The 51,429-nt window shown below is 37.9% G+C and overlaps 5 protein-coding genes across 11 annotated transcripts in view; 1 reads left to right on the forward strand and 4 right to left on the reverse strand.

The window, feature by feature from the left end:
- Positions 1–3,746: 3,746 nt before the first annotated feature.
- Positions 3,747–11,214, reverse strand: arcn1b (archain 1b). The gene is made up of 10 exons (XM_088428289.1): positions 11,026–11,214; positions 10,085–10,348; positions 8,075–8,254; positions 7,290–7,495; positions 7,003–7,164; positions 6,641–6,806; positions 6,223–6,370; positions 5,466–5,574; positions 5,137–5,341; positions 3,747–5,019 (listed from the first exon to the last, which is right to left on the reverse strand). The coding sequence occupies exons 1-10, from the start codon at positions 11,026–11,028 to the stop codon at positions 4,930–4,932; spliced, it is 1,533 nt and encodes a 510-aa protein (XP_088284415.1). The 5' UTR covers positions 11,029–11,214; the 3' UTR covers positions 3,747–4,929.
- A 1,270-nt stretch (positions 11,215–12,484) lies between these two features.
- LOC148415711 (porphobilinogen deaminase-like) lies at positions 12,485–22,306 on the forward strand. Its single transcript, XM_088427861.1, has 14 exons — positions 12,485–12,639; positions 13,678–13,731; positions 14,536–14,608; positions 14,971–15,020; positions 15,818–15,873; positions 16,122–16,199; positions 16,819–16,896; positions 16,961–17,036; positions 17,246–17,359; positions 17,846–17,884; positions 17,971–18,090; positions 19,055–19,108; positions 19,320–19,406; positions 20,713–22,306. Exons 1-14 carry the CDS (start codon positions 12,616–12,618, stop codon positions 20,884–20,886), a joined length of 1,077 nt encoding a protein of 358 aa, XP_088283987.1. The 5' UTR covers positions 12,485–12,615; the 3' UTR covers positions 20,887–22,306.
- A 506-nt stretch (positions 22,307–22,812) lies between these two features.
- Positions 22,813–39,743, reverse strand: LOC148415712 (ubiquitin-associated and SH3 domain-containing protein B-like). 3 transcript variants are annotated; one of them, XM_088427860.1, is made up of 14 exons: positions 39,379–39,740; positions 30,599–30,652; positions 30,008–30,194; positions 29,453–29,651; positions 28,482–28,651; positions 28,084–28,292; positions 27,446–27,587; positions 26,864–26,987; positions 26,642–26,761; positions 26,470–26,562; positions 26,248–26,398; positions 25,311–25,417; positions 24,913–25,022; positions 22,813–24,419 (listed from the first exon to the last, which is right to left on the reverse strand). In XM_088427860.1, exons 1-14 carry the CDS (start codon positions 39,504–39,506, stop codon positions 24,282–24,284), a joined length of 1,932 nt encoding a protein of 643 aa, XP_088283986.1. In that variant the 5' UTR covers positions 39,507–39,740; the 3' UTR covers positions 22,813–24,281. The 3 variants fall into 3 exon arrangements, 2 of the variants coding, with proteins under 2 accessions (XP_088283986.1, XP_088283985.1); XM_088427859.1 differs by having other exon boundaries at positions 26,864–26,990; positions 39,379–39,738; XR_015867236.1 differs by lacking the exon at positions 25,311–25,417 and having other exon boundaries at positions 24,273–24,419; positions 26,864–26,990; positions 39,379–39,743.
- A 994-nt stretch (positions 39,744–40,737) lies between these two features.
- Positions 40,738–48,716, reverse strand: gkup (glucuronokinase with putative uridyl pyrophosphorylase). The gene is made up of 23 exons (XM_088427464.1): positions 48,566–48,716; positions 47,967–48,073; positions 47,834–47,878; positions 47,575–47,728; positions 47,427–47,498; positions 47,268–47,356; positions 47,007–47,160; positions 46,648–46,725; positions 46,178–46,269; positions 45,735–45,840; positions 45,570–45,649; positions 45,415–45,483; positions 45,213–45,273; positions 45,106–45,122; positions 44,893–44,950; positions 44,499–44,591; positions 43,984–44,044; positions 43,743–43,856; positions 43,085–43,142; positions 42,859–42,927; positions 42,395–42,458; positions 42,201–42,272; positions 40,738–41,242 (listed from the first exon to the last, which is right to left on the reverse strand). The coding sequence occupies exons 1-23, from the start codon at positions 48,620–48,622 to the stop codon at positions 41,153–41,155; spliced, it is 1,860 nt and encodes a 619-aa protein (XP_088283590.1). The 5' UTR covers positions 48,623–48,716; the 3' UTR covers positions 40,738–41,152.
- Positions 48,717–50,337: 1,621 nt separating this feature from the next.
- Positions 50,338–51,429, reverse strand: part of usf1 (upstream transcription factor 1) — a 5,636-nt gene continuing 4,544 nt past the window's right edge. For all 5 annotated transcript variants that reach the window (XM_088428308.1, XM_088428309.1, XM_088428311.1 and 2 more), the window contains one exon: positions 50,338–51,429. This exon is cut by the window's right edge and continues 346 nt beyond it. The gene's annotated coding sequence lies outside the window, so the exon portion shown is untranslated.

Below are 51,429 nucleotides of genomic sequence, written 5' to 3' on the forward strand. Positions count from 1 at the left end.
CAATAAATTCTCATTTTCTTTGAAACATAAGTAAATATTGCAGAACACTTTAGCCACATTGGCTAGCACATGTGTGTGTACCCGGTATCTGAAATGTTTTGACAAACGCTATCATATCTTCCAAAGCGAACCAGGACTAACACAGTATGCTTACTTTGAGTCAATATTCGAAATGAAAAGTTAAACGTGATTTAAGAGCCTTGTGCAGGCATTATGTTTTTGTAGAAATAGCAACTCTTCACTTAGCAGCGATGCACTGGTGTAGCTCAGTGGTTACTTCACCAACAACCAAATCTACTTCAGATTTCGACTGTTCTCAATCCTACCTTGCGTGCGATCGAACCACGGGTGCTGTCCAGTGCTTTTTTTTTTTTTATTAATTAATTTAAGACCTTTATGCAAGTCTACTCTTGGGGTGAAGTGGCTACGCTTGTGCAAGCTTTTTACAGCCAGAACTCCATTATGTACCTGTGTTGTGTTTAAGCTTGATAAAGGTTTTTTTTTTTTTTTTTTTAATAAATTTCTAGCTTTTAGAAGCTAAATCTGTACTGGTGTAGCTCAGTGGTTACTTCTCCTAGAACCAAATCTACTTCAGATTCCGACTCTTCTCCATCCTACCTTGCGTGGGATCGAACCACGGGTGCTGTCCAGTGCTTTTTTTTAATATATTACAGTCCCAAGTAAGAATTTAAGACCTTTATGCAAGTCTACTCTTGGGGTGAAGTGGCCACACATGTCCTACCTTTTTAGAGCCAGAACTACATTATTTACCTGTGTCTTGTTCAAGCTTAATAAAGGTTTCTTTTTTTTTTTTTTTAAGAAACTTCTAGCTTTTAGAAGCTGAACCTGTACTGGTGTAGCTCAGTGGTTACTTCTCCTAGAACCAAATCTTCTTCAGATTTCGACTCTTCTCCATCCTACCTTGCGTGGGATCGAACCATGGGTGCTGTCCAGTGCTTTTTTTTTTTTTCTTTAACGGTCCCAGGTAAGAATTTAAGAGCTTTATGCAAGTCTCTTGGGGTGAAGTGGCCACACGTTTGAGAGCTTTTTAGAGGCAGAACTCCACTATGTACCTGTTACGCGTGTTGTGTTCAAGCTTGATAAAGAAACTATAGCCCTATTTTAGAAATGTTAAGCTTTTACAAGTTGAAACTGTACTGGTGTAGCTCAGTGGTTACTTCTCCTAGAACCAAATCTGCTTCTTCTCAATCCTTCCTTGCGTGGGATCGAACCATGGGTGCTGTCCAGTGCTTTTTTTTTTTTTTTTTTAACCAGTTTCAAGTAAGAATTTCAGAGCATTATGTAAGTCTACCCCTGGGGTGAAGTGGCCACACTTGTGCTAGCTTTTATCAGAGCTCCATTATGTACCTGTCATGTGTGTTGTGTCCAATCTCAATAAACTATTCTTTTTTCGGAAGAATCTTGCCTTCACAAATTGAAAGTGCACTGGAGTAACTCAGTGGTTAGTTGTCCGACAACCGAATCTACTTCATATATCTCTCTTCTCAATCCCACCTTCCGTGTCATCAAACTATGGGTGCTGTCCAGTGTTTTTTATTTTTCTTCCATATTTTTGTTGGTGTTTTCTTCCACCTTGGTTTGCACTAATACTTATGGTTTTATTTTTTTTATACGTCAGTGATCAATTGAAAGTTTAATGCAAGGCCACCCTTACACGTGCTTATCGTTGTGCTGGCTATTCGTGCCGTAACTCCGTATGTTACACGCTGTCGTGTTTTTCTAGACAACGTTTTTTTTCCTGTTTTCTTTCGTTGTCGATTTGGACTAACATGTATGCTTTGGGTCAACACTTTTGGTTCCTATAATATCTTACCGTCAGAATCTGTCAAGGAACGTTGTTTTTTTCTATAAATATTATACTTTGTTCAATGCTGTACCGCACTGGTGTAGCTCAGTGGTTACTTCACCAAGAACCAAACCTTCCAGGTTTCGACTCTTCTCAATCCTGCCTCGCGCAGGATCGAACCACGGGCGCTGTCCAGTGCATTTCTTTTTATACAACTACTTTCAATTGATATGTCCACCTTTCGTGGGACTAATACGTACTTCTTCAGTTAATATTCTTGACGAAAAAGTGTTCCTTTCGTAAGTGATCATTTGAGAACGTCGCATGTTTGTGGTGTTCCACCAGGTCTCATGGCGACCTCTAGTGTTTGCCATATGAGCCACAACTGTACTATAGATGATATTCGCCTGCAAATTCCTGTTCAGTAGTTGTCTCCTATGTCATTATTTTTAGTTTGGAAATGAACACCTCAGGTTACGTAAAGCATTTTAACTATTTGAACATGAAACTTCTGCTTTAACCGTTGCTCTTCCGTGTCATAGTTATGTGAATCCAAATTGTTTTGACACTTGTTTAGCTCAGCTGTTAACTTTGAACATTAATTATTTTGTCATTTTACACGCGACCCTTAAGTGTGAGGATGAACGGCTCTAAAACATCGATGATGATTGGAAAATTGTAGTCGAAACTACACCACTAGATGGCAACATATTAGATAACTACGACATGGAGATTCGTATGTGTTTAAATTCACATACTCTTGACCTTCTGTCTGTCAAATCCACTTGGTGGAGTGAATATAATTTAGTTTTAAACACGCTAAGCGTTATCACTTTTAAACATGAATTTTAGCTATAATAAAGATTTTTTCCCGTGTGTCGCCTGCACTGGTTTAGCTCAGTGGTTACTTCGATCGAAAGTTGGGCATGACTTACTACTCCATTCAACTACACAACCCGCAAGGGCACAAACCACGGGTGCCGTCCAGTGTCTTTTACCGCCCCTCTTTTTTTGTATTGTGATTCTAAAAAAAACGACACTTTTCATTTCAAAGTCGCTGAAAATCACATCGGCACATTTTTGTATTATATATATAACATTTAGATGGTCGTCACCTCTGCGCTGGTTTAGCTCAGCGGTTACTTCGCGCATCTGAAACGCCCCTCAACTTTTCAACAGAAGTTCGGACCGCGGGCGCTGTCCAGCGTTTTGCCACGTTGATTCTTTCATTTTACATAAAATATTTTACTTGGACGAAACAAGCTGCATTTGACCAACAAACTGTGGAGTTAGTGTAACACACGCACGCGACTTCCGTATTTTAAATTAATCGTCTTCCATTAAAAAGCAAAACTTTTAAACGAATGTAATGGTTGAAAAATTCAGTTGAAGACACGACTGTGTCTATGTATGGCCTTATGAACAGAAATAAAAAGCCTCGAGGAAAATTAATGAATTTGTTAAGTAACTCAACAGCGAAGTCTTCTGGCTGTATTCCTTTCGCACATGCGGAAAGGGCCGTCCACGAACAAGAATTCAAACTTTTGACGATGAGCTGGCAGTTTTTTAAATCACTCGTGGCTCTTGGCCAGTTTAAAAAAAAGTCTACAATATGTTCCACGCGGTCCCAAAAAGTCCACTTGTTTTGCAATCAATTTTTCAAGGCTCACCTATTTTATTTATTGGGGGGTGTGGTCACGTGACGTTCCCATACGGAGCTGTGATTGGTCAGTACCCGAGCAACTGTGATTTTATTTTCAACAGGCAGAAAGTGGCAAAACGTGGATCAAAACGGTCGGATTATGTTGTTGAATTCATATTCCAGAAATTCGATAATAAGCACGCCATGCTTAGACTCGAGAGGCCCCCCCAAGAACTTAGTGTGTAAACATTTGACTTGACTTCCCCTGTGTTTACATACAGTGACACGACGACGAAGTACTTTTCAAGAATACATTTTATTACATTAAAGATTCTGTTTTCCCCCTAATTGTACAATGGAATGTTACGATTCCCCTTCAAAAAGCCACTAAAAAATGCTTGATTTAGTCAACTCCAACACAATGCTACTAAATTGAAATTTGGGGATTTCAGGTGAAAAACAAACCAACCAAAAAGACATTCTCTCATTTGGAAAAATCTTAATTTTGTCCAAGTTGTCAAAACAAAACAAAAAATGGCTAACTAAATGTATGAAAATGGGTATTGACACCTGGCTCTTGTCTTTGGGAGGGCCCATTTTCATGATACTCTGATTTATTAGGATTCTGACCCAACTGCCTGAAACAGTGAACCATTGTGTTAAAAGGGGCTACAACAGTTTTATGAAAATATCAAAGTTTCAATAATCAAACATATTCATTGGTGAGGAGATTCTGCTCTTCCAAGTCAAACTTCAATGCCATGTGGTGGGAATCGAAAAATAAGTAAACAAAAAGGACATTGCAATAAGATGATGACTGCAGATAGAATATACAAATACATATTTAGCATTTGCTTTTGAGCCGAGGTCCAATCCGTAACTTTTCTACTTAACTGTCCTCAAAAGCAGAAACGAGATATCGGAACGAACGACAGTACTCTGATTGCTTATCATAACAGGTACAACTAGAAGTCTGCAATTATGGACAAACGCATCTGAGGGGGGAGGGAGGAAAAAAAAAAGCAAGTCACCCCAAATCAGCCATATCAAACTATTGCATGAAAAAGGATGCATGTTAAAGACGCGGGCCATTTGGAGTGAAGGTAGATTCGGCTGCCTCGTGTTCTTCGGTTCCCACGGAGTAGCACAGAGTAGACAGAGCATGATGTGACCAGTGGCCTGCCTCGCAATCATCATTCGGCCCCCGGCATCTCTGTACTCCTGAAATTTCAATTAACGCTATAGAAGATCCTGTCACTCTTACAAACATAAATACACCACTGCAGCTGTGTCTGCCCCAGCACACGGAGCGCTATTTGCCAGAGGGATGATGAATTCCTGTTGATGTACACAGTCTGTGTAAAAGTATACATACAGGGTGGGCAGACAAGGAATTGTCACTCGTTCTCCGGAGCACAGATTTGGACTATTTTTCATGGGCCTTTTATTATTTTTTTTTCTCTCTTTTCTTGGAATATTCTTACAGGATTTCATATTTGTCGACGACAAAGGAGGTCTCTGAAGAGAATCGAACGGGACCGTCTCCATCTACGTGAGTCACTTTGGCAACCTGATGGAGAAAAACAAAAAACAAGAATTGAATGTTGCTGGACACTATTTTTCACTGAGAAACCCTGACCGTAAACAACACCAAAACAACCTATCAGTCATTGCTTCAAGTTCCTACCTGTATGTCGCAGTAGTTGCGTTTGGACACAAAGGACACGTTAACGGGGAAGAAGTCACTGGGCTGTCCGCTAATGCTGAACTCCAAGCTGCCCGTCTTGTTGTTGGCATCGATGACAGGTAGGCACCACTCCAGGACATTTCGCCTGCCGTCGTGTTTGTACTCTCCGTCCAGATCTCCGATCACAGGAGCACCCACGCCGGACCTGATCAGGGACATAGCCACCATTATCTAACAAACGTAGTGATATGACGCGTGCAGAATTACACAAGCGATAACCAGATGTCACGTTCAATACAGTGTTCTTTTAACTATTGAAATCTACTTACGGCACTGGAATGGTGATAACTACGTCGTTGAGTTCCAAGCTCTCCTCCTGAAGCTCGTATTCAATGTTGACATCGCAGCCGTTGCCACTCTCTGAAGGCCAGCAGTTTACTGAGGAATAAATGACACATTGTCAAAAGGACAAATGACTCAAGAATATAGAGGGCTCTTTGAAAGGAAAATGATGAAAGATAGGTTGACTTTTTTTATTGCATGTATGGCGTTGCCTTTACAGGCGTCCAAGTCCATTTCAAAATCCACATCTTTTTTCCCCCTTATCTGTGATTGAACTTTTTTCATTTAAACCGTTAAAATATTCTTGCACTTTATGTCCTTTAAGCAATGTAGCTTTTATGTCTTTGTTTTAAAGATGGTGTCGTTTTAATCACGTAAAGCACAATGAGCAACTTCATGCATGAAATGTGCTATGTAAAAAAAGGTGCCTTGCCTTACCTGAAAGGCAATATAATTATTTCTCCTTGGGGTATTTGGCCAAATGCATGTCACATACATGTTATTTAGATGGAAACTGTTTTAAATTGTGTTAAAAAATATGCGTCTCCTTTAAATTTGTTTACATTGCAGTTCATTACATCGTCATGTACAGTAACAAGAATTGAACAGGGTATATTCAAAGTTGTATCACTTTTGGTTGATAGGCGAATTCGGCGGGGGGGTGATGTGCTTTTGTATTCCGGCCTGCTATTTTGAGATATGCTCATTACTCAGCGTACAGAAGAAACCAGACATTTGTCTTACTTGTTAAAGGTATGAGTGACTCGTCTGTGGTCTGTAGTCTCCATTTCAGCACGCCAACATCATTGTTGAGAGGGAAGGACTTCTCAGGGTTTTTCAGGCCAATCACCGAGTCTGATGTGAACAACTTCTTGTCCACATTGGGATGTGTCTAAGGGGAACATGATGGTATATGTCTTGATAACCAGTCAATACAAATTTGTACACAAGTTACATATGCAGCTTTGGTATGTGATGAATGAAAGGCATTATTGATTTATAATTTGGGAATTCTTAATGGCTAAAATGTGATTTAAAAATGGTCACTTGCCATTTTCACAACGGACTATTTAAAACAAAGTTTGATCTATTTAGTACGAATTACGTCCTCTGTGACAATCAATTGTTTCAAGGCTGTGCTTGTAATTTGCTAAACACCTACTTGCAGCTGTAAGCCTTTGCTGTCATTATTGAGGAGAATTAGGCGGATGCGTCCGTTCTTATCATCTGTGACCCGAAGCGTCACCATGCCCAGCACCTCCATGTTCTGCAACCCACCGTCACGACCGCAAGTGAGCGAGATCTTCTCCTCGACACGAAGATGTACACTGTGGAGAGTAAACAAAATTAGAAAAACCACTAACCAATTTGGACCAGAAAAAAATGCTTTTTTGGGGAAAATGAATGACTTAAATACACCCAAGCTCTGTCTAATATTTGAATATATTGAATGATTGCTGATTCGGCTCCAAAAATATTAACCGGAAAAAACTCCCGTCCTAATTGACCAAAATGAGTCCCAACCTCTCCACATTCACAGGTGGTGGTAGAGCTTTAGAAACATCTGAGCCTCTCTTCCCAGAGGATGGCATGATGGTTTCACCCTCCGACTTTAACTTGTCAACAAAGTTGTCCACCTCTTTCCCTTTAGCACCCAGCTTCAGCGCCTTACTTGGTCCACTTGGTCTGGAAAGGATAAAGGAAAAAAAAGTTTGTCAAACAAAAATCCCTTGACCATTTAAAAGCTTAATTTATGAAGTCCATTTAATGCCCCCTCCTACTATATATTTCTACTTGTGTGTTACGTGTACCTGACTGGAGCTGGTGTGATCTTGGGCTTTTCAGGCTCGACGATGGTTTCCGTGATGATAGATCCTGAGGATATGCTGCTCATGCCACCACTGCCAAAGCCACCAAAGGCTGGTCCTTTCTTCCCAGAACGTTCTGCATCCCTTCTAGCCTGCTGCAGCTCCTTGGCCTTTCTCCTCATCTCAGCCTTGGCTTCTCTTTCCTGGGTCTACGAGTTGACCAAATATAATATGAAATATTTGGCAATACACTAGAATGCAAGACCATCTTTCAATGTTTCTGAGAAAAAAGTTATCAATGTACAATAGCATTATCAACTACTTGTGCTGTCGGAAATCACAATGATAGCATGTGCACATTTTCAAGATCATATTAGGACTAAGTGGGAGCGTAGCTCTAAATAAGATGGGAAATTTGATCATTTGCCAGGGGTTTCACATCCACCTGCTTTGGATGACTACTTAGAGTACCTTCTTTGTGGTCTACATAGCACAAAATGCAATTTAGAGTGTAGAAAACAGAAGTAATGCAAAAAAAAAAAGGTAATCAAGTTAATTATAGAGTAGACACAATATAATAACGTGTTACTATTGAAAACAGCATTAAAGAAGTTAAGTTTGCCTTTAAGAAATTCAAGTGTTCATTCACATTGTTATTCAAGGTGTGGGTGCTGCATGATGCTCAGTATATATCTTTTTCTTGCTATTGACTATAGATAGCAGTTCACATGTTGGACACCTGGAAATGTGAAATTAAATCCAGCCTAGACCCAACTAGATGAACTCACCTCTCTTACAGCACGGAAAACCTTCTCCTCATGAGAGTCCATCTCTGTGAAAGTGCGGATTTGAGCCAGGTTGACATTCTCTCTGTAGCCGAGAGCCACAATCTCATCAAAGGCAAAGATCAGGTCAAAACAGTGCTCGGATATTTCGCTCTCCTCCAGCACACGGCAATATTCCGGGATCTAGACAGGCATGAATGAGATACTTGACATCAGCTTCTTGCATGAATGTATACGTTTAAATATTAAGGTAGTTTCGTCTGGTATTATTTGTGCAATAAGTAGGGACAACAAAACAAAACTGATTAGCTGCGTCTTGATTAGATGTACCATAAACAACAGCCAGGCTAGCTTCTTGTAATTTTCTATCAATACTATTTCCTTTCTTTTCTGAAGTCTCGATGCCCCACGGCACCATACTGCATCTCACAGGTAAGTGTTATTATTGAAGCATACATTTGGTTTGAGGAAACAGATTTGTGATTCTGGAATTATCTGTGTGGGCATAGTGTGCTGTTTTGGTTTTAGTTGAGTGGACCACACACACACTTTAAAAGAAGTAAGAACACGCTCGCCACTTCTTCCTTCCTTTCCATGATTAGACTGTTTGCTTTAAAAATCAGTCATGAAAAAAAATATATGCGTCTATCTCGCTCAACCTGTTTTCTTCCCACTCTAACAAGAGATACTTCATTTGTCACAGTGCCACTTTAATTTCTAATAACTTTAGCATTGGAATTTTGACACATACAGCACTGTCTCTTTCAATTAAACTCTTAACATTACATATGCCACGATACACGCTTAAAGGTGTGTGCGCAAATGCTGAAATACTTTACATTACTTCATTATAATACTATCTTATTATGCAACCTTTAATAATGTTTACAATTACCTTATAATTTTGTTATTTTACCAATAATTTAAATTTAGCTTTGCAAAACGGATAAAAAACAATGGAATTCGTATCACTAAATATACACTTAGTGTAAAGGGATTCAATTTGTATCATGATATAAATTTGAAGGTATAACAGCCAGCCCTGGTGTGTACTTAGGAATGTGTATTTAGTACTGTAATATAAAAGACAATTAGACACCTAGTGGCACTACCAGTTTTTTAATCCCTGAATTGTGGGGTTGATTTGTTTAAAGGGAGCATGTGTAATTTTTCACATGTGCCTGTGGGAGCTTTAGGGGCATTACGGTAAATGCAGCAGTACACACTCCTCCGGCTGTCCGTAGCTATAAAAGACATGGCGACTTTCAGAGGAATGCCATCCCCCATGTAATATAATTTAATGATAACTTGACCTACGATTATATTTAAAACATACTACTGGTCATTAAGAACACATTTATTTGCAAGTTTTTTTTTATAATAATTTAATGTATTCATTTTAATGAAAAATGGTCTAAAATGTACACAGTCACTTTAAGTCTCAAGATAAATAAAAGGTTGTGCTGTGCTAAACAAGACAAGGCGACGAAGGCAAGTGATATCTCTTATTCTACACATGAAATTGATTATTGACAGTTTACTCCTTACTTTGACTTGCAGTCTCAAAGTGTTCGACAACTTTACACAATTGTGGCGAAAAACAAATGTGGCGTGAATATGAAAGTAAGTCATACATAATACAATAATTCAAAAATAGAGATGTGTGGCCATATCATTTCAACAGTTCATATTTCACAAAACAACGAAATGTAAACATATAAGCAATGAACTTTACATCGACAATATAAAAAAAATTGGGGCCAAAATTTTGCATTGAGTATTTTAAAACGGAAGTTGCAGGTTTTGCTATATGAAAATAGCATTGTAAAAAAAAGCCAATGTGTCAGTCCTTGTTAAAAGTGGTCTATGGGCAACAGGAGGTTATACTGATGGCTGTAGGTAACATTGATCTGTTGAATAATATTATGAGTCATTTATTGTCCTGTATATTTAAAATTGGAAAGTGTGGAAAAAAAAGCTGCAGCATATTCACTGAAACAACAGAAGGCTTACCACTCGCGAGAAGAGTCTGAGCGTTTCGAGATCCTCAAGGATGTTACTGTTCTTGGTGGTGATGAGGACCATGTACAGCTTCTCCAGCGGTTGATACACATAACGGACGCTGTCCGTTTCCACAAAGGTATGCTGCTTCCCTGTGTTCATCAGTTTTGGAAATGCAGCGAGGAGACCTTCAATTCTTGTCCGAGTCATTTCGACAAACTGTCGCGAAATGATAGCCTTTCCAGACTTGGTGCACACCGCCGCTGCCAACAGCACCTGAAAAGGACACGGTGTGCAATAATGTTTGCAACACACAAGAACGCAAACACGGTCAGAATTGGCACAAAAGAACTCTTAAATAGTGATTTTAAATAAGGACATAAACAATTGAGTCAAAAACTAAAATATAGAACGAGGACCGTTTTACCTAATAAACAATAAACAAAGTAGACCTTGTTTCTAAAATGAGGAATTGCCTGTATGGGCAATCTAATTTCAACAACCATTTGACAGATTCGATTGAAAATATCTAATAAAGGCCACCAAGATGAATACAAGCCCATGTTACAATGAAAGTATAAGTTGGCCGATTCATGTTATGTTGTGGATGTTGACAGAAGTCGAACGCCTGTTATTTAGAAAAAGGTTTGAGCCAGATAAACTGACAGCGCGGAACGTTAGCAAGCCAAGAGCGAGCTAGTTCACGTCAGCAATTGCCTTCACATTATTGTCGCCCAGTCAGCTTCCACACGCAGTTTAGTGACTGAAAATTAATTCGCGTCATTCATTACAGCATTACGAGCGCTCATGATGGTATTCAAAAAGTTGCTAGCATAATGTCGCGTTCGAAAAGCAATTATCTCGCATTAGCCCCTAACTGCTTAGCTTATGTTTTGAAGCACTAGGCCCTGCGAAACGTATTTAATTTTCTGGCTCTGACGTTTCTTACTCACCATTTTTGTTTTTCTTCTATAGAACAGCGGCCTTCAATGTGTTGTCGTTTTTTGCTTGGGTTCTTTTAATCACTCCGAATAGGCAAAGTAAGTCGATATGGCTCACTTGAGGATGTATGGTTGTTAGCTTGCCTAGCGTCAATATGGCAGCAGTGCAGAGCCACGTCTCCACCGGAAGTACAGCGCCAGACCAACCCACACTGCAAACCTGTGACGTGTACAGTCAAGCTTGCACGTGATATTTTTTTAGCGTCTTCTTCTACTTTAAAAAAAATGTATTTTACATTTTGAACAAGTAATTAATTGATTAATGTATTATTTATTTATTTGCAATTACCTAATTAATTAATAATTTTATAGATGAATGAATGAAGACATTTAACAAATTAAACTTGTTAGTTTGCTCTTCTTTTTGGAAATTATTTTGGATCTGACTTGAATGTGTTTTTTTTTTTTTTTTACAAAAACAATGACAAACCTGGGACAAGCTCTTGAAAATGTTTGTTTGTGAACAAAAACATGGCACAGAGAATGGCAAAATGAAATTTCCCATTGTTTTGGTTGGGTTACTTTAACAAAATCACCACTGGTATGGGGTTTGTTGAGTAGTATCAGTGATGGGTACTTTTCAGCCCAAGAACGTAACCAAGAATATTTCTGTGGGATGACCAATGTGACAACATCTCAGTGAGAGGTGTTCATGCAATTTTTGCCTCAGTCAAGGTTTCATGAAGTAAAATCACACATATTCAGAACAATGACTGTTAAACTCACAAGCACAAGCAGAAATTAGTAAAAAGCATTGTTTTGTTGACCTCGATTTACTAGAAAATGACATTTTCCGTACCAGTGCTTTGCTTTTGTAAACAATCCCATGCACTGGTTTGGTAGCTAACAGCTAATCAGCATGATTAATTTTAATTGACAGCATGCTTCATTTTTGCATTTGGCGTATTCATTCAAATTATAACTAAAAAGCACAATTACAAAAAAATCTCCAAAATCTTCCTAATTCTAAATATCTAAATATCCCCCAAAATCCATTCCATTTGATTTGTATCTCCAGGCTTGACTACACTACTTCCCTCCAGTACATTTACATTAACCAGCCTTGAAAAATTGCCAAGATGTGGAAAAGTAAATCATAAATATGAAATAGACGGTCTTTCCAAAATTTTGACGGGGCTTGTAAATATGTAGCATCTCAAGAAATTAGAATATTGTGCATAACAAAACTCGTTTCACTAGTTCAATTGAGAAAGTGACAACAGTTAGATACTTTGAAGACATGGATAAATATTTAGTCACATTTTAAAACTAATGAAAACCCCCAACTCGTTTAAAATAAGACATCATGAAAAAGTTGTGTTGAATATCAAATGAGCTCTGACTGCAGAGAACCAATCAGTAGTGAAACGCGGAACACGGAAATGACCTCGTGACGCGTAATGACGTCACACGTTACTCGGTCAAGAGAAGCTATGTAAAATGAGCGCCGGACTTTTCAAGGATTTCCCGTCATAACTGACTGCGTTCAGCAAAACGCGCCGCAGGTTTACGAAAATCAACGCAAATAACCGAGCTAGGAACATGACGGAGGAGGCAAATTCTGCGGTGAGTTTTAAATGAATCGCCACACACGAACACCTTTTTTTCAGGTAGCGGGAAATAAAATTCAGTCACTTATGTGTTTCCACAATGTTTACTGTGCACATGCCTAAAACACAGATTGCTGAATTTTGTATCACATGTGAAGCACATTCATTGCTAGTCGAGGTCGGCTTTACACAATTTCCGCATACTTTTAGCAAACGATGTTCCAATTGGCCAATGTTGACGTCTGTCATTTTATAGAAGGTCTGTATTGGACCTTGAAATAGAGAGGCGTGGCTTAACAAACGTTGACAGCAAATAATGAAGTTTAAATGTATGTATATCGTTTACTTATTGGCTAGAATATGAAAAGTTTTAATCGATGAATACTGTATAGCATTTACTTAATGTCTTAAATAGCAACTAAAGTAATCAATAACGAACAAATATTGAGTATTTCCTTTTGTAATAAAATTGACAGCTGGGTTGAACTTAAGGCGTGAATCGTATAGTTAAGTACGGAGGAATCAAGATGCATACTACGTCAAAAACTAATCAACATTAATATACACATGTTTGTTTTTTGCAGTTAAAAGATGAACAGGGGATACACATGAAAAACACACTATTTTCCAGGCTTATCAGGTTTCAACCATCATTGCAGTAAAAAATACAGTAACTGATGCTGTGTGTATTAAAAAGCTTAGAACCACACCTTGTGCATTCAGCTGCCCCTCCCTGCTTCTTATAACGGACTCAATGGATCGGTTCTTATCTCTTGCTAACAGGGATGTATTGGGGTGGAGGTTCTGTGAATGAGGGTTTGTCTTCTTAAAAGACTACTGTTCAGTATCTTGAGGCTGTATGACTTCAGCACAGGTCCTAACTACGACACAGCAGGCAGGCACAATAGCTTCTCCAGTTCACAAGCCAAGTTATGGATGACGGACAGTTTAAATACATCACGGTAAAGCCAGATTGCGGTATACTGATGAGATGTATTGAGGTAACGTCAGAGGAAGCGTGCGGCTTCTTAAACTTTCTTTTTTATTGTTGTAGAATGGGGATGGAAAAGTCAGCCGACTCATCCGGATTGGAACCCGCAAGAGTCAGGTAGGTCTATGTACCAGTGCCCTCTTTGCGCTTACCCCTTAGTTTTATGACTAGGACACATTAGTAGGGTGTATTCGGTATGGATTTTTGAAAGCCGGTGCCGGTTTTTGCCAATTCCATCAAATAAATGCAAGGTAATCAAATAAATGCTCAAATGATTTTCCATATCTAACGGAATTTGTGCAGTGTTTTGTCCAATGCTTTGAGCTTTATATCATCGGCATTTCACGTCAAAAGGAAAACATTGAAAGGAGAAAACGCTAGTGATCTGAAATGGCACCTAGATGGTGACGACATGTCAAAGTTTAACATGGCACATCCACATTAGGAGTGTGCCATCCTTTGGCTAGAATGCTGCAAGAATGATGTGGAAGAAAATGTCCCCAAAATGATTAAAATACTGCATAAAGGTTAAACGAACTTCTGATTTCCACTCTTCATCAAATATGATACGTCGTATCTGTTGCTGTTAGTTCAGGCCCAATACTGTAACAAATTACTTAGTTAATCTCTGTTTAAATTGTTATTTGTAATATTTATGTTGTGAATATAGTGAGATTTAGTGTAGATTTTAGGTTTGCTCATAATGCAATAAGATGGGAGAGTCTATTTCACAGTAACCAGTTACATTTTCGGTAGTTATCAGATTTTCTGATATTAGAGATTATATATGTGATGCATTTCTAGTTAGTCACTCAAAGTAGCTGTCACACAAACACAAACACTTTGTGCACCTTCTCATTTGTAGTTGTCTAAAATTTCTGATGCATCTAAAACGAATCTCCAAATTTTGTGTTCCTATAGTTGGCTCGTATTCAGACCGACAGTGTTGCAGAAAAACTGAAAGAGCTCTACCCTGATATCTGTTTGGAAATCGGTAAGATGAATAACTTCTAATGTTTTATTCGCCCCATGAATCCGACCTGTGAATAATTTTAAATGTTACAAACCTTTCTGGTGTTAATAAAGATGGAAGAAGAATAATCCATTATCCTTTACATACATCATAATAATATTATTATTATTAGTTTAGCATTTATTGTTTACTTTTACAAATGATCTCATTGGCACTAAGACTCCGCAAACTGGAGCCAAAACATTTACGCAAAACTGTACAAAAACAAGCATATTAGTGAAGGTAACCTTACTCTGTGGAAAATGGTTGAATGTGTGTAAATGTCTTAGTGATATTCACCAAGCATTTTTTTTAACTCACTTGTATTGTCTTCCGTCTTTCAGTGGCCATGTCAACAATTGGAGACAAAATTCTTGACACAGCTTTATCCAAGGTAAGTCACAAGAATGCAGATTCATCGCCACCATTATTACTGCTTTCATTTAATCATTTAACTGTAGACAGATATTGACTTTTTAAGCCAATGTGGCAGAAAAAAATACCAATTGATTAGCTAATTAATTGAAAAGTTCTAATGAATGAAATAGGATTTGTTTCCCAGAATGCATTGCGAGGCGCAGTTAAGGAAGTTATAGGGATATCCATTTTTTTTATGTTTGTATTACTAGTAGTTGAATTGTTGGTATATTTAACACATTTATGCTTAATTTATGATGCCTGATATATTTTAGGATGTGTGTAAAGTAATAACATCCAGGTCAATTCTTTGCACAATTTTCTTGCATTGCTTATGGAATCATTGCTTTTAAAAGTTAGGATTTGCGTCGTTTTCAATGACAGGTTGTTAGAATAAGTTTATCAACAAATTTCATCATACATAATAAATGATGACACCAGTTTTATACAACTGCTGTGAATGGTTAAAGTATATCAAGGTGAAAAGTTCAAATAAGAGGCAATTTGGATGATTATTTTGTTTGAAGGGCTATAATCTGCCAATTAATTGGTCACGCCCTGATTGTTATATATTCATTGCCCACAAGCAACCATATTTTTACTGTATTATGACTGAGTTAGATAATCAGATGATAGTGATAAACTAAAGTACTTTTAACACATTCTTATGTCGCTTCAGAAACAGAAGTTACCGGTAATTCTAAACGCCTCTTTTATATGATGACTGAAAGTTAGGATGAATCACAAATGTGTTTTCTTTTTTGTTCAATACAGATTGGAGAGAAGAGTTTATTTACCAAAGAGTTGGAGATTGCGCTGGAAAAAAATATGTGAGTAGTACTGGCCAAGTCATGATGGCCTGCACAGAAACGTGCAGGTTTATTGCTGCTTGAAGATAATACATGAATGAATCTTCAAAGCAGCAAGCGCATGAAAGAGGAACACTGTAGCTTCAAACCCTTTCATTTCAACCACGTCTTGAGATAACGCAGAATGTCTTCTAAGCTTGTGAATGGTTGTATTATTCCACAAGGAAATGGAGCATATTTGCATGACTGCTTCCCTCTGTGTCCTGCAGGGTGGATCTGGTCGTCCATTCCCTGAAGGACCTTCCCACCACGCTACCTCCAGGATTCACAATCGCAGCTGTGCTCAAGTGAGTGATGCCTTCAGGGTCAACTTTAGCTAGGAGAATGTCGGAATCAGGGGCGGAGCTACATGGTTCACTTGTTCAACACCCTTTTGTCAACCTGTAATTGGTGTGACCACCAGTGATGGAAAAACGGACCCTCATGAGCCACTTTGGATTTTTTTTCCCGCTCCAATAAATTGCATACTCGGTTTAAAAATGCACTGGAAATTTAATACATTTCCATTGCACTAGCTTTTATATTTTTAAACAAGAGCACCACCTTGAGGTGTAAAAAAAAAACAAACCACTCAAATTGTTTTGTAAATTGACAACAGTAATTGAAGAATATCAATTGATTGTCTTTTGTTTAAGCATAAACTAAACATGTGGAACTGAATTTCAGTTTATTATATCTTAATGTTGTTAATCGTCAGACAGATCATTTATCGTTGTTGAGTGTTCAAAAAATTCAGAAGAACATCTTGGGGAAAAAGTAACATTTAAAATGCAATGATGGGCTGGTTGTAATCTGTTTATTTATTTATTGTTTTATTGTTCAGCCTTAAGCAATAGCAAACATTTGTTCTGTTTTGTTTAGAGATTTCGCTGTATTTAATTGGTGTTTGCCTTTGGTTTTATCCAGGAGAGAGAACCCCCATGATGCTGTAGTACTGCATCCAAAATTTGTCAGCAAAACATTGGACACTCTTCCAGAAAAAAGGTAGCCCCCATTTGCCAAAACATGTGATGTGGTTACGTGAAAGATTTTTTATTTTTATTTGCAGTGTGATTGGCACCAGTTCACTCCGTCGTACTGCTCAGTTGAAGAGGAGATTCCCCCACTTGGAGTTTAAAGATATTGTATCCTTATTAAAGATTGAGTTGAGCATAGTAATATATTTTTTTTTCAATTGTGTAAACTTACAGTTTACTATATCTTGAACCACCATAATGAACATGTTGATAGATTAGCTGACAGCATCAGTCAAAGTACAGAATTATGCTGTCATGTAGTGGATGGGAAAGAATTCCATTTTATGGAGCTGTTGGTCCTAAGCATTCCTGTCCAGCGCGGAAATCTGAACACAAGGCTGAGGAAACTGGACGAAAAGGAAGATTTTGCTGCTATCATCCTCGCGGCTGCTGGTCTAAAGAGGATGGGTTGGGAAAACCGAATTAGCCAGGTTCCTTGTTTTTTTTTTTTTAAATCATATCTAATCATCTAAAAGGCTGATTTTATCCATCTTCTAAGGTTGAACGTGAGTTGCTGTAATGACTCAGTAGATTGTTAGTATAAGTTATATTCTCAAAAATCATTTTTGGGTAATTCAAAACTTTCTTTCCTCACGTAAATAATATTTCCTCAAGTAAATAATATTTCTTTATTTTTGCCACTCTTGCTTTAATTGTAAAGGATCCCAAACTTCTGACGTCCTCAGTTTTTGGGCGGTAGGCTGTTTATAAAGTAGACTTACCCGATTTGGTTGACTTTTCCCCCACTCCAGTAGTCTCTAATACAGTACTCGCACTGCAGGTGTGCAGTGTTATATCAGAGTGCATCAAGTGTGCTTGTCGTAATGGAAATGGAAAATGTGTACCTTGCCTCAATGAAGGTTGTAAAACTCTGTCGTAGAAAGATGTAATCTAAAACATTGTCTGCTTTTTGCTAGATCCTGGAGCCAGAAGACTGCATGTATGCCGTTGGACAGGTAAGAAAAATGATTGCTTTCATTGAATTTTGTGGAAAAGCACTGATTGTGATTGTAATGTCTTTTTTTTTTTTTTTTCCTCTCAGGGCGCTCTGGCCGTGGAGGTTCGAGCCAAAGACACGGACATCTTGGAGATGTTGTCTGTGCTTAATGACACGGATACAGTGCTGCGGTGCATAGCAGAGAGAGCATTTCTCAGGCACCTGGTACATACACACACACTTGCCTCCACACGCACTGTTTCCAACACAGAGTGGCACTTCTGTTCTGTGGCGCTTCTCAGCGTTTAAGTTGCTCGAATGTACAAAAAAAAAATCGCATACAAAAGCATGTACAAGGATCAAGCTTTCTCGCAAATATCAAAAATCTGTTAGTAAGTGACTGCCTTTGTTCAAATCAGCGATTCCCAAATTGTGGCATGGTGCAGTTGTATTGATGAGTAAATGAAGCCTCATGAAGCGCTTTTGGTGTCTTTTACGGTTATTTTGTGTTTATTGTTTAAACTGTGCTTAATGAAACATCATTTAACTCATTCATTCCCATCCATGAGTTATCTTTTTTTTAATTGTTTTTTTTATATAAGTTACAGTTATAGCTGGCATTGAATGAGGTAAATATATTTTTTAGGAATACAGCAGAACCCCTCCATTCACCACTTGTTAATAGCAAAATGTGCTTATAATTAATGTCCATTGAAATGCAATAAAAATATATATGGTACATTTTTACTGAACACAGAAAATTCAGTGAAAAACAAACTTAGTCTAAAAATATAGATGAGAAAATTTAGGATCCAAAACAAAATACAAACCACTTTTGATATTACTTTGCTCCTCCAGATGGCACTCTTGGTTTAAAGACACAGTAGAATTTAATATGTTGCCTCCACACTATCATTTATTTTTAAACCCGGAGCACCATTTTAGAGAGTTGAATAATCCACCTAATCTCGTGGGAACAACTGGGTTTTAATTAAAGTGACCGCACGTTCAAGTGGCTTCACAAACAAACCAAAACAACAACAATTGTAATCTGTTAGTCTTTTGAAGGATATACTATATATATATTTTTTTTATCCAAAATCAAAATGGTGCCACTTATGAGAGCTTCAGAAGTTCCACTTAGCATCAACATCCTTTTGCAGCATGCTCATCTCATTTCCATTTGTAGGAGGGAGGCTGCAGTGTTCCCGTGGCTGTGCATACAGAAGTGAAAGACTCGCAGGTACATATAGAACCCACGTATTCTATACGAATACGTTTTAGTCCATGGTACAGTTGTCAACGGCTGGACCAATAATCACAGATTAAAAAAAAAAAAAAAAAAAAAACTGCCACTACGTACCTATGTTGAGGCAATAATGGATATGACAGTCATTTGTTTGGTTATGTACAGTATAAAAAAAATGCAGAATATTAATTTCATGTGTCCACAGCTTTACTTGACGGGTGCTGTGTACAGCCTGGACGGTTCGGACTTTCTGAAGGACACTATGCAGACCAGCATTGCTACTACCCATACGGTAACATTGATTTTACACTCCTTATACCTCTTAGATGTTCCTCACCTGTCATTTTTACATTACATCTGTGCCTGATCAATTACTTATTTTCTTACAGTAGTATGGAAAGCCATTTGACTTATGATTTGAGGGCACCTTAAAACCATTTACCAGTACCTTTTGTTCTCTCTAGCACAATCAGCTCACTAGAAGTATAAACGCTATTTTCTTTTTCACACTATTGCTTTCCTGTATTGTATGGTACTGCACCCTGGTAGAACAAGTGGGGCAAAAACAGTGCCGGTTTCCCACTGGTGACATTGTAAATATTTGCGAGTTTACATTTAGCACTTTGAGTAGTGTGTTTTGCATGCTTATGTCAACTAGTTGAGAGTGTATCTTTCAACATGCATATGTTCTGGCAGTGGACAAAAAAAAGTCACGCACAAGTGCATTGCAGTGAAGTACATTGCTGATGAATGACAGGAAACCGACAGCAACTAGGTGCCGACGGAAGCGGGTTTTTGTCTGTCATTGGACTCGTCACAAAGGTTCAATATTGAGAAATGTCTAATTATATAATCATTCTACATGTGTTCTGATTTGTCTCACGTGGCGGCAAGGAGAGCTACCACTTAGAGCACGTAGTAACAATCTGTTCCTAAAATCCGTTCCTAATTCCAAGACATTTCACCAGCCATCTAATGGTTTCTGCTAATCCTGTGGTGGTTTTTAACATAAACTGTATTACCTCCAGTTTTGGGAGTAATGCATTACTGTAATGAATTACTTTTTGCTGTAATGTGATAGTGTCAGGTATAACTCACAAAAAAACTAGGAATAATTTACTCGCTACAAATGACAGTAATGCACATTGCAATGCATTATAATATATACCCCATAAATGCTTCTAAACCCTTTACATTTATAAAATTAATTGAAAGTTAATAACATGAATGCAATTCATTTGGTTGCCTTGAGAAGGAGCTGGTGTATCGCTGGTATGCAGAGCACTTTGTTTAGGTCATTTTTGTATGATTTTATTTTACATTTCTAGCAATCTAGGCATCATTTACAATTCCACAGGAGCAACGATATTTATTTTGGGATCATTTTGAGCATGCAAGTTTACTTTAGTTTAGTTTAAGGTCATTCCACTTGGTGAAAGTAATGTAAAAGTAACGCAAAAGTAATGTAATGCCTTACATTTCGAATACAGTTATATTATAATGTAACCAATGACTTTGGAATGACAGTAATAAGTAATAAATAATGCATTACAGTTTTGAAGTACCTTGCCCAACACTGGTAACTGTGGGGTATTTAGTTGCAGGAGGAAGTGGACGAGCAGGTCCAGCGTGTGGGGGTGACGGCCCTCAAGATCTGCAGCGGCGCTCAGGCCAATGCCGAGCATCTGGGGGTGGACCTTGCCAACTTGCTTCTGAGCAAAGGAGCCAAAGAGATCCTGACCGTGGCCCGACAGCTCAATGATGCCAGATAATGGCCGCTTCATTTGGTTCATCGTCAAGGCAATCTAGTCAGATTGTGCTGCCCCTCCGTAGTATTTTACAATTATTCCGCCATAGAACACCTCACAAAGACCAGTTGTCATCAACAGAATGTCTTAAAATGTTCAAGATTTTAAGGTTTAGACTTACATACTTACAATGACAACATTTTGTTTGAGCAACCTCTGCACTGTGAGACTGACATGCTCAAACCAGTCTGACGCCATGTTACCTTCTATTCTCTCTCTCTATTTTTTAATAAAGCATTGAAATCGCAGTATTTTAAATATTTATTTTGCATGTAACTGGGTCGTTGGACTGCACCCTTTACCAAAGGTTTTATGCCACCTCCAGCATCCCAACCACGATGTAACCTCACATCTTCACAAAGCATTATAACAAAGCCGGTCATAGCAAAAGAAGGCAAAAGATTTGCGACACAACATCATTTTCAATACGTTGCCAAATTGTTCCACACGCGAATGGAAAATAATACTTGTAATTGGCAGGGAACAAGTTTAGTGTGTAATATTTATGATGCTAGAGCAGGGGTGTCAAACATTTTTATCATGGGCCACATTTTAGTTACACTTTCTGTCAGAGGGCTGTTGTGAACGTGAAGTCCAATAAATATAAAAAGTATGATCGTCACAAATTTGCTTAGTTTTGAAAAACTGTTCAAAAGAAGCTCGGTAACGAATAAATGCGTTTTGTTTCTGAAGAATTTGGAAAAGTTGAAGACAGCTTGCAAATTTGGCATTTTAGCCAGAAATTTGAAGTCCTAAATAGCATTTGGCGGGCCACATGAAATGAGGTGGAGGGCCAGATCTGGCCCCCGGGCCTTGAGTTTGACACACTGTGCTATAGACTACACTTAATGTCATCTAGCCTGAGGTGCACTGCTTGTGGAATCCCTGTTTTAAATGTTGCCTTTTGCCAGTGATGGGAAAGTGAAGCCTCAATTCTCTTGGTTTAAAAATGCAGTAGCAATTCAATGCATTTCCATTGCACTTGCCTTTATTTTTGAGGAGTGAAAAAAATAGTAATTAACCAAGGGCTTCATGAGGTTTCATTTTGCTATGACTACCTTTTGCTCTTTTCTAGGTATTTTTATGAATGTGTTTTACAAATAAAAATACTGTCTACTTTACAGATACATTCTGCCTGTAATACACACACAGTAAATGTGAAATCACAATCTGTTTTGTTTCAAATAATCTTTATTAGTTTGTTTTTTTTACTCGAGTTTGATTTCAGTCCCGTTTAACGTTTTCTTTGTACAGTTTCACAGAAATCATTTTACATTAATAAGCTATTAAACTATTATTTTGCTCAAGTGTCTTTTTGTTGGAGTTGCCCTGCTGTGAATGCAAATATCAATTTAAATCAGTGAAATAAAATTGAGTGACATTATTTTCTGTCCAGTTTTTTTTGTTTGTTTTTTTTAAATCTGAATTCATCTGATCACAATGACAAAAACAGCTGTATGTATGGCCTCTTAAAATGAAATATTAATCAATCTCGCTCAACCCCAACACACAAGTTGTCACGGGGACGCAAAGGATGCAGGAAGCGAGGAGAAAAATAAGCTAAAAATAAATATATAAATGAAGATTTAATACCACTCACAACCCCAAATTGTTACAAAGTACCAAACAAAATACAAACTACAAAACCCAACCCCGCGGGACTATGACAGGGAGGCACTAAAGTCATATGGCTCAACAGATAAGAGACAATGACCTGACAACTAACTGATTAAAAAACTGGGAACTAAATACACTCAACACTAATGAGGTAACACACAACAGATGAACTGAAACAATAGGCAAGGGGAGTTGAATGCTTGACACACAAGGGGCAGGTAAATAAAGACAGTTGGACACAATACTCTCAAGGACACAAAGAAGAGGAACTAATCTGGAACATGACGCCATGCTTTGTTTTTTATTCCAGAATAAACTAATAACAGAAGTTGTAATTTTGAATAAATATCAGCACAGTTAAGCACTGAAAACAAAGAGAAAAATATTAAAACATTGTGACCGTACATACATTGTGGCAAAAAAAAAGTTCCATGACATCGTTACAAAAATTAGACTTTAAAACTTACATTTTCAATTACAAATGTACATACAACATGACTGGTAAATTCACATAATAAATTAAATGGATACTGTATATTTAGTGCTCATGATTCTTGGCTCCGCCCCCCTGAGCCTTCATCTTACTGTGGTGGAGGGATTTGCGTGTGCCAATGACCCTACGAGCTAAGTTGTCTGAGGCACTATGGCCCTGGCAGGGTCACCCATTGCAAACAGGTCGTAGGTGAGAGACCAGACTAAGTACAGCTTACAGACCCTTCATGATGAGTGAAATATTTGGTCGGTAGAAATTGCCCACGGTCCAGCACAAAAAAATGTAAAAAAGCATAAAGGTTGTATAATTGCAAATGTGTTAATACAGTGATGTTGGACTTGCCTTTTAACAACAGTGGAATCAGCAAATTAGGTATTTGAAGAAACTAATGTAAAAAAAAAAACTATTCAAGCCAAGTGTACATTTTTGTTCCTGCTTTGATGAAAATATTGATGATAAAGATGTTCCTAAGGATTACAAAATTGCTGCAAAAAATTGTTGAGTGGTGATGAATAATGAAAAAGCAAATATGTGTGTGCAATGTCCATTTAGTGTACAAGTACATATAAAAGTAAAGTGTGTATATTGTGAAAAAATACAAATGACCTGAGCATAACATGCACTTTTTCCCAATATACAGAGCTCATGCACTCTTCAGTTTATTCCCCACTAAAAAAACAAAAACAAAAACAAAAAAACATCCATTTTAAATAAAAGTATAGGCTTTTCTTGGGTTGCTTTCATACCTGTCATAAATACAGTTTTTGCTCACAAAAAAAATTGAAAAAGTTATGCTCTTTCCTTGGCTTTTTTTTTTTCTATGCCACCATAGAATTGTCCAAAAGGAAGACTGTATTGATGACCAGAAAACTGGGAATGAATGCTGACTGAACCATGGCAAAGCCTCTGGCTGCTCACTAAAAAACAATAACATATCAATAAGTTAGACTAAATATATTTACATCGATTGCATAAAAGGATAATAAATGTAAAAAACTTGGAAGTCAACCGTCGTATCAGAATATTGAACTTTGGATCTTCCACTGAACCTGAGATTTATAATGAACATAGATAAATTAAGTTTGATCCAACCGGACTTCATTGACATTTTCCCCCCATTAGAGTCCAGATAAACATTTCCCTTGAGCCATTTGTGAAAGTGAAATCACTCGTGTCAAGAGCGCCAGTATTTGGAACTTCTGCTGTATTCTGCTGGGTGCTTTTGGTGGGATTGATAATCCAACGGATGCTATTCATGTAAAAGTGTCTCCCTCCAGTCAAAGCTGTGGTTTGGTCCATGTGTGAGCGGCAGGACGGGGGGGTCGACCATCTGCCATTGCCCCGAGTTGCCCAGCTCCTCACAAGAGCAGAAGCCCAGGTAAGGGATCTAAAAAAATAACACAGAAAATGGGAAAACCTAATTGTTTCTGTTTAGGTTTCACTTAGCCTTACATTAGGATTTCCAAAACCTACACATGTATAAAACTGAAAAAAAAACCAAAAAACAACTAGTGCATCAAACCCTCCCCCCAAAAAATTGCAATAAAATAAAATTATATATATATATATATATATATATATATATATATATATATATATATATATATATATATATATATATATTGAGGACTACAAAGTACTCTTACCTGATCAAAAAGTGATACCGTGTTTCACATACTTCAATCAAATCTACATAACTTCACCTAAATCGAAATCTATTAATTTTTATTTTTGACAGTGCAGCGCCTCAATGTTTCTTGGTATCCGACGGGGTCCAAAATGATCACCGCGGATGAAATGAGGCCGAATAAAAGAGGTGCTAAGAAGAAAAGTCTTCTGGGACTAAAGTACAGGAAGAAAACAAAAATCAATCCAGCAACCTTTCGAACGACTTGGATGAAGTCTTTGGCGCTCCGTGGGACGAAACCCTGCAGCTGGCGTGTGCAGGCCTCAAGGGAAGAGGCGTGGGCCACAATCAGCACATTGTTTCCTAAGGAGAGCGGAAACAGGATGCAACAGTGAACAAATGCTTGACACAATACAACGCACGATACATGTACATCATAAAAAAACAGAATAAGCATAGATTTGCACTGTGCAGCTACACTTCAAGCCATTCAAAAATCGGAGTTAAATAACTTACACCCAGTGCATTCATCACTACAATGTCTTTAGCATCTATGTGTCAGGTGTGCATACTTTGCCTCTTTTTCTTTCTTTCTTTTTTTTTTTTGGTTCGCGCAAGGTAAACATTAATCCTCCGCTGGCAAATTCTTACCAGTGTTTTTGCAGTCTGACAGGATGTCTTTGGTCACTTGGTGGCTTCGACTCATGTAGCTTTCATACGATTCGGACACTGTAAGCTTGCTGATGGGGATCAGCGGTCTGTACAGAAATAGTACTTGCTCATTTAAATATTATTGGTTGATTGATTAAAGATCTTCTTGCAAGCCTATTTAAATATTTTTTTTTTTCAAAACAAGGCCCCATACGTCGAGTTTTCCGAAAAACGTCTATACTGTTTTACTTTTTTCTTTGTTTTTCTCTTGTGTATTGCAATGAAATGGTTTGTCAACAAATTGCAGGACAAAAACTAAAAGTGTCATCAGCCATGATGTGCTCCAACCGCTAAACTTTTTTTCCAAATGTAATATACAAGCTATTTTTTCTATTTCAAAATTTTTCAAATATGTATATTTATTTTTAAATTTGTTTTCAAACATTCTCCATTTGTATTTCTGAAGTCAATTGTTTTTCAACCAGATTTATCACTAACTTGAACATGCCAATGAATAACACAACTCAAGGACAGTTTTTATTACGATATTGTGGAGTCTTAATCTCTACCAAGAGAAAGAATGAAACTCAAGGGTGCTTTGTTATTATTTCATTATTTTAATGTTTTTAGGGAATTTTATAAACCTGTAAAAGGTTTCTATTCCTAAATAAAACAAAAAGCAATTGTGGATCATGTCCAGTCTCATGCAATCAATATTCCACATACAAGAAAGCATGTATGCCTTACAATTTTGAATAACAGTCTTCTAAACTTTATCCGCAGTTTACATGGGAACGTCTCTCCAGATCACACTGTTTTCTTAACATCACTCAGCAATGTGATCAATTTGACTAACATTATAATCCCTGAATATTTAAGGACCAAGATTTTTTTTTTTTCGGAACGTGTTTAAGTGAAGTAACATTTTTCTCATCACCTGTATGTGGTGTCCACACTGAAATGGTTTGCAGCCAGGTCAACAGGAGGAATCCAAGCAGGCAGGGAACTTCCAGAAAGCCACTTGGTCCACTCAAAAAGACCAGGTTCCACACGGATTTTCAGTTTACCGTCCTGCTGCATACCTAGTCCTAAAAAAAAGGCATCTCAATGCAATGAGGATCTCAAATCCACCAGACTTCTAGGAAACACTCTTCTTTACCTTTCAGGATGCTCTGCGCAGTTTGAACGCACCGCAGTGCAGGCGAGCAGTACACAAAATCCATCACAGTGTTACTTTCTGAAAGGGCCTCACCTGGAAAAGTTATTTCATGCAACAACATCAACATACAGTAACACATTTTCATATACATATATATATATATATGACATACCCACTAATTGTGCTTGAGTGGATCCAAACACAGTGACTGGTGCGTCCATGTCGTAATCCCTTTGTCCTCCCCACAGCGGCAAAGAGAGTGGCATATTCAGATTTGATCGGACATATCTACCTGCAAAAAAAATGTATATTTAAAAAAAAACAACATTCCAAGCAATGATTTATATAAAAAATTCTTACATCACAAGTGTTTGTATATGGGAATAGTGCTCACCTTTGCTGTCTGAGCAAAGTGACAGCCAGTGCTTCCCAAACACCACATCCATTCGCTCACCGTGTCGACAAACAAAAAATGACCGCTTGGGCTGCCGAGTGTGATTACCACTAATGCGCAGGACCTGCTGTCAGAAAGAAACCAATTAATAGCAAAGTTGGAAAGGTTGCTGACTGCAATCAGCTAGGGGATTAGGGCTCTACATGCTCAGTGCATGTCTGGCACATGGTGCGGTGAAAATCTGCTTGACTAGTTTCGGTCTTTTCACGGACACACATGGCTGGCACAGTTAGAAACGAATGTTTTTACGCTGTTGTGGGTGTGAACACTGCATATTTGTTTCATAGTCAATCGAAGCAGCTCCTCTTATTCCCTTTATAAATGCCACACCAGATATTTTCCTTGACATGTACTTGAGCTTTTCTATTTTACTCCACACATCATTATGACATTCTTCACTGTGTCTCAGATAAATGCTAGATGAGAGTAAAGGAGTCTGAGTTGAATTAGATTTTATTTCATTTAAGACATTCATCAAAGGGTGAGTCACGCCCATCATGCCTCTCATTAAAACAGACTAACCTGCACAGGATGACAAATAAGACTAACGGGTGGCGTGTCTCCAGGACTTGCATCCGGATGTCTGCTGTCCATCGTTCCATCAAACTTTGCCCTCTCCCTACTGGCCTTTTCAGAGGGCCCACAGCTGAAGAATGAATGGGAGCTGTGATGAAGAAAACACTGCATGTTACAAAGTTCAACACCATGATTGTCTTTACATATTTATCTTAATTACGTGAATTAAATTAACCAATTAATTTCCATGCTGTGGCTTGAAAATAACAAACACACGAGACCCCTAAAAAATATCACAAATCATCCAAGCAGGATCTGTGTAAATAGATGTCAACCCAAAAATACACTTAATACAATTAATGAATATTTCACTTGAGGAATATTCATTAAAACATCAAAATCCACCCCTTTTATCCATCTCAGGGGACGGCTATTTTGTCACAGTTGCTGCAGGCTTAAATAATGACCAATTGCAGCTCAGTTCACAATCATTACATGACCAAACATCGAAAACAGGGGAGCCATTACCGCTCACTACCTGAGCAACTGTGATGTCATTTTCAGGCAACAGCAGATGGCAAAATCGGTGAAATATTTTGACAACATTCTATCCAATTGAAATGAAATTTGTGTGCGCCGCTCACCCATGGATGACCCAGGTGTCAGACTCGTCGGCCAAGCCTACATAGTTTTCGGGCAGCAGGCCTGATAGTCCGCTGGCGAGGGAGGTCCCGTAAATCCAACCCTCCGTGGCATTGCTCTGGTCCATTGGAGACATGAAGATAAAATCTCCCACAACCAACTCCAGCTCATCTTCATTCTGTGGCATGTAGGGGTACATCACCCGTAGGGTCTGCAAATGAGACAATATACAGCGGATCCATATGACATAAAAATACTGCTATGTCATTGGAATTAATCCACTGGTGAAGAAAATGATGCGTCCACAATAAACTTATGAAAATTGAAGAACAGTTGTTCTGATCTTAGTTAATATTTGTAGAACAGCAATGACAGTTGATCAATATAACTGAAATAATACCTCATGGTTTGCAAAACGAATGTCCCGGGAAAAAAGAACTGCCAGCCAATCACATCCGAGCTTCACCTCGATGCCCTTGGCCAGTTTTTCCAGTGAGGCCAGGTGGTCGGAGGGGAAATTGTAGGCCAGTGTTACATGGAGCTGTTTCTTATGAGGCTCTACATGGACATCTGAATAAAACAGGAGATCTATGATCAATCGAAGACTGTAATCAAATATGTGCAGCAGTGATGGCCAAATGAAGCCTCGTGAAACATTTTTGATATTTTTTAATGCATTTCAATTGCCCTAGTCTTTATCTTTACACCAAGAGCATAATCTAGAGGATTAAAAAATGTGTCATTTCATTATTACTGTACAGTATTGTGCAATGGTCTTCATTCAATTGTCATAGTGAGCATATCAATGTATGTACTAAAATCCATAAAATCAGAAAGTAGGACATTTGAGGGATGTGGATATCCTACAGAAAATAATTAAGGCAAGAGGTGAACAAAGGCCAAACGTAAAAGCAAGTGCACACTCATTTAAAGTGTGCGTAAGGGGCGTAAATATATTGGAAGTCTAAATACATGAAATTCTAAATAACTTTATATGAGGCTTGTAAGAAAAATTCAAAATGTACTCTGGACAAAAAGATGTTTGAAAAAGTAATACGATCATGTCGTCATGGCAGAATCTGTCTGCTAACCATGAAGCATATGAATGGACTAGAAGTAGCCCACATCACACACTCAAATCTAATTTGCCAATAAGCTGCCTGAATAATTCATAGTCATTAGTGTCATGTTTGACGGCGGTTTTAGAAAATTATCGTGACGTACTGACTGCCTGCTTTAATAAGCCAACTGGACCTCCGATTAGTCATTGTCACAGCTGAAAAAGAAAATTGTTTATGGTCCATCACATGATGACCACATTGATGACAAGATAATATACTGTAGCATCCACGTTATGCTTTGGAGTCCTACCGGCTTTTCTGGCTGCCTCCGTGCCAAAATCGGCCGCGAACTGCTTGAGCACGTCAGCCACGTGCTCCTCTACGAAAAGACCAATGAAGTTGGAGGATGTGTACAATTCGAGGGGCAATGGAGTGGGAAATCGACCCCGCCACTGCTGTACGGTAGCCTGGAGGGCCTCACATAAAGCCTCCACCTTGTGGTCCGCGCACTAAAGAAAAAGCAAACATAAAGAAATACGGAGATTGATACCTAATCATTTAGAAGTTATACTGGACACATATCGCCTGGGGGTATGTGAAGCATTTCCGATTTTAACAGGGCTCCTGCAGGTACCAGCAAATCAGATTTCATGCTTTAAATGTTGTTTTCAATCCAACTTCAAACAGATTTCATTTCCACTTTTGACTCCATAAAAATGTTATACATTTGTGACAGGAACACACTTCCTTTTCAAATTAAGAGCAAATTAATTGGAATATAACGGAACCGATGTAATGTGTTGGTGCTTGGCCGGAAAAAAAATGCATCAGTGAAAAAAGGTTGAGAACCACTGGCCTAACTCACCATGAAGAACTGGCACAGCGTGATGTGAGGAAAAATGTTGTGGGCTTTATTTTTGCCACATTTGACCCGACTCTGCTGCCAAAAATGGCAGAGCTGGTTCTGGAGAGGTCCGCTGGGTCGCAGGTAGAGGACAAACTCCCTGGGCAAAGGGTCATCCAGGAATGGGTCGTCCACATGGGAGAACAGCCTGAGATAGCAGTGATAAATAAACCAATCAGTATAACCTAAGCCTCAAGGACAAAATTCAATCATCTGCATTAGTTGGACATCTATAAAGGGCCACAAAATTCATCCTTGTGAGAGGTCGGCACAAATGAGTACCATGATAATTATATGGTGTTTTGCTTATAATTTCTGTTTATAAACCAGGAAGCGGTGAGCACACAACCTGCACGCAAATGACTGCCTACAAAAATATTTACTGTTCTATATACTTATTACTGCTAGTAAGTACTCATTTCAGATGAAAGCTCTTGCGGTTTGTGCCCAAGAGAGGGCAGTGTAACACATTACCGTCTTACTGACTCATAATGTTATTTATGTGTATTTTATCCCACACATACTGCACACTTAAGTATGGTTTACACTCACCAGTCGCAAGCTGCTTGAACACTTCGACCTCCAGTTGAGGCCAGAGCTTTTAAGCTGTAACATACAAAAGAGGACAATACTTTAAAATCATCTGTTTGTCATTAAACTAAGTGATGACGAAAATGCAGATTTGGCTGACAGACCAACGGATTGACGATTGACGGTTTGATTTAACGTCAAGACGGACCAACTACTGTTAATATCATTTTGTATCCAACTGTTCAATATTCAGATTTGACGAGCAGTTCAACTTTGCTAACTTTGTATCAGTTCTCAAATAGAGAGGCGTGACGCCAGAGGGGGTGAGGGTGACCCCAGGCTATTAAAAAAAAAAAAGTTTTATTTTAGGTACGTTGATGCATTTTTTCTGTTTCAGACTAACCTGTAACCTGTAACCATAAAGGCTGTAAAAAATAGTAAACATTTATTGAAAATTAATTAATGTTGCATTTTTCTTTTGTAATGTTAAAAAGGATACAGTTTTAGGTATACTTAAACAACTTTCATAGATAATATTTATTGTTTGAGCGTTGAGTGGGGGGTGCAAATAAGTCTCAATTTTTTCATTTTAGACTAACCTGTAACCCGTATAAATGCATTAAAAAGTAAAAAAAAAAAAAAAAAAAAAACAGTTGTTGAAAGTGGATTTACATTGCTTTTTCACTTTTGTTATTATTAAAACAAAAGGCGGGGGGTCGTACAGCTTTTCTCTTTGGGGGGGGGGGGGCTCTGCAAAATATAATTGAGACGCACTGCTTGAAATATAGTGCCTATAGTATGTTCGAATACATATTTTCCTAAATTTGGGTCCAATTAAGGGACAAAATTTCTCAAATGCGAACAAGCTGAAAATATTTAGGAAACCCTGACATACATTTCCCCCTTTTTTTTTTCATTAAGGGTCAGATAGAGTCTAATAATTATAGGGCAAGCAAAAACACATGGTGGCAAATAATCGCTGCAGTAACTAAACTCTTTGTAAATTTTAAATTCTGAACAGAAAAAAAGGCCCACCCAGAAACTCACACGAGCATACACATGTACACACACGACCCACTTGCGGAAATGCTCCTGCAGCTGAACTGTTAAATGCGCTGTGGGAAATCCCACAGACCACATTTATCCTCACATTTCCTGTTTAAAACCAAACAAACACATATGCACGTGCAAAATGGCTAATATCAAAACAACGTCACACTAATTAGCAAAAATTTAAACTCACTCCAGATGAGAATTTTCTGTGCTGGAAGTGACGTAGAAGAGAATGGCATTTTTAACTGACAGCAAACTTTATTAGAATTATTACTATTATTATTATGGTTGTATTATTTTTTTTCCCACACTTTCTGCTTACAGCGTAACTAAATTTATTATTAATTAGTTTGCCATGGCTAGGAGGACAACAATAATAATCGTTAGACCTGTTTATTAAAACTTAGTCTGTGTGTGATCAACAATACTTTTCAATGCCATGAATGGAGTCATTTGACCTTTTAAAAACTGGTTAAGATGTTAAAAATAGGTAATTGTGAACACACCCTTACACAGATGGGAACCTGCAGTGAAATGTGTTGTCAAAAATTTTTGTTTTATTTCAGCAATATGTTTTTGTTCCAGTATTTTGTGTTAAAAAGCATTTCCAATCAGTATAGTTTTTATTTTTTATTTAAGAAACTTGAGTGTGTTGAATCTAAACAGGTCGACTTCATTTATGGAGATGCACATTGCAGCTTCCTTTACTAATCACTGACTGACAAGAGGGATTACAAAAATATGTGTTTGTTCAAGGAATGAAGCACATCATAAGAAAGAAGGTTTTTGCTTGTATGTGTCTTCTATGTCTCATTGGCCTTCTTGACCAAGTGTCCATCAGAGGAAGCCACGTCACTTCCCTAACAGCTCACCCGCTGCTGGAAAAAAAATGTTCACTGCGTCAGTGTGTCATAACTTGTGTGATTGCTGCAGACACTAATGCAGAGGTAAACATTTTATGTTACATAAGGTCAGAGAAAATATGGCGCAAAAGTTTAAATACAATCTGGTGTTACGTTCATAAATCTTTTGAGACATCTGCATGTAAAGTGTAAACGTAACGTTATGTGAGAACACCACTGAAGGGTTGTGTGTGCTGGTAAAAAGTAAAAGACCAGCCTTGCTTTTTCAATACAGGTTCTGGAACAGCCAGGGCCTGCCCTGCTCAGGCCTCAGTTGCTTTTCCATTACAAGAGACACTAAAACATTGGAGCATAACTGGGACAAGATCAACAGTGACAAGAGCTGCCACTGCAGAGTGACTCTCGGCCCTTGGTTTTTTGGCAATGCAACACGCCGATCACAGTTTCCTGATGTGACGATCAATAATTAAACCCGTTCAAATGCAGAGAAAAGTACATCTCAATCAAATGAAAAATACATTTCAGGTTTCAACAGCAAGACACAGCTGGCTGCCGCAAAATTTGCATACATTGTGCATATCTTGTTTTACAACAATATTTAACCATTTTTACAATTTCTTCTATACCTGTGACAGAAATAGGAAGTGTTAAGTGGTTTACAGTTCTTCACTATATCTTTTTTTTTTGTCTTAACTGTAGCTCATGTCCACTTTCTCTATCAACCCGTGCTTTCCTTGACTGACATCACACACAAAAAGAAAAGTGGGATATAATAAACTGAATAAAGTGAATAGTACATTTTTATGTCAAGCTTCCTATTTCATTCACAGGTATATACAGTATAAAATTTTAAATATTGTTAGGTAATGTTATAAAAAACAAAATATGCAGAGCTGAGTGACCCTTTTAGCCAAATATAAATTATAATGAAGAATGCATATATACAGTGGGCCCCCGTGTGACCAGATTAATCCGTTCCGCGGTTGGGCAGTAAGTTTACGGTAAAACAAATTCACCGTATGGCGGGCAATCCAAACCTATGTTGAAAAGCTAATACGTTTAGAGAAAAAACATCAAAATTGTACATGCATATTAAAAATTAGTACCAAAATAGTATAGTAAGTGCTATGTATATATAATATACATGTATGTATACAATCAGAAAACATAAATAAAAAACTATAGAAAGGATTTATTTACCTTTGAGTGGCATTTGTTTTGCTCATATTCCCTAGTATGGGTAGCTTCATATTTCTTGATTATCTCCAGCTTCGTTTCCATATAAATCATCTTCTTACTTCTCTCTTTAACATCACTAGCAATCTTGGGACCTATGGCTAACCCTTTCAAGTTTGAATCAAGCAGTAAAATGCACTATAAATACGGTTTTGTAACCACTCGCTATAGAACAAAGCTTTACAATTTTGCCATTTTGAAACGAGTGAGGCCAACCAATAGCAGACCAGCATCTCAGTCATGTGACGGCAACTGAAAATAAGTGCAATGACCTAAAAATGCCTGCACATGGAGACAAAACAACACAAATACAGCCAACCCCCTAGGGTCATGACAGTTGTTTTTGTCACAAAGCCGAGAAAATACCATAAAGAGGGTACGAAAAAACGAAGTATTCCACCTCGCAACGTGAAAAAAAAAAAACGTAAGTCGGGGACACTTGTAACATGGGGTCCACCTTATTTTACTATTAAAAATGTGCCATATTTCAATACAATTTAAGATCTCAAAACCAATGGTAAGAAAAATGTTACTCTATGACACTTTTTGTCACTGTCTCTGTGTTCCAATACCTTTGGAGAGATGAGTATGTATGGAGCAGCAGCAGGAGCTGCAGGATGCAAGCTGTTGAAGCCAGTCCAGTCACTGCATTGGCAAAGACACCAAAAGCCGCAGATGGCTCTGTCATCACTTTACACACACACAAGGCAAAGGGCCTTGACAGAAGTCAACATGCTACCAAGCCCCACATGAATTAGTGTACAGTCACTCGTAAATATATGAATGAACACAAACACATGAACACACGTGTACACACACACTCAGTTCACATCAAATTGGGCAGGAGATTAAATGCTACATCAAATCCTGATCCTTTCAACTCTGTCATGCCCTATTTACAAACTCCAAGTAGTAACATTCACAGATTATGTGCAACTGTAAATAACCAGTGACTAGTTTTGTTTAGGAATGAGGACAACCAGACACAGCAATTCTGTTAAAGGACCTAAATCATGTTTTTTTTTTTTTTTTTTTTTTTTTTTTTGGGGGGGGGCACATTGGTGATTTAATTACTTATTAAAAATGAATTTTATTGTACCGATATTTCTAACCAAAAAGAGAAATGTATTGCATGCTGATCCTCTAACCATGTGGCTGCCTCACCCCCTGCATGACGTCGTTCAATGCTGTCTGGCTATGAAATATGGTAAATGGACATTTATTTACATGGCTTTCACTCAGAGAGTTCATGAAGAACATCATTTTCTGCTTTTCCATGAGCCTGAAATATCAACAAAAAACAGCTATAAGTGATCAGAAAGGAGCATCAGAGGAATTAAGATGTTTTTCTGTGACCCGCAGTACTGTTACGCTCTTACAGATGTCATAAGTGAGGCTCAGTGGTCTGTTTCACCCAATACAAAATAGGAACAAATGAGACTCCAAGAGATGTTTTCACAAAAACAGCATGTCTAACCAAGCAAAAGCCATTTATGTACCTACATATGATTTTTTTAACCGCATATTTTCATAATATCACTGTGCTTACATTTAGTGCACACTCAGATAACATAGAGTACATTAACATGAAAAAAAATCTCCTCTCATATATAACACTCAGAAAATGTTTCCTGATGTACTTTTGATTTAATGTGGCTTTTTTTTTGTCTGGATTGACTAATGCACTTGTTGGTGACTATTAGTTTTAATGGCAGGGTAAGTGAAATCTTTCCATTTAGGATTTTTGTCTAGATTGGCCTGATAAAAAAGGAAGTGAATTTCTATATGTTTTCAAATACTAAAAACAGCCATGATGGAATTCAGTCCCATATGGCAAATGGTCAAGTTGAAATGCAAGTACAAGTTGGCACAGCAACTGCAGCTACACATCTGTCCGGGGAGCTGCTTACTGAGGTTGAAAACATGCAGCTGGAACCAGATTTACTCTATATTTCAAAATCAAACCAGCCAGGCACTGCTAATGTTCATGCATTCTGCCTGATTAACCAGCCTTGCAAAATCCATATTTGCTATATTAGTAGATACACCATGTGAGTATGACATTTACAAAGTGTACAAAAATAGCAAAGGCTCTTTTTTTCCCCAATAAATTGTGAGCCTGATATTAATCCATCTTGCATTCAGAGAAGTCTTTTTCATCAATAAGGAGATAATGAACACCATTTTTTATGTGCCTGGAATTTACACTCTTTATTAATATGGATGCGATACCAGGGGTCTCAAAGGTATCGACCATGGGTCAGATCTGGCTCGCAAGGAGGTTTAATCCAGCCAGCGAGGTGATTTTGTGTAGCATAAAAAAAAAGTGTCCATTATCTTTAGACAAAATGTCCTACTTTTAGAATCAATGTTCTGACGAGCACTGCAACTTACAAGCAGAAGTGAACAATTGCCACGGTTGTGTGAAAAAGCTCCCCACACAGTTTAGAATTTCTCAGTCATTGATTAACCTTTTCTCAGGTTGCTCTCATTGAATTCAACTCTCAAAATTCAAACTTTTGTTGATAAAAAAAAGGTACATTTTCAAGGAATTAAACCAAATGCCAAAATTCAAGCAATAAAAATAAACGACCATCATCTATTTTCTTCATTTGTTTGCTTCAGTATTAACATTTTACTGTAAAAAAAAGAAAAAAAAGATAGTGTTTAGAAATGAAGAATTTTAATTGGCATGATCAAGCTATGAATTTGGGCACATAAGGGCCATAAGAAATTATTACTATACTCCCTTAGTCAATCAGGAATCAGAAGAAAAAAGTGGATTCTCCCTTAGCGATCAACGCACATTTATTAAAAAAAAAAAAAAAGTGTGTGTGTGTGTGTGTGGGGGGGGGGGGGGTGCACGAAGAAAAATCAGCGAGTCAGAAAAGCCGCAAAAAAGTGAACCACATTATAGCTAGGGGACACCGCATACCTTTTGCACACCCAAGTAAATCCAGATTATAAAAAAGATTACTTTTTAAGCAGAAGGTGTCCCAGAAGCTTGTAACATATTGACAAAGGAAACTGTTATGCCATCTGACCTTTCTACCAAAAATACCTGTTGTATCGCCATGCATACATAGCTTGAAATGTGAAATCCGAGAATTAATTTTGCAAATGTTAAAAGTATTCTCATAAAAAATGAAACACCTAGATTAGAAAAAAAGCAGTTAATTTGTCATGCCAACCCAACGATTACTACTGCTTGAATTTCATGCACACACAGAGTGAGACACTTGAGTGCCCCCATTATCTGATGAGGTTGCCTGATTCCCTGCTTCCGCACAGAGCATCAGATGAACCATGACATGAGCACCAAGCTTGAGTACAGTAAATGCACCGCTACATCCAGACTGCATTCATATTCCAACAAATTCAGGAAGCGTATGCACCTTATTTTGCAATAAAAAAGCATGACACATCAAATTAAATCATACTGCCCCGATTGGTTCATCTTCAAATATCCCGAAAGAGTAAAACACAAATGCGAAGAGAGCACAGATGTAAGCCCCCTTAATAAGCCTGAGATACTGCACTAACAGCAGAATATACTAAATAATTCATGAATAACTCCACAGTACTCAAAGTTGGATTATATGGTACAAAGCTTTTACCGACGTAGCAAAAGGGATACACTGCAATGCATTTAAGGCATAAATGAAAGAAAATGTAAAACGTCAAGTCTACGGTCATTTAACTAGCAAGTAAAGGTTTTTTAGGATGATCCTCTACCCTTGTGCAATATTCTGTCCAATTCTCTGATCTCTACATCAAAGGGAAAGCACTGAAAGAAGATACCAGGGAGCTGTGTTTCCCATCTAATAGTGAGCAAAGGAGCATTTTAAATGACATCTTTAGATGTCGCACTCAAATGTTTAGGTCTATAGCTGTCATGAAAGAATTGGCTTAACAGTTCCAATAGTTTTGGAGGAGAGTGTAGGTAAAGTACGTGAGTAGAGTTTAAATAATTGACTTTAAATATTCAACAGCAGATAGAGCAGTTCTGTGTAAAATATGGATGGGTATTCAGAATGGTCATGATATTCAGTTGCAAAAATGAGATTGTAATTGCATAAATGAATTTATTAGTAATGCCGTTTTGTTCTGTAACATGTAAAATGCTACTAAAATCATCAAATTTGCAATTCAACCAGACATTTCTGGAAAATTATGCCTGTAAGTTTCGTGTAGTATTTTATGTAAAACCGATCCAACATACTGTTTCCCAAATATCCAAACTGGATCATATACATTTAAATTCTGGTGAATTTTGAACTCTATCAACCTGTGCCAGCATATTTTAAGGAATGGGGATGAATAGTCAGGATCATGTTAAGTCAACGGCCTGTCTGTCAGAGGTTTAAACAGTTATAGGATGACTACGACTAGACGAGACACAACAGTCAGACGACTGCCGAAAGGTCATCATTGTTGTTTGACTCACAGTCATTGTTTGACATCACTGACTCACAATCTTGTGTCCATTCTGGCATAAAATTCCAGGAATAAACACACTGGGTACTGACAGAAATAGGTTTGAAACCTAATTGAAACCACATCCATAAGGCAAACCAACTATATAATGCTTTAAATTTTAAACATCTCCTTGGAGGTGAACATTAGGTCATTAAGCATCCCCATTGTAAAAATGCAAAAAAAAAAAAAAAAAAAAGAGCGCAAAGATTTTTTATATTTAGATTATACACATTTGTGTAAGGTTCCAAGCAAGATACAATTTTTTTCTAAATCTGCACCTCTCCCGTAACATTTTTATGGTTAGTTTTTCCGACCGATGAGCAAATGTTGGTAGTTAAATGATAGTGATGGGTAAATAAAGCCTCATGAAGCACTCTTGGTATTTTTGCTCCTCTAGATGGCACTCTTGGGTTAAAGATTCAGTGGTAATTAAATCCATTCCCATTGCACTCTTAGTGCAAAGTACAGTAAATTGTGTAATGCGATTTCAATTCAAATTACAACTGCAGTAATAAACACAAAAGAATACCTCTCTGAGACAGCAAGTGTAATTCAAAAGGATATTGTTGTGGCTAGTGAATTGTTTTATATTTTTTTAGAGAATCAGACCATCCCCCGTCCGTGTGCGTGCATGTTTGTTTGTAATTTTACTTAAAAAAAATAGGAATAACGGTTTGTGTCCCCTCTATGGCAAAAACAAAACAAAACAAAATAGTTGTGACAGCCTGCAGAGCGCGCTTTTTCATGACAATAAAGTATTTTAAAAAAACGATTTTTTTATTTATATTGTCACTGCATAAAAAACTGTCAAATGCTAGCGTTACACTAAATAACATTAAATACTGTATTGCTCATTTTGTTTGGCTGTAGACTACATTTGCGTCCTTCCCTAACTCGATCGTCCTGACATTTTAGAGAACAGTGAAGTAATCATAGAATAAGGTCATAATACTATTCTTAACCGTTGTCCGTATGGTAGTAATAGTGTATATCTGGTAGTAATAATGTATATAACATATAAAGCGGCTAGCTGCGCAAAAGCGAGTGATAGTGCCCGCACTCGGAACTTTCGCCGTTTAGTCAGCCCTCGCACCGACCACGTCCACGTCAGCCCCCCGTGCATCTTGTGACATGCATGCAAGTCTCCAGTCCACCCCAGCGGACACTTACGCCCTCGGTCTCGGGAAGCCCATGGACAGCAGAACGTCCAGGTTGGAGCCGCATTTCACAGAGCCCGAACGGTTCTGCCGTAGTCTCCGAGGAAGCACTTTACTGTAGAGCTCGTCTCGGGCTGCCATGGTCCAGTGAGTAAGTGTCAAGGAAGACACCAGTGTCCCACTTGGCGGACTCACCGAGCGGATGGTAAAATCGAACCAAGCCGGAGACAGAGGCTGAGCTGCGCTGCGCTGTGTGGGCAGCCCGCAGACCTGCTGCTCCGCCCTCGGAAGCAAGCAGCAAATGCGATGCGCTTACTACTATGAGGGTCCATATTCTGTCTATGCCATTTTCAGCAGTAAAGTTAATAGTTTCTCGATGATTAATTTGGTAAATTATCATGTCCATTAATACATTTTGAAACACGTTTTGCCACACGCTGTCAATGGAAAATTACGTCACATGTGCTCAACAACAACCAATCATGGCTCACCTGTTTTCTGGGTTTGGTCATGTGATATCCACAAGCTGAGCGGTGATTTGTTGTTACCTGATTACACGTATGTCACTTTCAGTCAACAGCAAGAAGTTTTTAAAGGTTTTAATTGTCTCCATCCGTTTTCTAACGCGCTAACACACCTAAGTGCAATTAGCAATGTCCAATATACTGACCTACCAAGCATGTTTTGGGGAATGCAATAGGAAACCGAAGTACCTGGAGAGAACCCACACAGGCACAGGGAGAACATGCAAACTCAACACAGGAGGCCCGGAATCAGAATCAAACCCACAGCCTCTGCATGTGAGGCGAAAGAGCTAACCATTCTCCCAACGTGTCACTCAGTCCTAATTGTATGTGAAAAAAAAAAATATACAAATATAAAATGCTTTTTTGTTCTTACATTCGATAGAAACTTACCAGAAACTTTCTTAAAAAAATTTCATCCCTTTGCTACACTACAATAAAACACTTAAAATGACACAAAACTCTCCTTTATAAAATGTGTTTTTATTGCTGTGAAAAAACAAGTTGTCATGGGTTGGTTTAAAGATAGAGGCTAGTACAATGCAGATGTGTTCCACTGTTTTTTTAAACCAAGAGTGCCATCTACAGAAGGAAGGAAATATCACAAGTGTTTCATGAGGCTTCATTTACCTGTCACTAAGATTCACATTACACAATGTGTGTATACATAAGTTTACATTTACAATTAACTATCATCCAATTATAAACATAAAAAGTCATGACTTACATGAGTCAACATTTAATTGTATAAAATAAAATCATTTTGATAATATGGCTTTTACTATTTAGATAGTAACATTGTTTCAGTGCTGCGTGTTTTTGGAGAAAAAAAATCTGAGTTCTTGAACTTTTCCCCCATTTTCTGATCATTTTATTATACAGCTGTTAGTTTGTGATTGCACAATGGCAAAATGCGAGAAAGGTCAAAGGGTATGAAAATTTTTCATGGCAGTGTATATGCCACACTTTTAGTACCAACAAAGTGCCTATTTACACATGTATATTTACATTTGTTGATTTATACCTTCAGTGGCCCTTTTTGGCCTAGAGAAGCTATGCTAGATAGATCCTTGAAGGAGGGGGCATCACATTTCAAATTGCTCATTGTTTATTACTTAATGCCATGACTGGGCATCGTCATTATTTAGTGTTTGTTTTCTTTTTACATTATGGCATTCTTAAGATTTTTTTTTTAAAATCTACATATACTGCGCAATGACATACATTGTGACTGTAGCTGAGGTCTGGGAAAGATAGTGACATTTAACTGTTGACAGTGCTGGCAGATGGGTCGTACGGAGTGATGACACAGAAGACACAGCCAGCTTCTTGGAAGGCTTGTCTCATCGCCTCCTGATGGGACAGGAAAAGATGACGTCAGACAAGCAGACTTTGCCAGTCTTACCATTGATCAGGAGACTGATCTGCACCAAGTTCATTCTTAATATTAGCTTATTCAGTTTAAACAAATAAAAATGCCAATTCAGAAACAATTATAGAGTATTTAAAGGGGAATCTTCCAAATGTTGATGTTAGAAAGACCGATCCCAATTTTTTTCAGACTTATACCAGTATGAGTACTCAACCTTTGAGAAGTCATTGATACTGACATGACAGAAAGGATGATGTAAAAAAAAAAAAAGAGGAAAGGGAGTGACAGTGACCCTTTAGCAAGTTCAACTGAAATGTTAGGGACACACTTCCCAGACTTCATTGTGCATGATTGAGTTTGGGGTGTTGCCCTGCTCAGTCATACAACAGCAGCAAGTTGAAAAAGCAGTATATCAGTTTACAAATTTGAGAAAAAAAAACCCGTCATATTCAAACCTATGTAGTTTCTATCAAAGTAGAGGTTCTCTCAAACACTTAGCTCAGTGATTCTCAAAGTAAGTGGGCTCTCCCTAGTGGTACATAGAAGAATTACAACTATAAAAAATTTGCAACGTGTACAGCAAGAAGAATCTTAAATCAGATTTAATCTTGTCGCTATGTAACAGATAATTAACACGTTTTAACATCAATTACGTTTTAATAACTTTACTAACTTTTCAAGTAAAGTTTTCGAATTAAGTTTTTTTTTTTTTTTTTTTTTTTAATTACAGTTCATTGGAATTTGATTTAGGTTACAGTAAATGTGCTTTTTAGGACCAAAAACATCTTTGGTGCCATTTGACCATTTTAACGTTGCTACAAGAAAAAGTACATGTTTTTTTTTTAAATGATTACTTCGAGAAAAAGTTTGAGAACCACTACCCTCAATTAATAGCAAATGCATTCAACCGGTGATATTCTGAGGCGTAAATAATCTTACTAGTTTTGCTGCGTCTAGACACAACCCCACCACTGCTCCTCCGCTGCCTGGTAGTTTCACTGCTGAGCCAAACTGCAGGAAGCACAGAGCGTGACAAGAAAAAGAATGAGACTTTTGACGAAGACAGACGCATAGAATGAAAAGGTATTGAACAAAGTATGATGCTATATGTAGAAAAAAATCTATCTCTGAACCTGCTTCGCTAACGCCACCATCTTGAGGTTGCCGGGACCAAGGCACTCATCCGAATACACTGCCCTGTAGGAGGCAATATTTTTGCTGTTTAGTCTAAAAATACTGGTGACTTGTGGTTGTTGTTTTTTTTTCTTCTCCATGTTTCACGTCTTAGCTCGTGTTCCAAGATGAGGACATTCCTCTTTAAATATATTTCCTCTGTATCAAGATGAATTATTGTCTCAATGGCAGATTAGTTTGTTCATTTCAACATAAACAAGAAAAATTTTCTCTATTCATTTTGAAGGTTTTTTTTTTCCACTGAGACCTGAGGTAGAAATATCCCCCCCTCCAAGAAAGACAGCTTTCTATGTATGTTCACCTTCCAGGACATGCTTTCTGTGCATGCATGTGTTAAATCTTTAATATTGTGCGTTACAAATAGTTTTCCAATCCTACTAATTCAATACATAAGAGGATTTACCTCCTTAGCTGAAAGTTTTGGTCCATTAGCGCCGCTAGACGATTCCAGTCTTTTTCCATGAGTGCCACCCTGAGAACACATGGAATGTATCTTACAATGGTGAAAAAAAATTCTACTATCGAACATTCAAAATCTTTCATCATAGAGATATTTTGCAATATTTCAGAAAAGTGCTCATAATCTAAAAATAAAGAAATAAATAAATAGGCATAATGAAGTAGTCTACCTGGCTTGGTCAGTAAGTTGAGCAAAAGTCTCCATAGCTTCAACCACGAGAGGCTCTCCTGAAGAAAAATGTGATCCGTGAGGCTTCATTTACCCATCACGAATAATCCTGTTTTTTGTGGGTTCATTATTATTGACATAGTGTATACTGTTAGATGACAGCATTGCAACTGAGCAAAAAAATGTGATGTTTATTTTAAATACACTTTTACACTGTAGATTTTTTTATTTAATCCTTTGCTTCTGTTCTCTCTCATTAGATGTCATGTGTTCGAATGTGTTTATATCATATTTTTAAAGTATGTTTAAATTAATGGTTTATATTATTATTGTCTTTATTACTATAAAACTGTATATTACTGCTGTATATCAGGGTATTCTCTCTGGAATATCTGTGTGTGAGACACAACGCATTATATGGAATCCCCGGGTTAGTTTTAGGGTCAGATTATGGCATTTTTTTTATGTTACCATGTATAGGATGCACCCTAAATTTGGCAACAACATAAAAACCATATCAAAAAAGCGTAGACGTATGCAGTGGGCTAGGGTGTGCAGCGTCGTTGCGAAGCAGCGCAGCCGCGACGCAACACAGTATGTGGAATCTAGGGGTTACTGTTAAAAAAAGAAAAAATACCTGAAAGAAAATAGTAGCCTACCAGTGAGCCAGCGCTGTCGAACGTTGTTATGAATGCGGCCAGAATCACTGGGGTCACTCAAGTAGGCCAACCAGAATGGAGGCAGTCCAATCATATCTAAAGAGACGTAGTTCCCTAAAAGTGCAAAACGCCACACATGAAGTATTTGAATCCCTAGACTTGTTTGTGTTTTTTAAATATACTGTATATACAATATCATATACAATATGAATACTGATATATTGTATAATGGTGTGAATACCATAGCCTTGCTCTTCCATCAGCTTTTTGCTGAAGTCCATATAGACTAAACCTTCATAGACCTGCAAGATAAGTCAAAATGCTTTGCTATTGATAAACCGAAATGTCTTGCTATTGCTTGTGCACATAACTTTGTGTAGTGCGAAGGAACAGATTGGTAAAGGCAACGATAACAACAACAAAAAAAGTATTTGCTGAACTAGGGGGAGGAAAATAAAGTCTTCAAACTATTTTTTCCTGAGGGTGTGACAGGTATAATGGTTTAGCGTTCAAATAGTTTTGGCGTGGTTTGTTACTATTTATAACGCGGGACTGGATGGGCATGGAAAAAAAAATATTGCTCTCCAATTTTGTTTTTAAATAATCATTCATTCATTCGGCATGCTTATAAGCAATTAATAACAGCATTAAATGGTTATATATATATATATATATATATATATATATATATATATATATATATATATATATATATAAATTTATATTATGCCAGTCCTGTTTACATTTTTCACTTACCTGTGCAACCCTGTCTTGAAGGCCGGCTGTAATGAAGAGCTCATCAGTTTCCACATTAAGAATGAAGTTGGCTCGGACTGGTTTTGGGAGATCCTGTCATGTATGTAAACAAGATACTATGTCAATATCATATCATCTTAAAATGAGAGTTCAATAGTAGTAGTAAAAATCAAAACGATGCAACCCCAAATATAACATTGTTCAGCAAAATGTTCAAATCGCTTGTTTGTTGAATGGAAGATCTTTAAAAAATTCTACATTTTGTAAATAAACCAAATTTCCAATTAGGCTGAATCATTTGGATGATTTGACCCTATGCACTTGGAGAAGATAACAAAAAAAAGACATGCCGGAGAGTTAGTGAGGCAGGGTCAGGAATACTTGACCTCCTTACGTTATCTGTGAGGTTGTAAAACTTCATCAGACACTTCAGGGTAGCTGAGACGATGGCGCTGCACAGAAAATTGCCAAACCACTTCATTATTTCGTTTAAACTCTATGAACCACATTCTGTATATTAACTAGGGCAACTTGCAATGAAAATCAAGAAAGCATGTAAAATAATCCAAAAGTGAAATGGGTGACTAGAGGAAAGCAAATGATTAACCTGCTCCCAGCAAGGCCCTGCAAAGACAGACAGAAAAGGACATTTAGATTTCTCTTTTAGTGTTCTCTCTTAGTTATGAAGCAATTAATCCATGAGTAGATCCTCACCACTTGTCGGGGAATATTTGTGTCATACTTGAGTGTGAAGTTCTGCTTTGTCAATGCAATGCTGTGAAGACAAATGTTGAAGGCACAGATCAGTGGTGAAATACACAATGATGTCAATCACTAAACAACACAACCCTGACCCAACCCCTCATCATCGAACTCATATATCTGATTCCGTCTTGGTGCTCCCACAAAATCTTACCCTTGTTTGCAGCAGAACTGGTAGAATTTCTTACAAGTCGCTTGTAGCAGCCGTAGACCTCCAAAGTACCTAAAGTAGTTGAACCATACTGTACAGTTTACATGTGACAATAACAGAAAATGAAAAAAATAATTATGTTATCATATCATACTCACCCTTCTTTTCGACTGATACTGAACAAATCTTGTAAGCTTCCGAACTCCGTGGGGTCATTGAGAGGATGAGGAACGAGAACCTGTAATATTCAAGTAACTTAAGTTAGTTCTTATTCTGTGGGTGTTAATAATTTTGCATGCACCAATGTGTGTGTATTACTGTACCAAAGTTTGGCTTTTCATTAAGGTGACTTCCGCCCAGAAGTTTGTGATAGTCATAGCGATGGTTTTCCCGTTAAAACAGTCTGATGGATTCCCCATTAAACCAACCCTGCAGTCAATTTATTGCAATATTTACACCCTTTAAGTAAAGAGTGCACATTAACAATAAGTGACTAAACATAAAACTGTATAATTGCATTTTAATATAAATACAAGTTGTTATCATTATGATTACTACCAGTGATGGGAAAACAAAGCCTCATGAACAACTTTTGATATTTTTTCGCTCCTCTAGATGGCAGACTTGGTTAAAAAATGCAGTGGAAATCTCATACATTTCCACTCCACCCTATTTTTGAACCAAGAGCATCATCTTGAGGAGCTAAAAACACATCAAGTGGTTCATGAGGCTTCATTTTCGAATCAATAATTACTGCCGTACAAACCTGGCAAAAGACCGACATGTAATTGGTCTGGCAGGTTTATCTTGTCGCTTGGTGGAAAATCGAGTGAGCCACTTGGTGTAGTCGGACAGACCCTGAGATGTTAGGGGACAGACACCAATAAGAAAGCATTATTCAAAGGCAGATGGTGTTACTTTCATAAGCGAATTATCTTCTAAGATGCCACAGAGTTAGGATCCCGTTGAATTTACAAAGGGACATTAAAATGTAAACATAAATGAAGGGAAGGCATATTCTATTTGATGCAGATAATATTTTGGACATTCTTATAAATTAAAAAAACAAATTGCTTCCAAAATTATAGCATGCAATGCTTTAATAAATTAATCTCAATCATGCTGCAAGACGCTTTTACCAAAATAAGAAGCACATATAATTGTATCTTACAGGACGGTAATGAAAGAGGTACTAGCAAAATTGTTGTTAAAAAAACAAAACACACACACACATACCACTTGTCCAATTAGCTGGAAACCAGTTGGAAGCTTCATTCCAAACACATCAAGCTGATTTTTGTTGATCACTTGCTCCTAAGGAAAAAAAAAACAATGTATTATCAGCAATAGCTTTTCTGACCATGAAGTTTGTTATAACATAAACAAAGTAAAGTAGTAAAATACTATATTGACTTTGCTTTAAAAATTTAATAAAAACACAGACTAAGGACTACACAATATTGTCCTCTGCTTTTAGTATAAATATGACAAGATTTCCCAACTGTATATAGTCGAGTGCACTAACTGCCACCTTTAACAAGGCTTCATTTTCCCATCATAAAAAAATAAATAATCCATGATGTTGGTTTACAAACCCAGAATCTTCCAAAGGACCTGTCCGTGGCTTTCGTCTGACCTACGAAGTCAGAAAGGAAAGGCAGACTCTCTTTCTGGATGCAGTAAAACACCACACTCGCCAGGCGAGAAGATGTGAGCCCTTCTTGGGGTTTCTCCCAAAAACGAGTTATCCTGCATCAAAACACAATGCTAAGATTAAGCCAGGTCTTGAATTGTGATGGATTTTCATTGTCTTAAAAAAAAGGAAAAAAAAAACAAGATTTGAGCATTCTTGTCACCGATGGGAGTCAGGACAAACTTCCACAATGCCCCTGGAGGTGCTTTTCTCGCTTTCCTCCATCTCATAGTAGATGATCAGTTCTCCAGGCTTCAGTACACACACAAAGTAAATGCAGTTTACCGAAAACATCCTCGCCTTAACACAAAATGATTCTCACCTTTGACCGGAAAAAACGAATGACTTGAGTGATGTCAAAGTTTTGGTCTGCGCACAACATGTCTCCTGCTATCTGCTGGCACACAGCTGGAATCAATGCCTAAAAATGTCATAAATGACTTCTTACATTTTAGACAGACTCATATTACCACAATGATGTCATCCTGAAGCTTGCGACTGCGTATGGCCAGCTCCAGGTCAGCCACAGCGCCGAGAGAGTCCTCCTCTGTGGTGCTGCCATCATTTATTATGTTTTCCACTGGAAAATCATTGGCTGTGGCCCAGCGCTCAAAATGCTTATATCTAATCAGAAGAGACAATCAAAGAACAGAAATAGGAATGATCACTTTGGTTTTCTATTGCTCTTTTTCTGTTTTCATGAAAAGGATAAATTGCTCCTGCACTCACTTGTCTGCATTAGTGACGAGATACACCTCTGTGAATAACTGACGCCTGAGGACAGGGAAGAAAAATAATGTGCAAAAAGACATTAGGTATACTTTAAGGTACATTTCAAACTTGTTAGATCACTGAGACTCACAAGTTGACGGTTTTCCACCAAAAGTCCAGAATCTTCTTTCCACCAATGCCAGGAAGCAAGGTCTTGGGTACCCCACTGAGGTGGCTGTACAAGCCGGTATCATCATTCTGTTTGAGGATAAATGAATAACAGGACTTGTTACAGAAAGGTGTCTTGCGAAAGAACTAGCCACCCTTGAACTTTTTTTTTTTTTTTTTTTACTATTTGCCACATTTCAGGTTTAAAATAAAAAGACAAAATAAAAACGGCTTATTTTTATATGTGATGAATCATGGGACCATCGTGAAGCGGATCAAAATGTATAGGCTAAAGTATTTATAAAACAGCTCCAATTCAAGTAGATTAGAAGGACTAAACCTTTCCAAAAATTCTTAATCTGATTCCCTTAATTTACACATTCACGAAACGAGGTAAAATGAATGATTTTGGTTGCACGCTAAATTAGTGTACTTATCTTTCACATTGACTCGATTGTTTGTAAACAGCGTAGAAATAATAATAGTAGTGAGTCGCTATTTTCAGCGCATGCCATTTGAACTTTGCCCACGTAAACTTGCCTCTTTTTTTTTTTTTTTTTTTGCTATGACAAACCCGCTCACCTTAATTTCGGTCTGTAAAAGTGTGCCGTGGCCGGCAACGAGCAGTACGCAAATCATCGTGCCAGCATGTGTTTTGTTTACGGGATACTGCCCAGGTTGTGTAGGTGAAGTTTCGATGCTTGTCCTGACTTCCTAAAATTCAACGTCTGGTTGTAGCCGTGTATTGTGAGACCACTTCCGCTGGAACCATCCACTGACATGCACTCCCAGACAGGAAGAGGCGGGCTTTTCTTTTTCTTTTTTCTCGTTGTAATACATCTGCAAGCTATTGATATCTTCCCCACCAATTCATGTTTAAACAAATGAACAGCAAATTTTAATCAGATGGCCTTAAGTGAACGGAAACGTATTTTTTTTTATTGTGGTATCAAAAACACAGATTTATAGTTTAATATGGACAATGCCTAGCAATTTAAAAGGAAATCACATTTTTTTTAAATGCAATTAGGTTTTTGTGATTTCACTTGTTTCTGGTTTAGTTCAATATGGACCATGCCTTGCCATTTAAAACTGTTATAACCCTAAAGGAGAAATCAAACTAAACATTTTGTTTACAATATTCTATGGGCGGCATGGTGTCACATTGGATAGAACATTGCCAGTAGTGATGGCCAAATGAAGCTTCATGAAACAATGAAGCTTTGCAGCCAATTGGTTTGCACATGGTTGAAAGCTTCTTGGTGCTTAATTTGCTCTATTGTGCCATCGAGTGGTCCAGAAGTCCAAGAAGTCAACAGTGCTGAGAATTCAATGGCTTTTAAACACGAATGACTCTTTGAAGAAAATCATTTGTTTTTGTTTTTTTTACAAATAATAGCTTACCTTATTAAAAGCAAACAAATCAAAATGTTCGTGCAGGTCCATTGCGACATTTGACAATGCTCGAAAAACAATTGCAGTTGAACACCCAACAGCCTGAAATGCACAAAACGTGAGATGACAGGCGATCACCATTGCATGCCGCAGCTGTTTTAATATTTGTATCGCCCATCAAAGCATTGAATCACTTCGTGAAACAGTCATGTGGTCCAACTGACTCATTTATGAGTCTTGCACATTTGAAGCGTGCCTCGATACACACGTTGTAGATAAGCTTCTACCATTATTCGAGCCAAGCCCTGGCACGGTGTTTGCATGTTCTCCCCGGGCCTGCGTGGGTTTTATCCGAGTACTCTACTTTCCTCACGCATTGCATGCATATGCATATGCATGGTAGGCATATTGGAAATTTTTAAATAGCGCTTAGGTGTGATTGTTTGTCTTGGCTGGCAAGAAGTTCAGGGTGGACCCCACCAACTGCCTAACGATCGGGAGGATAGGCTCCAGCAACCCTTGTAAGGATAAGATAATGGATGGATAATGTTCTATGCATCCTCACTCGTCTAAAGAAATTCCAAAATTGTATTTGTAATATGACAGATTTTTATCCACCTTGGTAGGTGGCCACTTGCTGTCGACTATAAATCTTTGTTGCTTGGGCAACACGCAATCACAGGTCAGCTTATATGAAAAAAACTCAAGACAACAGGTCATTCTTCAAATGTTTAACTTCCAATTTAATCTTAAAGCATTGCTTGTAACTACAGTGAGGAGCCTTCAGGAAACTGTATGTGAACCCACCTCTAACACAAATAGACCAGTGGTTCTTTCCTTCTGCCACACACTTCATAATGAAAGTTATTATGCCCCTCCCAGTTAACTCACCATAACCATGAACATACTTCTGCCATCCAATCTACAAAACATCCTTTCTAAATACAGCACTGTAAGCGTGACTTAAAAAGCAACTTTAATACACAAAAGTGAAAGTTAACATACATAATTCTTGCTGCCCACCTACATCAAGAGTTCAAAGTCCATGTTTGCATGTATTTTGTTACATTGTTACAATGTAATTGCGATCCAAGGTGAGGCTAAACAAAACAGAATGGGAAAAGATAAATGCAAATGTTAATACGAAGCACACGGTACTTGACTGGTGTCACAAAGCAATATGAATAAAAGACAGATTTACAGCAGTTTGGACACAATAAATCAAGTATTTAAAGAAAAGCTGAGAAATCTGTAGTTATACTACATTTACATTATGTGCTCAGCATCCAGGGTGGCCTCGCTTTCCTGAAATCTCGGGCGCCATGGATTTTTGACCATGTTTTGCTCTTTGAGTGCTATCAAGTTTTCTCATAGCCTCGGCGTTGGGAGAATGCGTTGAACAAGGCTGATTCAAATTAAGTGTCATGTCGTATAAACCACAATGTAAATGTAGCATTAAGGCCTTTTCACACTGGACTTGGTTTCTTGTTCTTCACCACTGGCTAGTGCACAACAAAAGTGTCCCTGTGCAAACTTGCCCATATTTGGAAGTGCTTTATGTAGCAAGATACTAGGAAGTAACAGTCAGGCTTCTCCTCTATGCCGGTTGAGCTCCTGTTGTTAACATGCTCCTGTTGTGAACGTGAAATCACTCTGCCAGCACCTCACTTGTTAATTTAACCCACCCTGTGCAACGAGGCGATCTGTCCTTGAGCCCTCGGAGCACATACAAAACAAATCGGGGTGGTTGACGCCATGTTGCTAATGCTAGCCCTTAGCCATGCCAATTTGGCTGCTTAGTGCCGTACTTGCACCAAAAAAAGTTCAAATCAGCGCAGCACGATGACATGGGTGAGCGAGCAAAATTTTCACTTCAAACACATGGCCCGGCATGCAATCTGCTTTGTCTATATGTGACAATGCGCCCCACAAACGCCAAGCTTGCATTTGGTCTGACTGCAGCACCAGTGCAGTGTGAAAAGGCCTTCAGTTTGTTATTGCACGAAGCCAACCAGAAACTGTTGAGCAAAGGGCTGCAAGAGGAAGAAGCT

The sequence above is a fragment of the Hippichthys cyanospilos genome, chromosome 11 (genome assembly GCF_059441005.1).
Source record: "Hippichthys cyanospilos isolate Australia breed blue-spotted pipefish chromosome 11, RoL_Hcya_1.0, whole genome shotgun sequence".
NCBI lineage: Eukaryota > Metazoa > Chordata > Actinopteri > Syngnathiformes > Syngnathidae > Hippichthys > Hippichthys cyanospilos.

What these genes read in the sequence shown, in the direction of transcription:
- LOC148415712 (XM_088427859.1), bottom strand. Translation starts at nt 39,506, where the DNA reads ATGGCAGCCCGAGACGAGCTCTACAGTAAAGTGCTTCCTCGGAGACTA. An exon ending in TTCGTTTTGCAAACCATGAG is followed by an intron (nt 28,293 to 28,481) that starts GTATTATTTCAG and finishes TCTCATTTGCAG; the next exon opens with ACCCTACGGGTGATGTACCC. An exon ending in CACTCAAGCACAATTAGTGG is followed by an intron (nt 26,563 to 26,641) that starts GTATGTCATATA and finishes TAACTTTTCCAG; the next exon opens with GTGAGGCCCTTTCAGAAAGT.
- arcn1b (XM_088428289.1), bottom strand. An exon ending in TCAGACTCTTCTCGCGAGTG is followed by an intron (nt 8,255 to 10,084) that starts GTAAGCCTTCTG and finishes ATGCCTGTCTAG; the next exon opens with ATCCCGGAATATTGCCGTGT. An exon ending in TTTTCCGTGCTGTAAGAGAG is followed by an intron (nt 7,496 to 8,074) that starts GTGAGTTCATCT and finishes GTCAACTCGTAG; the next exon opens with ACCCAGGAAAGAGAAGCCAA.
- gkup (XM_088427464.1), bottom strand. Translation starts at nt 48,622, where the DNA reads ATGATTTGCGTACTGCTCGTTGCCGGCCACGGCACACTTTTACAGACC. An exon ending in GGTCCTTTGGAAGATTCTGG is followed by an intron (nt 46,726 to 47,006) that starts GTTTGTAAACCA and finishes TTTTTTCCTTAG; the next exon opens with GAGCAAGTGATCAACAAAAA. An exon ending in GATGGAAGAGCAAGGCTATG is followed by an intron (nt 43,857 to 43,983) that starts GTATTCACACCA and finishes TTGCACTTTTAG; the next exon opens with GGAACTACGTCTCTTTAGAT.
- LOC148415711 (XM_088427861.1), top strand. Translation starts at nt 12,616, where the DNA reads ATGACGGAGGAGGCAAATTCTGCG. An exon ending in CGGAGGAGGCAAATTCTGCG is followed by an intron (nt 12,640 to 13,677) that starts GTGAGTTTTAAA and finishes TTATTGTTGTAG; the next exon opens with AATGGGGATGGAAAAGTCAG. An exon ending in ACAATCGCAGCTGTGCTCAA is followed by an intron (nt 16,200 to 16,818) that starts GTGAGTGATGCC and finishes GGTTTTATCCAG; the next exon opens with GAGAGAGAACCCCCATGATG.